The 64,043-nt window shown below is 42.3% G+C and overlaps 2 protein-coding genes across 2 annotated transcripts; both read left to right on the forward strand.

Moving 5' to 3' along the window:
- The first annotated feature begins 29,967 nt into the window (after window positions 1-29,967).
- LOC100195512 (Follistatin-related protein 1) lies at window positions 29,968-53,607 on the forward strand. Its single transcript, NM_001140541.1, has 11 exons — window positions 29,968-30,018; window positions 30,135-30,191; window positions 42,127-42,228; window positions 42,443-42,572; window positions 42,841-42,876; window positions 43,301-43,431; window positions 44,197-44,315; window positions 49,152-49,264; window positions 50,296-50,406; window positions 50,673-50,773; window positions 51,596-53,607. The coding sequence occupies exons 1-11, from the start codon at window positions 30,016-30,018 to the stop codon at window positions 51,635-51,637; spliced, it is 945 nt and encodes a 314-aa protein (NP_001134013.1). The 5' UTR covers window positions 29,968-30,015; the 3' UTR covers window positions 51,638-53,607.
- Window positions 53,608-54,188: 581 nt separating this feature from the next.
- On the forward strand, window positions 54,189-58,234 carry LOC106574305 (leucine-rich repeat-containing protein 58). The gene is made up of 4 exons (XM_014150119.2): window positions 54,189-54,901; window positions 56,514-56,642; window positions 56,813-57,090; window positions 57,303-58,234. Exons 1-4 carry the CDS (start codon window positions 54,447-54,449, stop codon window positions 57,494-57,496), a joined length of 1,056 nt encoding a protein of 351 aa, XP_014005594.1. The 5' UTR covers window positions 54,189-54,446; the 3' UTR covers window positions 57,497-58,234.
- Window positions 58,235-64,043: the final 5,809 nt, after the last annotated feature.

Here is a 64,043-nt window from a genome sequence, read left to right on the forward strand (position 1 = left end):
TCTGCTGCTCCCTATTGGTCACAGTGTGATGAGACATGATGTCTTTTCAAATTGTTTATCCTTACACATGCAAGCTTTTTGTGGAGTATATTTGGCCTACAGTAATAACCAAACATGTATTGCATTATCACAGTATTTGACACTAGCAGACACTCATTCAGAGTACCATAGAATCTGTGAAATGTAAGGGTTTAGGTTGGGCGAAATTTTACACCAGTACAAGTGGTGAAAGTCATGGACATTTCTAATGTGTTTGCGTTTATTGTTTATTGTGCCTTTATTTAACCAGGTAAATCCTTGAGAACACATTCTCTGTTACAATAAAGATCAAGATGAGAGCGATGAGAGGGTTAATTGTGTGTGTGTGTGTGGTGGGGGGACAGGATATGTAAATATAATCATTGGCATTCATGACATGTTGGCTGAAGTGTGAGATTTTTTTTTCAATTTTTGCTGCTTCTTTGGGCTTAATGTGTTACAAAATATATCAAGACAGTCAAGATAACACTAGCCAAGAAACGATAAGGTGCTGCTTGGATATTGTTTAGTACTATTTAAGTATTAAGGAAGTAATAGAGAAGTTTTGAGATGATGGCCAATGTTTTTTTCATGGTTTTGTTTGTCCTTTCAACATGCTGGGGTAAGACGTCGAAGGTTACACTCATATTATGCAAAGTCTATATTTTAGTTATGAATTTGTTATCTTTAAAAAGAAATGACAACTCAATCAATTTTATTTCCACTTTGTAACACGATAAAATTTTAAGAAATCCAAAGGGTCTACATACTTTTGCAAGGCACTTTATATTGTTTTATGTCCTGTGGATTCGAGAAGAAAGATGACAAGTTCAACAGGAAAGTGAGCCTGTCAGGTAGCCAGCAGCCTTAATTCTTGCACAGAATCTAGCTGTGTTTTCTGTTTCAGAGATGTGTGCTCTTTTGTGTGATGAAAATGTCACCCACTGTATTCTGCTGATTTCTACTGTCTCTCGATGTTGTTATTACATATTGTTGTGTACTAAACAGCACTATGATTAAGTTTTATCAACCTATTGGACACACAGGTGAATATTCTCTGAACCAAACCAAACATAGTGCGAATGGAACCACTGGAACAACAGATGGAAAAAAGCTTGGTGAGTTACAGGATGGCATTTAGATATTAAATCTATCTTATATGCACAACATATTCAAAACATAGAAGCCCTTTACACACAACTGATATACAATACATTTGACACAGTTGTTGTGATATACACTCTTAGAAAAAAGGGTTCTTCGGTTGTCCATAGGAGAACCCTTTTTGGTTTCAGGTATAACCATTTTGGGTTCCATGACAAATACTCTGTTGTATCACAATCAATCTGCCAAATGTGTTGTACATCAGTTGTAAAACCTGACTGTGTACAAGGCCAGTAACATTCATGATAAAGCAGTAGAATTGCCACTAAGCAACAAGTTAAACTTCCCAAACATTTTTATTTTTATTTCCTTGTTCTTCAGAACTTCTTCGTTTTATTCGACTGTCTATCACGTGTCTGGGTTTGTCGATCATGCTCGTTCTCTCATATGCCATCTTCACCCACCTTCACAAACTGAAGATACACAGGTTGGTGATACTTGTCCTGTTTGGATTTTAGAAGTACATTATCATATATGACCGTTAACAAAAACATTCAAACTGGATTTTATAAATGAATGCCTGGATTTTTTCAATTTCGGATGAGTCTCTTATTCAATGTGTAAAAGTAATGTATAGCAACCCAGTGTTGTGTTCGAGACTACCTAAAGCGAGACTGATTCAAAACTAAGACCGGAGCAAATCGACACCGAGTCAAGACCAGGAAGGGGACAAGGGGTCCGAGTCAAGGCCGATTCCAGAAAAATGCGAGTCCAATTCAAGACCATGACTGCAGTTTTGTCACATTACCACCATAATAAGAGTTCCAAATGTCCAGTATTTCTGTGTTCATTTTTCAGAACAACATTATTGCTAACCCAAACACAGTGGAGAACAATGGGTCTTCTACACCTTCAGAGGGCTAAGGATTAAAACAATTATGATTATAATAATATACTTAATGATTATACTATTACTATTATTTTCAGTGATATTCTAATGTAATCTCTTCAGTTTTTATTGGAAAGGAAAGGGTTAACACTGAAGAGAAAAAAGACCCAATCAGGATTTTTGTTAGCTGGTTTCTGGGGAGATGAATCTAGCAAGCTAAGTCAGACATATCCTAGGCCATCGGAAGCTAGATAAAGGCATCTGCCATTCAACTGTATCAGGGCCTAAATTTGCAGTGACAACCAATCACATTTTGACTTAATGGGGGGGAATGTTTTTAAAAAAATACATAAACTACATAAACTTCTGCTTTCTTGAAGACCAACAGGTCACTGCGCAATAGTGAGCAGTAGTTTTCCCACAGTCGAGCTAGCTTTTGTTGTCGCTAGTTTGCAGTGAATACAGCAGGTGTTATCAAAGAGGATGTTGCTGCTAATTTGTTAGCTTCTCCCTTGTCATGTCAAAAATTACTTTAAACAGGAAGTTAAGTTTCAAATCATCATCATCATCTGGGCGCTTGCTGTCTCTTTGAAAATAACTTGTGTGTGGAAAATTGTTGCATTTAAAGCAGAACTGACAGCATTTTAGCAACATGAAATCTTATTCAAATCTTTTCATATACACCCTGAGGAAGAAATGACACTTAGCACAATTTTTTTGACAAGCGGCCACATAGATATGGTCATTTTCACGTTTTCATAAATTCTTGTAATGTTTGGGAATTATGTATAGCATTTGTCAAAATTCTAAAGCGATATCAAGTGGGAAAGTGGCTGTGCATTTGGACAATTAATAGATGCTTCAGTAAATTAAAGCGAATAAAAACATCTGTCTTGTCCAGGACCGGAGTCTACAGTAAGTCTTTATATAAACAAGACATTTGCCACACGACCTGGGATCATTCACTTTGAACTGGACTGTGTGTTTTCAGGCAGTTGCAACAGCATGACTTTAGATCATTAGAACACATTTGCCAAAAGTCACAATGAATGGATTTCTGCAAATGTGTAAACACCACGGGAGTCCTCTTACATTTGGGAACTTTACATTCCTATTGATCAAACAACCATGAAAGATAGTCTCTCTCTCCCTCAGTTATGCACATCAACAACAACAAGATCAACAACTAATGCTAGCCAGAGCAAGATGAGCTAAAATCTAACAAAGGAACATTAGATAAACCCTGTCAAACTTTTTCAGCTAGTTGGCTGTCAAAACTGCACTGATAAACGATTGGGAATTGTAGTCTCGTTTGTTCTTCTGCAGCTTGCCTGCCTATGCATGCTTGTCCCAAGCAAGCACCCACGCTAACTGTCTAAAGTTGGCTAGCTTGCTAACTAGCTACTTCCAGACACAAATGAGAGTTCACCTCAACCTGACCATTTTACTCACCGTAGCAGAGCGGGTTGTGCTGTTTAAATGGTATCTAGAGCGTTCTTGACTAACTATGACTTTTTTGTCTACGTTTACTGACACCGGTCATATTCAGCGAGTGTTGCGCATTCATAAATTCATCAGTTGTTCTGCGCTCTGGCACACTCAGACGAGAGTGCTCTGAAATCGGAGTAGATAGCCAGAGTGAATTTGCAAACGCAAGAGATAAGCTAACTGGATAACAGTCGTTCAAGTTCTTGCTAACTAACCAAATGACTCCTGCATCTCTAGCTGTGTATAGCCACCAAAAAAGTATATGAGGGGAAAAATGTATTCACTTTCCCACTCCTCCAATAGCATGCCATGCAATCCTCCTAGCAGCTACCTAGCTATCTAGCTAATGTTAGGCTCCTGTATTTTACATTGCAACATAAAAAGATACGCTAGCCTATTAGCCACATTATGACTGACTTGTGATAATTGCCATGGCTAGTTTGATTGTATTGACATTCCCAGCGTTAGTTACATTCACCTGTTTTTGTCCAGAATATTGAGTCCTTGAAACTGAAACAGTGCATCCCGAATGGAGGCAGCAAACAATGTACCAGATCAGCTATGATTTACAACCTGATAGCAATATATTTTGGACAACCAAGAAATGTATTGGTGAGTTATATGAATCATGCACTGAATTGCATCCATCTAATCTGCCAACAATGCCATCGTTGAACATTGAGTCAAATATAACCTATTTTTAAAACCTACAAAGTTGGTTTTGTATTATAAACTGGGAATTTTATATATTTGACTGATATTTCAAGTGCATTCGGAAAGTATTCAGACCCCTTGACTTTTTTAAACATTTTGTTATGTTACAGCCTTATTTTAAAATGGATTATATATTTTTTCCCCTCATCAATCTACACACAATACCCTGTAATAAAAAACAGAAATAGCACATTTACCTAAGTATTCAGACCCATTACTTAGTACTTTGTTGAGGAACCTTTAGCAGCGATTACAGCCTCGAGTCATCTTGGGAATGACGCAACAAGCTTGGCACACCTGTATTTGGGGAGTTTCTCCCATTCTCCTCTGCAGATCCTTTCAAGCTCTGTCAGGTTGGATGGGGAGCGGTGCTGCACAGCCATTTTCAGGTCACTCAAGAGATATTTGATTGGGTTCAACTTCGGGGTCTGGCTGGGCCACTCAAGGACATTCAGAGAGTTGTCCCGAAGTCACTCCCACGTTGTCTAGGCTGTGTGCTTAGGGTCGTTGTCTTGTTGGAAGGTGAACCTTCACCCCAGTCTGAGGTCCTGAGCACTCTGGAGCAGGTTTTCATCAAGGATCTCTCTGTACTTTGCTCCGTTCATCTTTCCCTCGATCCCACTCCCTGCCGCTGAAAAACATCCCCACATCATAATGCTGCCACCACCATGCTTCACCATAGAGATGGTGTCAGGTTTCCTACAGACGTGATCCTTGGCATTCAGGTCAAAAGTTCAACCTTGATTTCATCAGACCAGAGAATCTTGTTTCTCATAGTCTGCATCCTTTAGGTTCCTTTTGGCAAACTCCAAGTTGTCTGTCATGTGCCTTTTACTGAGGAGTGGCTTCTGTCTGGTCACTATACCATAAAGGCCTGATTGGTGGAGTCCTGCAGAGATGGTTGTTCTTCTGGAAGGCTCTCACATCTCCACAGAGGAACTCTGAAGCGCTGTCAAAGTGACCTTTGGGTTCTTGGCCACCTCCCTGACCTAGGCCCTTTCCCCCGATTGCTCAGTTTGTCGGGCGGCCAGCTCTAGGAAGAGTCTTGGTGGTTCCAAACTTCTTCCATTTAAAAATGATGGCGGCCACTGTGTTCATGGGGATCTTCAATGCTGCAGATATTGTTTGGTAAACTTCCCTAGATCTGTGCCTCGACACAATCCTGTCTTGGTGCTCTATGGACAATTCCTTCGACCTCATGGCTTGGTTTTTGCTCCGACATGCACTGTCAACTGTGGGACCTTATATAGACAGGTGTGTGCCTTTCCAAATCATGTCCAATCAATTGTACTTACCACAGCTGGACTCCAATCAAGTTGTAGAAGCATCTCAAGGATGATCAATGGAAATTGCACCTGAGCTCAATTTCGAGTCTCATAGCAAAGGGCCTGAATACTTATTTAAGTAAGGTATTTCTATTTTTTTTTAAATACATTTGCAAACCTGTTTTCGCTTTGCCATTATTGGGTATTGTGTGTAGATTGATGAGGGAAAAAACACATCTCATCAATTTTTAGAAAATACTGTAACGTAACAAAATGTGGAAAAAGTCAAGGGGTCTGAATATTTTCCGAATGCACTGTATGATTGTCTGTTTGTTTCATATCTGTAAATTAGTTAAAACACTGTCAGTTCCACTTTAAACTGTAGGTCACTGGTTACTTTGTGTGCTAAACGTGAAATGTTTTTTCCAATGGGAAGTAATAGTTGTACATTTCGATTGGGAAATGCTTAATGATGGTGTTTTTGTATTCTTATGATTGGGACCTCCTGGCTTATTATGTCCCCAGTGGTGAGCCTCTTTCCACCCAGGCCCGTCTACTTCCCTGATGCAAACAAACAACACTTTGGACTAAACATTTTCAATACCTGCTTTGCATACCCATTTTTGCCTTAGCATTATTTGGTAGGTATCATAAACTCAAACGTCTTTCCTACCCTACCGGCTACCGATGTCATTATTCTGTGCCAAAACCAGTTGAGAGCTACTCACTCTTGCTGCCTGCAGATGATATTCCGCTAAAACTAGGCTGTGTGCGCCGCGCGTGTGAATATTTGTCACGTGCTTTGCGATTGTGTAGGATACTTTGTGCATGATTTCTCTATTGTACTACATAATTGATAAATCGTATACCTCCACTACACTAGTTTGATATGCATTAGTAGGAATTAAGAAGTGAGTATACGCAATGTCCACTGAAAAATAATTTGGTATAGGGTTTATACTTTACTTGCATATAGCCATACTACACCGCTAACACTTTGTGTTTTACAAAAAGTGCACTCTCCTACATGAGTGCGCTGGTATTACGGTGGCTGTCCTTTCAGAATCACAAATCTGTCACACACTGAAGGCCTACAGGTTCACCACTTCGCCAACATGTCTATAATATATATAAAGGCTGTTAAGATACCGTTTAATGTTTCAAGAAAGGAGTGTATATATTTGGCCTGGCAAAGAGGTTTTATGCGCTGACTGAATGGAAGCTGATTATTATGAGGTTTTTATTCCGCTGGTCTTGGCTGGTCTCTGAAGAAATGACAAGTCCTCACTATCCGAGACCAAGTCAAGACCGAGTACAAATGTATCTAACACCAAGACAAAACCTAGACACTCAATATGTGGTCTCAAGACCGGCCTCGAGACCGAGACTGGTCTCAAGTACTACAACATTATAGCAACCTGCTTCTTCTCAGAGAGTGTGTGGCTCACTTGTTAGAGCATTGCGCTGGAGACAGTATGAAAAATGTATGCACTCACCACTGTAAATTGTGCTGTATAAGAGTGTCTGCTAAATGACTTAAATGTATGAAGTGATCTCTCCCTTTAAGACTGCATATCAATCTGAAACTATTTACCTACAAGTGTTATTGAATATTGTGACACATAGGGTTAATTGTGTGTGTGTGTGTGTGTGAGAGACAGCACTGATACTCTATTTGTGTTGTAGGACTATGTCTCAACAGGATGTGGTAGAACACCAGCCCGAGGTAGCTAACTGATCTATTTATTTAGAAGTGATTGAAAGGTGTTAAAATGAAAATACCAAATGATGTTTGTTCTGCTAAGCCAGCTATAGATGTGTCTGTTTAATATAAAGTATGTGATGATATGTAGCCTCTGTTGTTCTCAGGTCTCTGGTATGCGCGAGAAGAAAGTAGGCAGAGGGCACAGAAGCTACAAAGAGAAGATCAACTCAATCTACATGTGCATGCCTGACAAATTACCAGCACAGGGAGCAGGACATGACCTTTGACCTGGAAGTTCTCTATCTGGGTGTGTCCCAAAAGCATCCACACTTGTACTTTCCGATCATTTTATATGGTGTCTAAATCAGTTTGCTATAGCCTGTTAATGGAATGCTGCACAAGGTCCACCTTATGGCAACACCTTTCTGTACACCACCCACAGACTGTGCCATATAAAAACACCCTTTGGATAATAGTAGAGGAAGAATGCACACATGACTGTAAGTCACTTTGGATAAAATCTGTGGATAAAAGCGTCTGCTAAACGGCATATATTATTATTATTATATTACGAAACTCTCATTATGTGGTCATACAAAGATACATGGCTCATCATGTAATCATATAAACATGCAAGGAGGAATGTCATACCTCACACACCAAATTGATATGTGCAATCTACGCTATAGACTGCTTGGTCACTTGGAGTCAAATCTTCAGTTTTAATCTGCTTTTAGACAAGTAAAGGCACACAGTATGCATTTGCAGTCCCACGAGCTAGCTGAAAGTGTAGCGAGCCTCGCTCCTGAAAATGGTCCCAGTTTGTGGCAAGGGCTTGAATCCCAGATGAGATATTATTTTAACATTTTATAATGTAGAATTATAATTATTGTGTTAGTGTGTTGCGAAGGGAAGTGCAGCCAATGCCTTGAAAATGAAGATTAAGAATAAATGTAATGAGGAGCTACGTCTTTCTTCAGCCATATAGACACAAATACACTGATAATAATGAGGTTTATTATATAGGCTATATTACATAGACGTGTACACTTAAATGTATAATATATTACATGCATTATTATAATAATCATCCACTTCTGTCACGTCCTGACCAGTAAAAGGGGTTGTTTGTTATTGTAGTTTGGTCAGGGCGTGGCAGGGGGTGTTTGTTTTATGTGTTATTTTTTTTCTTTTGGTTAATGTTCTATGTTGGTATATTTCTATGTTCATTCTAGTCTTTCTATTTCTATGTTTAGGTTATTGGGTTGACCTTCAATTGGAGGCAGCTGTTCCTCGTTGCCTCTAATTGAAGGTCCTATTTAGTAGGGGTGTTTTTTCATGGGTTTTTGTGGGTAGTTGTTCCTTGTGTAGTTGTGTGCCTTACAGGACTGTTTCTCGTCGATGTTTTTTGTATTAAGTGTTTTGTTTCGTTTTCTTCTCATTAAATAAAGAAGATGAGCATACACATTCCCGCTGTGCTTTGGTCCAATTCCTACACCGAACGTGACAGAACTACCCACCACCAACGGACCAAGCAGCGGGGTAAGGAGCATGGTGAAGAAGAATGGACATGGGCAGAGATGAGGATGAGCATATCCAGGGCTATGGAGGATGTAAGGAAGACCGAGAGGCATCCCCAAGAACATTCTTTTGGGGGGGCACACGGGGAGTTGGGCAGAGTCAGGATGGAGACCTGAGCCAACTCCCCGTGCTTATTATGGGGAGCAACGAATGAGTGTCACCTCAGTCATTCTTGCAACCAAAGTCCTTTGAGATATGTTCACCCTCTGGTTGGTATTATCTTCGGAACTATTTAGTCCTTTTTAACAGACTAAGGGTGATTTATCTAGCGGACAAGCATTCCATACAACATAAATCAAGTATTTCCTCATTTACCACTGCAAATCTACTGTGGCAATTTACCAGACATTTTGTATGAATGAAAACTTTTGGTGTAGCCTGTTAATATTTTTATTTGTTTCCTATTTATGTTAGCCATTAAAATACTACTGTCTTTAAAATAAAAGTGTCTGTTATGGTAATTTCTTATCAATATCGGGGTATTTAAAATGTGTAACTAAATCAAAGGGGGGGATTGAGGTATTGTGCTAGAAGGGTATGGGTCGGAAATCAAACCCATACCGGTAGGCCTATACAGTTGAAGTCGGAAGTTTACCAACACCTTAGCCAAATACATTTAAACTCCGTTTTTCACAATTCCTGACATTTAATCCTAGTAATAATTCCCTGTATTAGGTCAGTTAGGATCACCACTTTTTTTAAGAATACTCAATTAGTATTTGGTAGCATTGCCATTAAATTGTTTAACTTGGGTCAAACGTTCCGGGTAGCCTTCCACAAGCTTCCCACAATAAATTGGGTAAATTTTGGCCCATTCCTCCTGACAGAGCTGGTGTAACTGAGTCAGGTTTGTAGGCCTCCTTGTTGCACACACTTTTTCAGTTCTGCCCACAACTTTTCTATAGGATTGAGGTCAGGGCTTTGTGATGGCCACACCAATACCTTGACTTTGTTGTCCTTAAGCCATTTTGCCACAACTTTGGAAGTATGCTTGGGGTCATTGTCCATTTGGAAGACCCATTTGCAACCAAGCTTTAACTTCCTGACCGATATCTTGAGATGTTTCTTCAATATATCCACATAATTTTCCAACCTCATGATGCCATCTATTTTGTGAAGTGCACCAGTCCCTCCTGCAGCAAAGCACCCCCACAACATGATGCTGCCACCCCCGTGCTTCACGGTTGGGATGGTGTTCTTTGGCTTGCAAGCTTCCCCCTTTTTCCTCCAAGCATAACGATGGTCATTAAGGCCAAACAGTTATATTTTTGTTTCATCAGACCAGAGAACATTTCTCCAAAAAGTACGATCTTTGTCCCCATGTGCAGTTGCAAACTGTAGTCTGGCTTTTTTCATGGGGGTTTTGGAGCAGTGGCTTCTTCCTTGCTGAGCGGCCTTTCAGGTTATGTCAATATAGGACTCGTTTTACTGTGGATATAGATACTTTTGTACCTGTTTCCTCCAGCATCTTCACAAGGTCCTTTGCTGTTGTTCTGGGATTGATTTGCACTTTTCGCACCAAAGTACGTTCATCTCTAGGAGACAGAACGCGTCTCCTTCCTGAGTGGTATGACGGCTGCATGGTCCCATGGTGTTTATACTTGCGTACTATTATTTGTACAGATGAACGTGGTACCTTGGAAATTTGAAAATTGCTCCCAAGGATGAACCAGACTATTGGAGGTCTACAATTTATTTTCTGTGGTCTTGGCTGATTTCTTTTGATTTTCTCATGATGTCAAGCAAAGAGGCACTGAGTTTGAAGGTAGGCCTTGAAAAATTACTTGTATCATGCACAAAGTAGATGTCCTAACCGACTTGTCAAAACTATAGTTTGTTAACAAGAAATTTGTGGAGTGGTTGAAAAATGAGTTTTAATGACTCCAACCTAAGTGTATGTAAACTTTCGACTTCAACTGTATGTATACGCTGAAGGCAATGGCCCTAACCTCTAGACCATCCCAGGCCACGATTGAACTACATTTTGACACTTGATACGTAACCTTAGGTTCACTAGAAACCATAAGCCGTCCTCTTTTTCGATAATATAAGCTGTAGATCTAAAAGACCATGGGCTGTTTTTTTGGGGTTTTCACGCCAGTCACTCTCTTTCATGCGCCATTCCACTCCATTCCGTAGACTACCTCACTATTCTCAAATTAATCTTGTCTTTACATCTGCTATTATATTTATATATGTCCAGTGTGGCTCAGTTGGTAGGGCATGGTGCTTGCAATGCCAGGAGACATATGAAGTTGCATATGAAGTTGCTCTGGATAAGAAATCAAACTTAATTTGTCACAGGTGCCAAATACAACTGATGCTTGCTTACAAACCCTTTCCAACTAGCCTTGTATGAACCATCCTGATCTTGCGAGCTTACAATCTGTTTTGCTAGAGGGAAAGGCTCGATAGATCAGGATGGTTCGTACGAGGCTAGTTGGGAATGGCTCGTAAACAAACATTTCACGGTAAAGTCTTACAACCAGTTGTATTGGGCGCATGTGACAAATCAAATTTTACGAATGGAGCTACAGTATATACAGGGAGTACCAGTACCAGATCAATGGCAGAGGTACAAGGTATTTTGAGGTAGATACTGTATGTACATGAAGGCAGGGTAAAGTGACTAGGCATCAGGATAGATAATAATAAGAGTAGCAGCAGCAAATCATGTGTGTGTGAGTGCATGTGTGTAATGTGTATGTATGTGTGTTTGTGTTACGCTGGTCTGCGTGTTTGTGTTATGTGTGTGTGTGCATATGTAGTGTATGTGAATGTGTGTGGGTTTTGTGAGTGTCAGTTTAGTGTGTGTGAATGAGTGTGTAGGTGATTTGTATATATAGTCTAGTGAGTGTGCGTAGGGTCAGTGCAAGATGGAGTAAGTGCAGATAGTTTGGGTACCATTAATTGACTATTAAGCAGTCTGGCTATTTAGCAGTCTTATGGCTTGGGGGTAGAAGCTCTCGAAGCTTGTTGGTCTGTGAGCCGATGCTCTATAGCACTGTTTGCCGGACGGTAGCAGAGTGAACAGTCTATGGCTTGGGTGGCTGGAGTCTTTGCCCATTTTTCGGGCCTTCCTCTGACACTGCCTAATATAGAGGACCTGGATGGCAGGGAGTTCGGCCTCAGTGATGTACAAGGCTGTTTACACCATCCTCTGTAGTGCTTTGAGGTCTAGGGCGGTGCATTTGCCATACCAAGCGGTGATGCAGGCATTCAAGATGCTCTCGATGGTGCAGCTGTAGAAATCTTTGAGAAACCGAGGGCCCATGCAAAAGGGGAAAGAGGTGCTGCAGTACCCTCTTCACAACTGTGTGGGTGTGTGTGAACCATGTTAAGTCTTTAATGATGTGGTCGCCAAGGGAATTTAAGCTCTTGACCCGCTCCACAACAGCCCCGTTGATGTGGATGGGGGCGTGTTCTCCCCTCTTTCTCTTATAGTCCACGATCAGCTCCTTGGTCTTACTGACGTTGAGGGAGAGAATGTTGTCCTGGCATCACACTGCCTCTGACCTCCTCCCTGTAGGCTGACTCATTGCCGTCAGTTATCAGACCTACCACAGTCGTGTCTTCAGCAAACTTGATGATGCTGTTGGAGTTGTGCGTGGCCGCACAGTCTTGGGTGAACAGGGAGTACAGCAGGGGACTAAGCACATACCCCTGAGGGGCCCCTGTGTTGAGGGTCAGCATGGCAGAGGTGTTGTTGCCTACCCTCACCACCTGGGGCTGGCCCATCAGGGAGTCCAGGATCCAGCTGCAGAGGGAGGGGTTCAGTCCCAGGGTGATGCACTTGGAGGGGAGTGTGGTGTTGAACGCTGAGCTGTAGTCTATGAATAGCATTCTCACACAGTTATTTCCCCTCTGGTCCAGGTGGGAGAGGGCAGTGTGAAGAGTGATTGAGGTTGCATCATCTGTGGATCTGTTGGGGTGGTATGCGAATTGGAGTGGGTCTAGGGTGTCTCGGATGATGGTGTTGATGTGTGTCATGACCAGCCTTTTAAAGCACTTCAGAATTACAGATGAGTTCTACAGGAAGATAGTAATTTAGGCAGGTTACCTTGGTGCTCTTGGGAACAGGGACAATGGTGGTCATCTTGAAACATGTTAGGATTACAGACTGGGACAAGGATAGATTGAAAATGGCTGTGAAGATACTTGCCAGCTGGTCTTTGAGAATGTGCTCTGCTATTCTGTCTGGCCTGGCGGCCTTGTGATTGTTAACCTGTTTAAACATTTTACTCATATCATAAACAGGGACAGTGTTATATTCCTCGAAGTGAGCATGAAAGGCATTTCGCTCGTTTGGGAGTTCTGTATCCCTGGGCAACTCATGGTTGGGTTTCCCTTTGTAATCCATTATCGTCTGCAAGCCCTGCCACATACAACTAGCGTTGGAGCCGGTGTTATAGGATTCGACCTTCCTCCTATATTGTTATTTGCATGTTTGATGTCTTGTCGGAGGTCATAGTGGGCTTTCTTATATACGTCCATGTCCGCGGTAGATCTAGCCTTTAGCCCCGTGCGGATATTGCCTGTAATCCATGGTTTTTAGTTTGGATATGTTCCTATAGTCACTGTGGAGACGATATCATCACTGTGACTTTTCTGATAAACTCCTCAATGCTATCGGATGAATCCCGGAACATATCCCAGTCTGTACTAGCAAACAGTCTTGTAGCCCCGCGTTTGTTCATCTGAACACTTCTGTATTGTGTGCACTTCTGGTACTTCATGTTTGAGCTTTTGAAAGCAGGAGAATGGAGTCATGGTCAGATTTTCTGAAGGGAGGACAAGGCAGGGCCTTCTATGCATTTCTGTGGGTAGAATAAAAGTGCTCTAGAGTTTTAGCACTCCTGGTGGCGCAGGAGATGTGTTGGTAGAAGTGAGGTAGGATGGTTTTAAGTCTCCCCGTATTAAAGTCTCCGCCCAAACGCTGCTTCTGGGTGAGCGGTTTCTTGTTTGTTTATGGTCTCATTCAGATTGTTGAGTGCCAGAGAGGTGTTGGCTTGGGGAGGGATCTAGACAGCCATGATAATTACGGATGAGAACACTCTTGGTAGACAAAAGGGTCTGCAGTTTACCATGTGGTATTCTATATCACACTTGAAGCAGCACACCAGTTGTTAATTATGAAACAAAATACACTACTTCGACTTCTACTTTCGACTTCTCTGAAGCCACTGTACAATCCTACCACTGCATGGAGAATCCATGGAGAATCCTCTTACTACTTGTAAGTCGCTCTGGATAAGAGCGTCTGCTAAATGACTAAAATGTAAAATATAAAACTATTGTTGTTGATGTGTATGGATACATTTCAGAATTGTTTTTGTACATTTGACTGTTGCAGTAATAGGACCTTTAGGCCTAAATTAGCAGTAGGACATTTCTTAATATTACTTTAGCATTTGAGCAGGCAAGAGAGGGAGGATGATTTTGACAGATGGCACTGGTCCGAATGACTCGACTGCCCACGCATGGAGAGAAAGAAAACTAAATTTTTTCAGTGAACGTATCTAAATCTCAAGGCTTGAATTTCCTGATGCGCAGGAAACATTTATGTGACATAAGAGTAAACAAATTAAGATCCAACATCTGTATACGAAAACTAGCATTTTGAATTTTGTCTAACGTTAGTGGCTTAGTCAAGGATGCATCGTGCAATATACACTCAGAGCCTTCTTTGCCTCCAGAACAGCCTGAATTATTCGGGGCATTCTACAAGGTGTTGGAAACGTTCCATAGGGAAGTTGGTCCATGCTGATGCGATGGCATCTTGAAGTTGCTGCAGATTGGACGGTGGTACATTCATGCTGTGAACAGCCTGTTCCATCTCATCATAAAGATGCTCTATTGGGTTTAGGTCTGGAGACTGCTCAGGCCACTCAAGTAAACTGAACTTGCTGTCATGTTCCAGGAGACAGGTGTTAATGGCGCCGGAGGAGATGGCTTTTCCCTTTTACGGGCTTCTAACCAATTGTGCTATTGTGTGTTTATTTGCGTTATTTGTAACTTGTTTCTGCCACCGTCGCTTATGACCGAAAAGAGCTTCTGGATATCAGGACAGCGATTTCTCACCTCGTACTAGACAAAGATTTTTTCTTTAATGAGTCAGAAGCAAAGGATTTACTTCAGACACCGGACAAGGCCCAAATCCCCGTCATTCGCATGAAGAAGAGACGGAGATATTGGGGACGTAGGTCGATGTGCCTTGTAAGGATCCAACGGCGAGTGGGTAATCCGCCTCTACCATCAGTCCTATTAGCCAAAGTGCAATCATTGGATAATAAACTGGATAAGCTCCGATCAAGACTATCCTACCAACGGGACATAAAAAAACGTAATATGTTATGTTTCACCGAGTCAAATCAAATCAAAGTATATTGGTCACATACACATAGTTAGCAGATGTTAATGCGAGTGTAGCGAAATGCTTGTGCTTCTAGTTCCGACCATGCAGTAATATCTAACAAGTAATCTAACAATTTCACAACAACTACCTTAAACACAGAAGTGTAAAGGAATGAATAAGAATATGTACATATAAATATATGGATGAGCGATGGCCGTGCGGCATAGGCAAGATGCAGTAGATGGTATAGAGTACAGTATATACATATGAGATGAGTAATGTAGGGGATGTAAACATTATATAAAGTGGCATTGTTTAACGTGACTAGTGATACATTTATTACATCCAATTTTGTATTATTAAAGTGGCTAGAGATTTGAGCCAATATGTTGGCAGCAGCCAATGTTAGTGATGGCTGTTTAACAGTCTGATGGCCTTGAGATAAGAAGCTGTTTTTCACTCTCGCGGTCCCAGCTTTGATGCACCTGTACTGACCTCGCCTTCTGGATGATAGCGGGGTGAACAGGCAGTGGTTTGGGTGGTTGTTGTCCTTGATGATCTTTTTGGCCTTCCTGTGACATCGAGTGGTGGTAGGTGTCCTGGAGGGCAGGTAGTTTGCCCTCGGTGATGCGTTGTGCAGACCTCACTACCCTCTGGAGAGCCTTACGGTTGTGGGCGGAGCAGTTGCCGTACCAGGCGGTGATACAGCCCGACAGGATGTTTTCGATTGTGCATCTGTAAAATTTTGTGAGTGTTTTCGGTGACAAGCCAAATTTCTTCAGCCTCCTGAGGTTGAAGAGGCGCTGTTGCCCCTTCTTCACCACGCTGTCTGTGTGGGTGGACCATTTCAGTTTGTCCATGATGTGTTCTCCGAGGAACTTAAAACTTTCCATCTTGTCCACTACTGTCCCGTCGATGTGGATAGGGGGGTTCTCCCTCTGCTGTTTCCTGAAGTCCACGATCATCTCCTTTGTTTTGTTGACGTTGAGTGTGAGGTTATTTTCCTGACACCACACTCCGACGGCCCTCACCTCCTCCCTGTAGGCCATCTCGTCATTGTTGGTAATCAAGCCTAACACTGTAGTGTCGTCTGCAAACTTGATGATTGAGTTGGAGGCGTGCATGGCCACGCAGTCATGGGTGAACAGGGAGTACAGGAGATGGCTGGGAACGCCCAAGTGTTGAGGATCAGCGGGTGGAGATGTTGTTTCCTACCCTCACCACCTGGGGGCAGCCCGTCAGAAAGTCCAGGACCCAGTTGCCCAGGGTCTCGAGCTTAATGACGGGTTTGGAGGGTACTATGGTGTTAAATTCTGAGCTGTAATCGATGAACAGCATTCTTACATAGGTATTGCTCTTGTCCAGATGGGTTAGGGCAGTGTGCCGTGTGATTGCGATTGCGTCGTCTGTGGACCTATTGGGTCGTGGTTGAACGATGACATGGATAACATATAGCTGGCTGGGTTTTCCGTGCATCGGCAAGATAGAACAGCTGCCTCCGGTAAGACAAGGGGTGGCGGTCTGTGTCAGTTTGTAAATAACAGCTGGTGCATGAAATCTAATATTAAGGAAGTCTTGAGGTTTTGCTCACCTGAGGTAGAGTATCTCAAGATAAGCTGAAGACCACACTATTTACCAAGAGATATTTAATCTATAATCCATTCAGTTTGAAGTCGCGCATCGCTGACCAGAACTCAATTCAAGTTACAATTAAATAACTACCTGATTCAGCAGGTAATAATGTTGTGACTGAGTGTCTGGCTAAAACTAGATGTAAGGTGTTGATGAGGTGCATGATAAGATACAAGGGTCAACTTACAAACTTCTCCAATGGAGATCGTTTTGCATATGTTGAAGCAGCACCCATAATTCCTATAGCACGGTCTGTAAAGATGGGCCCTCACTGGATCAAAGTATTTTATGATGGACTAGGTCCTGCGCGTAGACAGGACTGGCTGACAAAATCCAACGCTAGAGGGGGACAGGAGATGGTAGAGTACAGTCCTATTACATTGGAGAACATAAGGTTCATAGTGGAAACTTTTTCACACTATGTGCAGGACAACAATCCTGTCCTCATGAGTAGGGCAGACGTATCACATATCTCAGCTGAAATGACAGAACGTGAGACTGAGGTTGAAGAGGATAATTCCTCGGCTTCCAAAGACAAAGACGGAGTGAATAAAACATTGGAGTTGGTACCTGGTGAGCCAGAGTCTACAACGGTGACTTCTCATTCCAAGAAAAAGAAGAAGAATAAGAGGAAAAATGCTAAAAATTAAGCTGGGAAAGTAGCAACTGAGACCAGTGACAATCATAATCCAATAGAAAACTCTGAGGATAATAAGCGACCCCGAAGGCGATGCACCTCTCTGCGGAATACAAAAGAAGGCAGCCAAACATCAATGCTGGCCTTCATTCAAGCAATCCGGAATCAACAAACACCCAAGCGGCCCAGCGTACCAAGCTCCCCATCAGAGTCTGGAGTTAGGTCACCTGCAGAAAAAAAGGGTGATATGGAGGATGTCATTCTGTAACGGCTGTCTGTGGAAGTAGACCAAGGTGCAGCAGAGGATGTGTTCATCATTAGAATTTTAATTAAAAAACAAGAGAACACTACAAAAATGAACAAAACAACAGCAAAACAGTCCTGTCAGGTGCAAAACACTAACAGAAACAATTACCCACAAAACCCAAAGGAAAAACATGCTCCTTATGTGTGACTCCCAATCAGCAACAACGAGCTTCAGCTGTGCCTGATTGGGAGCCACACACGGCCCAAAACAAAGAAATACAAAAACATAGAAAAAGGAACAAAAAATATCACCTACCATTTAATCAGCTAGCGAGCCATCTATTGAAGTACACGTTATGTGAGAGATAAAATCAATTGTAACACCCTGGCCTAACCAAAATAAAGAACAAAAACCCCTCTCTATGGCCAGGGCATTACACATTCTGGGAGAAGTGGAAAAAAGTCCCCCTAATTAGCCATCCATACCGAAAACATTGATGAACGGTGGAACATGAATGATTGAAATAATCTATATTTCAGTATTATCTGGTTCAGAGAAAGACATCTGTGTATGTGAGCATAACCTCTGTCGCTAACATGGCTTTTCAAGAGAATGAGCAATCTGCAGATAATTTAATTTTAATGCAAACTCTTGATACATGTCCCAAACAAAACCTCCCTTCAAGACAGAAACTCAGTTCCCTTAACCCAGGTATTAGAAAACATTGTACCATGAAACTTTTTCAAACTGTTAATCAGGCCAAAATGCTCTGGGACCCTCGTTCCAAACCTAGAGGAATATTGGGATGGCATCTGAATATTCGTAGCACTATTTCTAAGAGTGAACAGGTAGAACATTTATTGAATGACTGATTTTTTCTAAATCTCTGAGACATTGCTGAAGAAATCTTCTCCTATTTTTGCCTTTAATGTCCCTGGATATTCCATATTCAGCATAGACAGTGGAGAGGACAGAGGGGGTGGATTGCTTATGTACATGAAAGATAACAATAAATGCATTCGTATCGTATGGAAACGTGCCAATGACCTTGAATGTATGGGGCTGAATGTCTTCCTCTCCCCTCATATGTCTCTCACTATTATTGGATTATATCGACCACCAACATCTGATATCTCGTTTTACAACCATCTAAATGCCATGCTTAAAGAATGTGATCATAAGAAGGACATCATCTTCATGGGCGATTTCAATATAAACTGGGAAAACAAAACTTGCATGAAAAAACTCAAAGAGATCAAAGACTATTTCAACCTGACTCAAAGAATACAAGGTCCAACTAGAGTAACAGTCATCCCAGACTCAAATTGATCTGGTGTTTACTAACAGACCTGATCGAATAACTAAGTCCACTAACTTACTGTCATATCTGACCACAATGTTACATTGGTGGTTGGAAAGCTCACTAAAAAGATAATTAAGAACCATATTAATGTGCAACTGTATGATTAAAAAAAATCCTGAAAAGTGATCACAGTAACTACGATGCAGCTATAAGTCAAATTGACTGGTCTGATCTGTTAAGCAATGAAGACCTAGAGTCTGGATACAGAACATTTCTGTCAGCTATTGACAAAGTGGATACCTCTTTTACTAGGACATTTCAATGTAAGCCAAGACTCAACAAGGACCTCTGGAGGCAGATGAGTGAAAGGGATCTTTCCTTAAAAAAAGCACTGAAGTCTGGTCAGAATGATGACAGGAGTATATTTACAGCACTGAGAAATAAGGTGGTAAGGAATATAAAAAAAAGCAAAAGCAGAGTTCTTTCTTAGAGTGATCAATTAAGGAAATGGCGAAGTGATTTGGGAAAATCTCAAACTAACAGGGAGAGGAGCTGAAAAGTCCAAAAAACATCCTGAATTAAAGGTTAATGGGATTCTAATTCAAGGCTCCGATTTCATATCCACCACCTTTAACAATTTTTTTGTTAACTCTGTCAGGGAACTGGCTCAAAGATGTTCAACCAAGATCCCAGTTCTCACTCCCATAGATAATAATAATAAACCAATATTTGGAATTCCTGAAATCTCAGCGTCAGCAGTTGACAGTATTATTAGCTTCATCAGGAGCTCTAGAGCAAAATATGTATTTGGTCTAGAGGCTGTATTCCTGAAGATTCACAAATATTCTCTGATTGCCAATGATTGTACATCTAGTTAATCTGTCCATCAAATATGGGTTCTTCCCCAATGCTTGGAAGTCTGCTCCAGTGATACCTGTTTTAAAATCTGGTGACCCAATGTGTCCACTGAAGTTATTAGTTGGATGTATTCCTATCTGACAAACAGAAGTCAAAGGGTTTGTTTGGGGGACACTCAGTCGGAGTGTCTTTACTATAACATTGGGCTCCCACAAGGGTCAATATTAGGCCCCTTTCTGTTTACCTTCTATATAAATAATCTCCCACTTGCTTGCCCACAAGTTAACATGCAGATGTATGCAGACGATATAGTTCTGTATGTACACTCAAAAAATAGAGAACTTGTTAAATAGTTAACTGAAGCTATGGTACATGTTTTTAAATGGATGACTAACTCTTGCCTGCATTTAAATATCGACACGACTGTTTGTATGTAATTCTCTAAGAAATCCATTGATTCTTCCTAACAAGCTGTTCTTGTTAATGGGGAGAATCTGAAAGTTGTGTCTAACTTCAGGTATCTCGGCATCATTTTGGACTCCAACTTGGCATTTAAGAAACATCTGAAGAAGATGGTTAACACGGTCAAGTTCGGATTATCCAACTTCAGGTTTATAAGACCTTTCCTTCCTTTGGAGGCCTCCAAACTATATATGCATGCTATGATCTTTTCACATCTGAGATATTGCCTCACACGCTGGTCACAAGCAGGAACTACTATTCTGAAACCAATTGAATCACTACAAACAAACACTTAAGATTTTTGATAACAAACCAAACAGTTACCACCATTGTCATATCATTTACAAACATAATTTATTTAGTCTGGATAGCTTTAAGCAGTATGTAGATGCAAGCCTTATCTTTAAGATCCTTTATGGTCTTGCCCCTCCACCCCTATGCCGGCATATCATGCTCAAGGAAAGCACCTCCAGGATAACAAGGGCAGTAACTAGAGGGGATTGCGTTGTCCCTTTTCGACACAGTAAAATGGGCCAATCGGCCTTCTCTGTTAGAGCTACAATATACTGGAATGCAATGCCCATGGGCTTGAGAAGTTGCACTGATTATAGATTTTTTTTATTTAAATTGAAAACATGGCTCAAATCTATCCAAACCTGTACACATGAGTTAATTGTGGTTCCTCATATGTAAGACGACAGTTGATGATAGTGTTGTTGTTGTTGTTATAGTGATATATTATTGGATGTAATATATTTGGATTTTGTATTGTTTAGGTGTGTATTTGAATGGTGGCTGTGTAAAGTCCCTTACCTGCCCAAATTAGCTTTTGGCTAACCCCGGCACATTTACATGAATGTTGCATTATTGTAATATTGATGTTGATTAATGTGCATTGTCCCATATAAATAAATGATATTTTTCTATTTTCTTTTTTAATTTTGCTTTTACTTTTTTGTAAATACTTTCTTAACATACATTTTTCTTAAAGCTGCATTGTTGATTAAGTGCTTTTAAGTAAGCATGTCTATACCTGTTGTATTCGGCGCATGTGACAAATACGATTTGATTTGATTTTTCCACTCCTCAACTGTCCAGCGTTGGTGATTGCGTGGAACCCAGTGTAGTCATCTTCTGCAATAGCCCATCCCTGACAATGATCTATGAGTTGTGCATTCCGAGATGGCGTTCTGCACACCACTGTTGTAGTGCTGTTATTTGTCTGTTTGTGGGCCGCCTGTTAGCTTGCACAATTCTTGCCATTCTATTTCGACCTCTCTCATCAACAAGCTGTTTTCGCCCACAGAACTGCTGCTGACTGGATGTTGTTTGTTTGTCATGCCATTTTTGGTAAACCCTAGACACTGTCGTGCTTCAAAAGCCCAGCGGGGCTTTCATTTCTGAGATCCTGGATCAGGCGCATCTGGCACCGACGATCATACAGCAGTGTAGGGAACAGATACAGGTGCAGACCTACAATAGAACTGAAGTAACAGTAAAAGTTACTGCATTTCAGCACCAGTTTGTCAAGATGTTGGAGGAAATCTATGCAAACACAGGAAGAGTTGAAGATGAGTCAAACCTAATGAAGATCATGGATATCGACAACAATATGTATGAGAGTGTTGTAACTTTCAAGCCAAGCACAAGGAACGGAATGGGTGCTCATCTTTCAGGTATCAATGCATGCACAAGCAAGGCACTCACGCACACTCACACTCACACACACACACACACACACACACACACACACACACACACACACACACACACACACACACACACACACACACACACACACACACACACACACACACACACACAGCAGTGGAGGCTCCTCAAAGGAGGAAGGGGAGGACCATCCTCAGTGAGTTTCATATAAATGTTAATGTTAAACCATTTAAAAAGTTAATATTTTTAGATAAAACTATACTAACTAGTCAAATGTCACCAAATAATTGATTAAAACACACTGTTTTGACATGAAGGTCTACAGTAGTCTCAACAGCACTCTGTAGGGTAGCACCATGGTGTAGCCAGAGGACAGCTAGCTTCCGTCCTCCTCTGGGTACAATGACTTCAATACAAAACCTAGGAGGCTCATGGTTCTTACTCCCTTCCATAGACTTACACAGTAATTATGACAACTTCCGGAGGACGTCCTCCAACCTATCAGAGCTCTTGGAGCATGAACTGACATGTTGTCCACCCAATCAAAGGATCAGAGAATGAATCTAGTACTGAAAGCATAAGCTAAAGCTAGCTAGCACTGTAGTGCATAAAATGTGGTGAGTAGTTGACTCAAAGAGAGAGAGGGACAATAGTTTAGCAGTTTTGAACAAATTAATTTCTTACAAAATGAAGGAGACGCAAGAGAGAGAGAGATTTTTTTTACTTTCAGTTTCACTTACTTAGCTAGCAAATGCAGGTAGCTAGTTTAGCCTACTCAAACAGAGAGATGCTACATTAGCTAGCTGGCTATGACTATCCAACATGACACTGAGATCAAGTGACACAGTTAAATGTTGATCTAGAAACCATGATCACTCATAAGGACAAAAGAGCGAACATTCTGACCAATGTGGAAAACATTTGTGATAAACTTGCGGAGGAGACAAAGACTAACAAGCGGAAAAAGTTTGAAAGGGTTACTGTTGATTACAAGGAGCAGAAGGTATATTTCTGTGGGGATGGCCCGAGACAGACAATTGGCACTCCCCCACGAATAAACTGGAAAGGTAAACGCCAGCCCAGCCATAATCCTAGAGGGCCATTAATGTAGCGATCAACCAACTCCCTCACATCTGACTCCAGTGACCAATCCAGAATCAGAGTGTCATCTTTTTGGGGGAATCCCGATGGACGACGTCATCAAATAGGCCATCATCACGACCACTGCCCACCCTGCGTCCCCGCAAGAAATGCAGGAGAGGACTACGTACGAAGACGGCAACACCAAAAGTCCCCGCCCAACACACTGTCACATCTGCTCCTGCAATGACCTCTACTGCTCATCCTGTGTCTCCTTGACCTGCCGCCACTCTCCCAGTACTCTCAGAAGTTTACATACACTCAATTAGTATTTGGTAGCATTGCCTTTCAATTGTTAATCTTGGGTCAAATGTTTCGCGTTGCCTTCCACAAGCTTCCCACAATAAGTTGAGTGAACTTTGGCCCATTCCTCCTGACAGAGCTGGTGTAACTGAGTCAGGTTTGTAGGCCTCGTTGCACGCACACACTTTTTCAGTTCTGCCCACAAATTTTCTAGCGGATTGAGGTCATGGCTTTGTGATGGCCACTCCAAAACCTTGACTTTGTTGTCCTTAAGCCATTTTGCCACAACTTTGGAAGTATGCTTGGGGTCATTGTCCATTTGGAAGACCCATTTGCAACCAAGCTTTAACTTCCAGACTGATGTCTTGAGATGTTTCTTCAATATATCCACATACTTTTCATTCCTCATGATGCCATCAGTCCCTTCTGCAGCAAAGCACCCCCACAATATGATGCTGCCACCCCCGTGCTTCACGGTTGGGGTGGTGTTCTTCGACCCATGAGGCGGCGCACAATTGGCCCAGCATTGGGCTCCTGCAAGCTGACTTCGGTTGCCAGCTGGTTGGTGTTTCTTCCAACACATTGATGCGGCTGGCTTCCGGGTTAAGCGAGCAGTGTGGCTTGGCAGGGTTTTCGGAGGACGCGTGGCTCTCAACCTTCACCTCTCTGGAGTCCGTAGGACTGTTGCAGCGATGGGACAAAACCGTAACTACCAATTGGGGAGTAAAAGGGGTAAAAATCAAAAAGCCATCTAGCTGAACTTGGCCCTTTCCTAAATTAGCCATGGATGGAGATAGGGATTTGGACTTGTGGTTTTACTTAATTCTTCGTACTGGCCAATGATTATAACAGCGATTCTGATCCAACCAATTAATTCATACATTGTTGTGCCCCTGGCCTGAGAGGATAGAACTTCAATATGTAGCTAGATGTAGGCTAATGTTAACTAGATAACGTTGCCCATGAATCAATAACCATATTGCCATTTAGCTGAAGGATATGGAATGACGTGCTTATTTACATTTACATTTTAGTCATTAAGAAAATAAAAATAAAAATAAAAAATAAAAAATGGAAGTTAGGCTAGCGAGCAAGCATTTTAACCAGGAAGCCTAGGACAACAAAAAATAAAAGCCTGTACTGTATGACAGAGTGATAGACCATTTCATCAACATGAAAGAGAGGAGGATGGCATTGGCGTTTCTCTACAAGTAGGGTGAGTCAAAATGTTTTTCTACTTGAACAAAATTAGAACCATGGACAGCCACATCATATTTAGCTTATGTTGATTGGACTAAATCGTTTTGCTATCTTTTAGTTGTCACTGTATTAGACTAAGCAGAGGTGATTTGATGATGTTGAAATGTTGAATTTGAAATGGTGCTGGAATAGTGGAGGCAGCTCCTGTTTTCTTTGTGACCTGCGGTAACTCTATGTGGTTCTAAATCAATAGTTAGTTGTTTAGTCGTCCGAAAACGTGGGAAACATTAACTTGCTTGACCATGCTGTAGGTCATGTAATTGTCTGTTACTGTACATGCAATATGCTTTGTGGACTTCACTGGACAGAGGTTGCTATCCGGTTTTGTGATAAAACAAAGGTGTGTTTGAATTTATTCTGCCATTGTGTCTTTTTATTGTCTCGGCCTTTAGGCCTATATATATCACGGTCGCAAGGCATATAAATTGACAGGTTATAGAGCAAACAACGCAAGTATCACAATACATACAGTAGATTGTAATATGTCTTGTATGAAAGTATAGCAAAACCCTAATGTGAAATATATCTATGGACCAATGTGCCAGTGTAAGTGACATAACACTGAAACGCTTAAAAAATAAATAATAAAAAATGGTGTAAAAAACATATATATTTTTAAGTACCCCCGCCCCAAATGTTCCTAAATATATGCGATAAATTATGTGTAAATTATCCTTATACGCAATTGTTATCAAATAATAGTAAAATGCCTGCATTCTAACGTTTTTAAATGATACTAGTGTGTCATGGGCTGCTGTGTTCTCCTACTGGCTGGGATAATAGGCCTATGTGTCTACTGTAAGTTTAGTATGCTTTCACTCTAAAACATTCTTTAACATCAGTGGTATAGTTACATACTGTATTTTTATAACGTTAACCTTTTGGTCATATCAGGCCAGTTACAGACCAGTCACAACACCCTGACTAAAGAAAAAGGCTAGCTACAGAAAGAGAAAGACCAAAGGTAAGTAAAATGGGTAAAACACTGTACTGTTTTACAGGACTCTCAGTTGTACTTTTCATCCATGGAATTTCCTCTTGGTCTATTGGTCAAGACGTTGGTTTCTACCATTGGTGACCAGGGTTCAGATCCGGCTCGTGAGATTTCCGCCCAACTGTGGGACTGTCACTCATGGGAGAGGATGTCAAAGGGCAGATGAATGTAGCGGACATGAGTCGACATGAGTCGGGCTCATGGTTTGTGATGAGGTAGCCCTGCCTGCGACTTCAAAATCAGTGTCACCCTCTGACAAAGATGTTGACTTTACCTGTGGCTGGCCAGGGTCCATATCACGCCCGTGACATAAGATGGCAAGTCAACATAAGGAAATTCATTTTCAGTGAAAACACAAATAGTTAAGTTAAAGGGCAAGTCCAGTATTTTGTCAACTTAATGTTAGTCCATTGTTTGCTTGGGCTCCCGAGTGGCGCAGTTGTCTTAGACAGTGCATTTCAGTACAAGAGGTGTTACTACAGTACTTGGTTCAAATCCAGGCTGCATCACATCTGGCTGTGAAAGGGTGGTGCCCAATTGTCCCGGTGTCGTCTGAGTTTGGCCGGGGTAGGCTGTCATTGTGAATAAGTATTTGTTCTTAATAGACTTGCCTAGTTAAATAAAGTTTCAATTGTCCACAGCCTCTACAAACTTCAGCCTTTGCTAACTAGAAATCAATGGAAGAGATAGGGGCAGCTGCACAGTTTTCTAAGGAATTATTGTCTAATCAACCGGAATTAACTTAATTATTTGGGTTGGCTTTTTACGAACAAAGTTGCATCTATCTCTTCCATTAATTTTAGCTAGATGTGGCTAAAGTTTGTAGTGCCGGTTTAAAGAACGGTTTGTGAATAAAACATAGCAATTTAATGTTCTGCTACACAAATCTGTATCTCTGAGAAATACGATTCTGATAGCTACTCTAAGTGCCCATAATTACAGAACTGTTTGCATCCACGGCAAAAAAGTACAATGTTGAGGTTTTTCATCTGACATGATTTGATGGGGTTACATTGTTAAACAGCTGTTGGTGATGAAAGACATTGCTGTAAATTTGCTACAAATGATGCCATTGAGTTTCTAACCAAATTAGAGCAATACGTGTGTGTTATCTAGATTTCAAAAGGGGCATAATAACGCATTATATTATTGTAGTGATCTTACCATATCCAGAGCCTTATCCTGCATATTCTGCCTAATTTCAGCAACGTAACACTTTTTGGGGATGAATATTGCACCAATCCTGTTAGTAGAGACCTTGAAGAGTAGGAATATGTAAATAAATAGTTTAAATGTATAAAGGCTAAAAGCAAGAATTTTGTGAAAATTCGTGGCTCGGGCTAGGTTATGGTGTTTATCTTGTTAATTAACTGCTTGTGTGCTGTGGTGCTCATGCATCTATCCACTGAGAAAATTGACCAATATAACAGACAGTTGGGAAAGCCAATGAGGAAATGTTTTTGTCACACATCAACCACAGACACAAACACAAGCACAGCAGATAGACAGGCATGCACACCCACGCACATATAGGCACGCACGCTCACACAGACACATGCACACACATGCACAGTTCAAACTTGTGGCACTCTAACTTTGTAAAAATGTGCTCAACCAGCACCACCGGAAAACACATTCAAGTTCATTTTTTCTATCGCTTTGGTACTATTTTCACAGGTACTGTATGTGGTACATTTTCACAACTCCAAACTGGTCACACTTGTAACGCAGCCAGTCTTTCATTCAAAACCTGTCATTGTGCATTCATTTGGATTGAAACCACACAACCATTGATTCAAAATACAAGTTTATCGTGAAATGTAATGATAACATTGGTGTAATCCCCAAAACACAACATAGTGATGATGTCTTTTCAATTTAGTTGTTTTAACTACCAGTTAATCCAATAGCAAACGATGCAAGATGGGTGTTTCAAATCGCCCTTAGAAGTGCTGAATGTAATATGCTACAATACTGTAAATTACACCGTTTTCACATTAGGCAATAAACTTACATTACCCCCAACAATTGACGGAACAATGTACAATATCCATAATATCTATCCAATGTGTAATCAAAGGTGTGATCAATGAAGACATCCTCTACAATCATTCATGCAAAAAACATTTGCAACATAGGTGTACTGTCTGTAATCAAATGTAACAAATGAAATGAAACAAATTAAATGAATGAAAATAAAACATAAAGTTTAGCATGCATTAATTTGCACCAAGCCTGTCTTGGCCATAAATTCTAATCCACATCACAGTGATTGTCTTCATTGTTCATGCACCATGGGAAAACCTTTAGGCATGGCGAATCCAAGCTTGACATTGGTCTGCATTGATGTCGTCGCATGCCTCATCCATGGCCGGAAGTAGGGTGGCATGCTCATGTGGATGGTGATTGTACACCTTCCACCCCCATGCTCAAAAAAAATCCTCAATCGGGTTGAGAAAAGGAGACTATGGGGGCAGGTATAGAGTCACGAATCAAGGACGGGCCCAAAACCATGCCTGAACCACCTCTGCATGGTGGAACCTGACATTGTCCCACACAATGACATAGGTGATCCCTTCACCGTGACAGGCCTGCTCAATTTCATTGAAAAACACAATTAGGTGTGCAGAGTTTTAGGATCCAAGTAATGGCCTACGTCTTACCACACCATCTTCAGAGATAGCTAGAGATGTTTCTGCCACGTTGTCCAGGTCATTTACCAGGTCCAGGCACCAGGTAAATGTGTTTCATAGATACCTGGGGCCTCCTCAAAAGGCGAGGGATTGTTGGTAGGCTGATGGATGCCACATTGGAAAAGGTGTCATCGTTCTCCTACATGGCCTACTTTATTTCGGACAGCCGTACAGCTGTACAGTATGTCATTCCTGGTCCTCACCATTTCCACCGCTTCCACCACTGCCCACTCCTGCTGGTCGGTCAGCACACGGCTTAGCCACCACCATGAATTATTTTTCAGTTCTGCCAACAAATTTTCTATAGGATTGAGGTCATGGCTTTGTGATGGCCACTCCAATACCATGCCTTTGTTGTCCTTAAGCCATTTTGCCACAACTTTAGAAGTATGCTTGGGGTCATTGTCCATTCGGAAGACCCATTTGCGACCAAGCTTCAAATTCCAGACTGATGTCTTGAGATGTTGCTTCAATGTACCCACATAATTTTCCTTTCTCATGAAGCTATCTATTTTGTGAAGTGCACCAGTCCCTCCTGCAGCAAAGCATCCCCACGACATGATGCTGCCACCCCCGTGCTTCAATGGTTGGGATGGTCGTCTTCGGCTTGTAAGCCTCCCCCTTTTTCCTCCAAACATAACGATGGTCATTATGGCCAAACAGTTATATTTTTGTTTCATCAGACCAGAGGACATTTCTCCAAAAAGTACAATCTTTGTCCTCATGTGCAGTTGCAAACCGGAGTCTGACTTTTTTATGCCGGTTTTGGAGCAGTGGCTTCTTCCTTGCTGAGAGGCCTTTCAGGTTATGTTGATATAGGACTCGTTTTACTGTGGATATAGATACTTCTGTACCGGTTTCCTCCAGCATCTTCACAAGGTCCTTTGCTGTTGTTCTGGGATTGATTTGCACTTTTCGCACCAAAGTACGGCAACGGTATGACGACTTTGTGGTCCCATGGTGTTTATACTTGCGTACTATTGTTTGTACAGATGAACGTGGTACCTTCAGGCATTTGGAAATTGCTCCCAAGGATGAAACAGATTTGTGGAGGTCTACACATTTTTTCTTGGCTGATTTCTTTTGATTTTCCCATGATGTCAAGCAAAGAGGCACTGGGTTTGAAGGTAGGCCTTGAAATACATCAGGTACACCTCCAATTGACTCAAATATCGTCAATTAGACTATCAGAAGCTTCTAAAGCCATTTCATAATTTTCCAAGCTGTTTAAAGGCACAGTCAACTTAGTGTATGTAAACTTCTGACCTCTGGAATTGTGATAAGTGAAAAAATCTGTAAACAATTGTTGGAAAAATTACTTGTGTCATGCACAAAGTAGATGTCCTAACCGATATTCCAAAACTATAGTTTGTTAACAAGACATTTGTGGAGTGGTTGAAAAACGAGTTTTAATGACTCCAACCTTAGTGTATGTAAACTTCCGACTTCAACTGTAGGCTACACAGTAAATCAACTAAGGAACCATGGATGGCACATGTATTTTTGGATAACATGAAACTTTGAATCAACTCTCTCCCCGTCATCTGTCCATCCTTGAACACTTCACTTCTTGCTGCTGTTGCACAGTCGCGCTTCGAGTGCCTCGAGCGCTATTGGCCAAGTCAGAGAGGGGGGAGACAGACTGGGGAAATTCCTTCGTGGTGCTCAAATTTCGCCAATCTAATTTTCCTATCCTCCTTTGTCTCGGTCTGGACACTGCCGTCTCTCCTCTGCCTTTGGGTCATCACCCGCTAACATGGTACGTTTTTGGAAAAAGGAAAACATCTTCGTTTTCATAAATACTCAAGTTTCTTCAGTTTTGTTTTGACTGTCAGGCCGTCACTGAAGCAACTGTCTTATTTGTGTTCTCTGCAGATGTTTCGAAGTGTCCTTGTATGTCTACTAGTCGCAGTCGTTTGCTGTCATGCCGAGGTAAATGCTTTTTATTATTTAGATGTAAAAATATATATACGCTTTAGAGGACGATTAGTCTGTCGACAAATGTTGTCCTTTTTTTCTCAAAAGTATACTTTTTAATTATTTGGCAATTGTACATAATCCAACAGTAACGTGCTTGTCTGATTGGTAAATTTAATTTGGGACAGTCTGATGTGTGTACGTTTTTATATAAATAACTAAACATAGTAATTTAAAGAAGACAACGAGTTCAGAAAAAGAAGAGGCAGAGCCTTGCACATCTGTCCAGCTTCAAAGATGCAATGTCAACATTCACCCGTTTCCTGTAAACTACTTCTGATTGGTTGCCATGCAGGAACAGTTGTTCACAGTTGTTTGTAGAGGTGGGCACTTTGGTCATTGACCACCAGTGTAGTGTTGTTGACATGTTGGAGGCTCTGGCTAGGTTCATGGCACTTCTTAATGAACTGGTCTTGTGCTGCGGTGGCCAGAGAGGTGATTGATGGTCCCAGAGAAAATAGACCAATATAACAGACAATTGAGAAAGCCAATGAGGATTTTTTTGTTGTTGTTGCCGCACCTCAACCACACACACACAAGCACTGCAGATAGGCAGGCGTGCACACCCACACACACACATGCACACACATACACACTACCAGTGCCCTGCAATGAAAGACTCCAGGTGTTTTTTTTTTACTATGTATTTGTGTGTGTGTGTTTTTTAAACAATCTTTACCTGTTTAAACAGCTGTGAAATACACAGCTTGGCAGCTCATAGGTGTTGACAAACGCAGATGGCAGATGTGTCAGTCTTTTCATCTACAGCCCTGGGGCCACATCTTCTATATTTGGATGTATGTGTGTGTGTGCCTGTGTGTGTCTATATCCTCATCTAGCTGCGCATGTACACTGAGTCAGAGAACATGCCCTAGACCTCAGCATACAAAGACTTGCAGTCTTGACAAGGAAGAAAGAGGAAAAGTGGTTGCTGTGTTCAATCAATTTGCTCTATCTGTCTGGATTCTCCCAGTTGTTGGTTTAGATTTCTAAAGGTTCATTTCAAAGCCAGCCTCCTTTCCTACCTGTTTCCCTCCAGGTTATACTGTGGTGCAGACAGCAACGAATATCATAGTAGTGAATGAGTATCATTGAATATGTTTTTTGTTTTTTTTAAACATGCTGCTCCAAGCAGAAACTAGGTTGGTATTTCAGATGTCCTCATTTCAGTTGTAATCTGTTAGTGTGGACACGGACAGTCGACATGGTCTCAGCTGTGTACAGTTAGACCTGCTTCATCCATGCCCTCCCAGGCCTGTTAGTTCATTCACAGCCAGGGGGACTGAGTTATCCAACCCTGGACATGAACATGTAACGGCACTAGAGGAATACATGTCAAATCTGTCAAACTAAAAGCTGTATTAGTTGCAAAGGCCCTTGAAAAAGGATACCCAGACAGAGCCATTTTCTATAGATTTCAGAATGGAAAATCAACGTGTTGTTGGAAGTAGGGCATAGCTCCATAACCTTTTGACTGTTGTCTGAAAGAAAAATAGCTTTAGGTACCAGCTACTGACGGGGAGCACAGTCCTTCTATAATCTAAAAGCAAGCATTGTAGGCAGTACCATGATGCCCATAATGGTGATATGAGCCAAGGTGGCTGTTTATCCTTCACCAGATTGAATTTACTGCTGTATGTCCTTTGGGCCGGTCCTACATTGAAGGCCAGGGTTCATGGTTTAGGGGTCAGAGTGGAGCAGGCTGGGATCTGACAGGCATGTGTGATGGCTGAGGAGCCAGCTAAGCCTTAGACAATGAGGAGATCCAACTGCCTCTCTCTCTCTTTCCCTCCCTTCTCCCTTCTTGTTTTGTGAACATGGTTATGGTGTGTGTGTGTGCGTGCGTGTGTGTGTGTGGTTGTGGTTGACAGGCGTGTGGTGTGGTGCAGTGCACCCATTCCCTCACTTCTGCCACTACTTCAGAGCCATCCTCAATGCCCTCAGTGGAAACGCTTGTTTGCTCTCCTACACAGAGCAGCTTGTGAAGCTCATTAAGGGAAATGTTGAAGCTTTTCACTGTGTTTTACGCCAGTTTAAGGTTTCCCCCTCTCTTTCTTTATCTTTTGTCTCTGCCTTTTTTTCAATCTCTCCCTGGCATGCTTCCCTGATTCATAGAGCGAGAGAAAAAAGGGGGGGGAGAGAAGGAGACAGAGAGAAAACCAGCCAATTTCTAGCCCTATTAGGGGGCAATTAGTCTCAAAATGTGGTCTGGATGACTGGAGCTGTTGCCTGGACGGCTGATAAGGAACACAGCGCAAATGAGTGCATAACCACCAACTGATAAACACAACCTTGTAGGGCAGAAAGGCTATTTACAGCAAGGTTGTCTTGTATTAACACAATGGTCTATAACGGTTTATAACTGTTCATGGCAGTTTATACGTTTATTAAGTGTGCTAGTTTGGCCCTCCTCAAGAGTGTGTGATTGGAACAGTGCTCTGCTTAAGAATGCATGCCTTTTCCTAGAGTGTGTCTCCTTCTCCTCCTCCTCTAAAACATCTGTCAGCCATTAGCTCACCCTCTCCGCCTGCACAGAGCAACACAGGAACAAACCCGTTCTGCCATGACACCACTCAGCACCAGCCAAGACTAGCCAGGAAGAGAGGGGGGAGAGGGAGATGAGTTATAGACAGAAAAAGAAGAGATTGAGACAGGAGGGAGGAAGAAAGTGGGTGGGAGAGAGATAGTGGGATGAAGAAGTGAGAAACAAGAGTGGGAGAGAGTGTTATAGGCGATGAGAGTTAGTCGAGAGACTAGCCGGGGAGAGAGGGTGGGAGGACGGGGGAGAGGAGGGAGCTATACACAGTTAGGGGGAGAGGAGTTGAATGGACTGAGCTTCCCAAGGATTTATGGGAGATGGTATATACAAGGCTTTTGGGTGGATGAGAGAAGCATTGTAATGGCATTCCATTCACCTAGCATGAGATCGAACTTGAAACAATAAGGCTATAGGCTGATTAGGCTGTTAGAGCCCGCCTTTTGTTATGACATCACCTTGGCTTTTATTGGTTCAAACAGCCGTTAGGAACGAGACGCTCTATCTAAACCAATCACTTTTAATACAGTGAATGAATTAATGAATGAATTTGTCAGAGACCATGAAAGAATGAATGCGAGCCTGTGGAATGCCTATTTATAACCCCTCCAAAATCTCATTAATGAAAGATTTTAATACATAATGCATGATGCAAATGCATCTACCAATATTCTAATTTAAATGCATGGAATTATTTAAATGCTAATTTTAGAGCGACAGACAAATAAAGAGAATAAGTTCTACAGCAGCAGCTAGGACACTGCAAATGCAGACGTGTAACCGATGTGAAACGGCTAGCTAGTTAGCGGGGTGCACGCTAATAGCGGTTCAATCAGTGACGTCACTCGCTCTGTGACCTTGAAGTAGTTGTTCCGCTTGCTCTGCGAGGGCTGTGGCTTTTGTGGAGTGATGGGTAACGATGCTTCGAGCGTGGCTGTTGTCGATTTGTGCAGAGGGTCCCTGGTTCGAGCCCAGGTAGGGGCGAGGAGAGGGATGGAAGCTATACTGTTACAGACGCAACTTCCCAGAAGATCTGTGAAGAGAAATGGAAAAGAGGGAGAATCAGAAAGAGCGTTTTCAAATAGAATTTGTATCTGAAGTTTTTAAAACACGGAATCGAGTTGTCAGTGCTCAGGTTGAATGTGTGAGTGGAGGAAAAGGATGTGAGTTCTTGGGTTAGAAAGCTGGCCTTTTTGGATGCTAGCCGAGGCGTGAGAGAGCCTGGGAGGAATTCACTGCCCACCTTAACGCCCTCGTAGCTCTGTAAAGCTTAATGTGAAACGCGTGTTTTTGTCCGAGCAGGACGCTCTAACGAAATGTTCAGGGAATCCAAGTTTTTATTTATTTATGCAAGCATACTGCTTGTTGGGAACGCAAAACAAAACAAGAAAGTGGAACAAAACTCATTGCCAGCTTTAGAAAGAACTGGGGTTCATTACATGATGAAATATGTATGCGTTGATTCAATTCTCTTTGTCGGGTACCATTTTAAGGGTGCACAGCGACTATTATTAGTACCTATTGACCTATCTGATGCCTGAGTCAGGGTCTAAAACTGAGAGGTTTTGTCAAAGAATCACATGTCAAAGAATCACTTTGTGCTAGTGCCTTCTAATCCCGACTCTGTCTCGTAAGTAGTGAACACAAAACCTGGGGTTAAGCAGCTGCTTCTTCCCGAAGAAGTCTCATAAAGACTGATATGGAGGTTACAAAGTTTCACTCCCAGCTGGGCCACCTCAGGCCAGATGTCCTCTTACAAGCCAGGGCCACACAGGGTCACCTCCTCCATGATCAGAGCCCTCTGACCCCCCCATGTGGAAATCTATGGCCCCCCACCTCCCTCACCCTCCCGACAGCAGCTTACTTCCCACCATGGTGAGGGTGTCACACACAGCTCCGACCCTTGTGCGTGCATGTGTATTAGGCCTGGGAATTCCCAGGGACCCCTCGATACGATATTATCAGGACATGTATTGCGATTCTCACGATTCTATATGTAATGCAATTCGATACTGTGATTTTATTGCGATTCGGTGTTCCAAACATATTGCTCACCATCTGATGCAGACAAGAGACAGCCATGATCAAATTAGTTTTTGATCAGTCATGGAAATTAAAGTGCTGAAAACAAATGGGCTCTCTATTTAGAAAGAAGATGGAGAACAAGCTTTGGAGGAATGTTTTGGCGCAGGTACAGCAAACTAGCACAAAAATAATATTGCAATGTTGTTAAAACGATAGGATAGAATATATCGTCAAAAATAATATCCCGATATGTAATTGCATAGTTTTTTCCCCTTCACTGAAATTTGTGTGCGCTCATGCATGGGTGAGAGCATTCCAGTGTGTGAGGGCGTTTGTTCGTTTGTGTGTGCGTTCGTTTGTTTGGCTCGTGTGTGTGTGTGAGTGTGTGCAGGCTTAGCAGCAGGAGCTGGGCTCTGCAAGTGCTAAATGGGTCAGCACAGCTGGAGCGAGCAGCCATGGCACTGGAAGTCAGAGGGTTTGTCTGGGTGAGCAGTCCCCCGAATCAGGCCTTTGGCCTGGGCAGGAATGCCTGGTATGTGGGGTGAGTTCTCTCATTTGGGCCTGACCTGGGATATAGAGGGAAAGAATGCTGTTCACTTTAGACACACTTATTGAGGCACGACTTAACTGATTGTAATTGACTTATGTGTGTGTGTGTAGTTTAAACTAAAATCATGATCCTATGTAGATGGATAAGACAAGTTTGAAGTTGTTCTGCAATTCCATGTAGTTCAAGTTATGTGCTGGAAAAATCAAGGATAATCAATGACTCAAGTAAAGGTGAAAGTCACTCAGTAAAATACTACTTAATTAAGAGTCAACAAGTATTTGGTTTTAAGTACACTTAAGTATCAAAAGTAAATGTAATTCCTAAAATATACTTAAGTATCAAAATTAAAAGTGTAAATCATTTAAAGTTCCTTATATTATGCAAACCAGACAGCACAATAGTTTTTTTAACGGCTAGCCAGGGGCAACATTATTTTGGCTACCATGGCTATGCCCCCATTGGATGACAATGCCCCCGTCCACGGGGCAACGAGTGGTCACTGAATGGTTTGACGAGCATGACAACAATGTAACCATACACCATGGCTGTCACAGTCAACATATCTAAACCCAATTGAACACTTATGGGAGATTCTGGATTGGCGCCTGACACAGCGTTTTCCAACACCGACAACAAAACACCAAATGATGGAATTTCTCGTGGAAGAATGGTGTCGCATGCCTCCAATAGAGTTCCAGACACTTGTAGAATTCATGCCGAGGTGCTTTGAAACTGTTCTGGCTCTGCTCTGCTCTATTAAGATACTATGTTGCCAGTTACCTGTATATTCTCTCTGCAGGGAGACAAGAGGCCTTTCTTTGCTGTTTGTCCTTCTGTTTAGATGTATAAGGCCCTCTTCCCCAATAGCCATAGACACAGCCTTACATGAGACAAGGCTATGGTACAAAAACAACATTTCCACTACCTCCATCTCAATTCTTTTTTGGTCTGATTGCAAAGGACTAATGTGACTCATATGTTCAGTCCACTGTGGGCCCAGTGATTTGGGTCTTGGTGAAGTATGAAGTATAGACATTACACACACTCCTCTTCTGGAAAGCAACTTCAGAATTAAAGGTCTCAGCAGTCAGCCAGCTGGAAAGATTAGTCATAGAGTATAATCAGCCTCTACAGCCTTTTTACTGGCTTTCAAAGAAAAGTATGACATTGGCAATTACATTTTATGTAAAGTCTTTTGAAGCTTTGATGACAAAGGATCTTGAAGTTACACCTAGGGTGTGACTTTGGTTTGTCGTTGAACAGTATCTTTCCATTATTCAACCAAAGTAGTCCATGCATACACACACACACGCACGCACGCACACACGCACGCACGCACGCACGCACGCACGCACGCACGCACGCACACACACACACACACACACACACACACACACACACACACACTGAACAGAAAGGAGAGAGTAGTTTCTTCCAATATGACATCTTAATGGCCTAAATACAGTAATAGTTTATTAGAACTCAAACCTTAACATTGTTGTTTATTTGCCAATTAGGATGATGAAAGTGACACGTCCTTTGTTTGAATCGAAGAAAACCGTGTTTGTATGTTTTTGGGACTAGGTCTGTTTCTTGTCTACAGCTGGGCGCTGGAAGGTTTCTCCAAAGTGATCACTCACTGTTGTGTAGAATTGTGCACTCATTGCGTTTTGCTCACAGTCCGTCCACACTCACTTCCTGTGTTTGAGGCCTCTGGGTTTCTAGTAACTCTCTGTGTTGCTGGTATGAACCTCACAAAAACTTGGTGTTGGCCTTATAGTTCATTCTGTCTGTAAAATACCATTATCCAACATATATCCAATAAATGTACCTTTGGTTGTCTGCCAATGTGTAGTCATTAGTCTTTGGAGTTTAGTGTAAGTCGTGGTCATCCCCACTACAGTACATCCCAAGTGATAACTCAATCATGGAGTTTTAGTCTTGGCACTGGTTTGAATATTTACCACGGTTGGAGAACACAGTTGCTCTCCTCACCCTGTGGAGTGACCAGACCAAACCCATGTTTGCTGTCTGTCTCTCTGCTAATGTAATAACTGTTTCATGTTTCCTGCCTGGCCCCTTCTAGGCCTCTCCCTCCAAAAGATCCAAAGAGGCTGTGAAATAAAGAGCAGAAACAGTTATACCTGTGTAGCCATTTTAACATCTTCCCCTGAGTCACCTCAGAAGGTGCTGGTGGAGCCAGAATATTTTTTATTGGGAAAGCCATGTAGGCAGTGTTGTGTAGAATTGTATACCCGTTATGTTTTGCTCACAGTCCATTCACACTCACTTCCTCTGTTTGAGCCATATGGGCAAAGATGGTGGATAAATGAAGATAGTTCACTCAGGCTGTTTACCATTGGGGAAAAAAATTTCGGTCTCCCATAGACACCAATGCAATAGCAGCTGGGTCTGGTCTCGTTAGTTCAGTGACTTTCATTGCACCAGAAAAACAACGGAAGAAAAAAAACAGCGATTGGGGTGTCTCGCTTCCTTTTCCGTCTCTGTTATGGGTCTCCAGTAGCTCTCTGGATACACCAGAGAGGAAGAGGCAATGTGAGAGCATTTACTCTGCCCAAAATCTGTCCACAAAAAATAATACCAAAAAGTGAGGGATTTTGGTATTAGGTCAATGTGAGTGTGTTGCATTTGGGGTTAGCCGGAGTTAAGTTATACCCAGATAAGTAGGTCATTTAGAAACTAGGTTCCTTTGATAACAGATGGAAGGCTCTCTCCCCAACTGATTGGTTCTTCTAGCGCTATTAAAGCCATGAATGGTTTGGTATGCCCCTGACTTCCAGCTTTCTTTTTTCAGTGTCTTGACTTTGCCCTATAAAACAAGTTAGGATTGGATGGGAGAGACACAGGTTGGACATGCTCCCAAATTCCTCATCTTGGCTCTGCAGGGGAATGTTTGCGCCCTCGTTTCTCTGAAGTGTCTTTCTTCTTGTTGTCTTCCACTCACGCTATCCATCTCCCTCTGGGCACACAGAGAGAGAAGTCAGTCCAGACCAGACACTCCAGCTGAGAATGCAAATATGTGTGTGTGTTCAAGTGTGTGTGTGTTGATGTGTGTACAGCTCCTCCGTTAGACAACTCGAAGATGGAAGTATTTTTTTCTCATCAGCTCTTGGCCTGCGGACCGACCCTGCCATAAGTCTTCACGTGGGCTAATGAAAATAACATGCCTGAGACAGGGGGTCTCTGCCTGACCTGCATATCGTACAGTGTGTGTCTGCGTGCTAGAGTGTGCACATACTGTACATGCCAGTGCGTACATGTGTGGGTCAGGTCTAGATTGAAATAGTATTCAAGAGAATTTCAAATGTTGGGTTTGATTGGGCTTGCCTAGCTCAATGGAACCAATAGAATCAAAAAACCGCAAACCCTCTTGATTGTTTAGCTTATGTATAAAAGAGTGATTATGTCTCTATAAGGAGGGATATATATAGAGAGAGAGATTACACAAGGCTTCATATCTTTTGTCTGTGAAAATCTCAAAACACATGCCAGCCAAGCAATGACATACCAGCAGATAGTTATGATTGTTACTAATCATTTCCTGGAATACTTAAGTAGGGTTGTGTGGCCTGGCAAGAAGAGCAGCTGCGGCTGTGTGGACCCTAATGGGGATCCTAATAATATACCCCAAAATATCAATTGTGAGAGGTCGGGGGTCACAAGGCTCAGGCAGCTGGTGCTCTCTGACCCCCAGTTATGCCATCTGTGACACCAGGCTACAGTCCCCCATTAGAACCCCCTCATATTTGCATAGAAAATATAATAACATATTGGTGCCATATGTTATATACACTACCGTTCAGAAGTTTGGGGTCACTTAGAAATGTCCTTGTTTTCCATGAAAACGTACATGAAATGAGTTGCAAAATGAATAGGAAATATAGTCAAGACGTTGACAAGGTTATAAATAAGGATTTTTAATTGAAATAATAATTGTTTCCTTCAAACTTTGCTTTCGTCAAAGAATCCTACATTACAGCCTTGCAGACCTTTGGGATTCTAGTTGTCCATTTGTTGAGGTAATCTGAAGAGATTTCACCCCGTGCTTCCTGAAGCACCTCCCACAAGTTGGATGGATAGGCACTTCTTATGTACCATACGGTCAAGCTGCTCCCACAACAGCTCAATAGGGTTGAGTTCCGGTGACTGTGCTGGCCACTCCATTATAGATAGAATACCAGCTGACTGCTTCTTCTCTATATAGGTCTTGCATAGTTTGGAGCTGTGCTTTGGGTCATTGTCCTGTTGTAGGAGGAGATTGGCTCCAATTAAGCGCCGTCCACAGGGTATGGGCATGGCGTTGCAAAAGGGAGTGATAGCCTTCCTTCTTCAAGATCCCTTTACCCAGTACAAATCTCCCACTTTACCACCACCAAAGCACCCCCAGACCATCACATTGCCTCCACCATGCTTGACAAATGGCGTCAAGCACTCCTCCAGCATCTTTTCATTTTTTCTGCATCTCACGAATGTTCTTCTTTGCCTAGAAGGCCAGCATTCAGGAGTCGTCTCTTCACTGTTGACGTTGAGACTGGTGTTTTGCGGGTACTATTTAATAAAGCTGCCAGTTGAGGACTTGTGAGGTGTCTGTTTCTCAAACTAGACACTCTAATGTACTTGTCCTCTTGCTCAGTTGTGCACCGGGGCCTTCCACTCCTCTTTCTATTCTGGTTAGAGACAGTTTGCACTGTTCTGTGAAGGGAGTAGTACACAGCGTTGTACGAGATCTTCAGTTTCTTGGCAATTTCTCGCATGGAATAGCCATCATTTCTCAGAACAAGAATAGACTGACGAGTTTCAGAAGAAAGTTCTTTGTTTCTGGCCATTTTGAGCCTGTAAACCCACAAATGCTCCAGATACTCAACTAGTCTTAAGAAGGCCAGTTTTATTGCTTCTTTAATCAGAACAACAGTTTTCAGCTGTGTTAACATAATTGCAAAAGGGTTTTCTAATGATCAATTAGCCTTTTAAAATGATAAACTTGGATTAGCTAACCCAATGTGCCATTGGAACACAGGAGTGATGGCTGCTGATAATGGGCCTCTGTACGCCTATGTAGATATTCCATTTGAAGAAATCAGCCGTTTCCAGCTACAATAGTCATTTACAATATTAACAATGTCTACACTGTATTTCTGATGAATTTTATGTTATTTTAATGGACAAAAAAATGTGCTTTTCTTTCAAAAACAAGGACATTTCTAAGTGACCCCAAACTTTTGAACGATAGTGTATGTGTGGGTTTGTTTGTGTTCTTCAGTCACCTGGACACTCCATGACATATTGGTCCGGTGTCTGTCTGTCTACCATCTGCCCTATAAAATTGTGGGTGTCTTTTGTCTGACTGCGTTGGCTGAGAGAACATGTGTCGCTATGCGTGTGGGAGGGCATTTGCCGAAACATTGTTATGCTAAAGTCACTGTGGCTTAGCGGCCCTCGCTGTGAATGAAAGGTCACAGGTCAACGGGGCTGTTCAGACTTCCATCTGCAACTGAGGGTCTGGATAGCAGTCTGGGGGATTTAGATAGCAGACAAAAGGGCAACACACTTCTCTCTCTCTCTCGATGTTGGTGTCTATGTGTTTGAGTGTAAAAATCTATATATATTGAAATGACATAGTGTTTCTTAAAATGTAACATACTGTATATCAAGACATCTGAAACAGAACGTAATTATAAGGGCACAAGGTGAGACCAAAATGCAGACACAGGAGGCAGATGGTGGAGCTCTGATATTTATTATAACAAAGGGAGTAGGCAAAGGCAGGTCGAGGACAGGCGAGAGTTCATCAACCAGGTCAGAGTCCAAACAGTACCAGACGATAGGCAGTCTCGAGGTCAGGCCAGGAAGGGGTCAGAAACCAGATCCGAGTCCAAAAACAGTACAAGGGGATAGGCAGGCTGGTAGTCAGAACAGGCAGAGTGGTCAGGCAGGTGGGTTCGGAGTCAGGACAGGCAAGGGTCGAAACCAGGAGGACTAGAAACAAACAGAGACTGGGCAAAAATAGGAGCAAGGAAAACTGCTGGTTGACATGGCAACAAGACGAACTGGCACAGAGAGACAGGAAACACAGGAATGTATACACTGGGGATAATAAGCGACACCTGGAGGGGGTGGAGACAACCACAAGGACAGGTGAACCAGATCAGGGTGTTACAGTAACGGTATACACATCTATCTGTCTGTCTGTCTGTCTGTCTGTCTGTCTGTCTGATACGCCAGTGAGTAACTTGTGATCACAGCAGAAAATTATCAATGTCAATAACATTATATTATTTTATTGATATAATTGTGCAGTCTTTTCAAATACAATCTGACTCAAGTCAAGTAGACCAGGTTCCAGTAAAATCACCCGTTTTCTAAATCTAACATTACTCAGGAATTGTATAATAATGCATATTGCTCAAATAAACCTAAAATGACTGCATTCCAGTCAAATGTTATACCTGTAAATCTAGCTATTTTAGGCAACACTAGATGGCGATGGCCACCTTCAATGAGATCGCTCTGTATTTACTTACGGCAGTAAAGAAGGACCCTTCCCTATTACTTATTACTGTTAATTTTTATGAATTTCCTTAGTGTTTCCTCGTATCTTTCTGGTCATGTAGATTACAAGAATGCATGTAAGAAGTGGAATGCAATCTCAATTTCTTTGCGGGAGGAGATGTTCATTTGTATTTATAGACATCATCACACAAGTAGAAGGCATCAGATGTATAATCTCCCATGTCTTCTGTGTCTCTGTGTCCCTGTAGGAGGGGAAGAGCAAGTCCAAGGTGTGTGCCAATGTATTTTGTGGGGCTGGCAGGGAGTGTGCTGTGACAGAGAAAGGGGAACCTTCCTGCCTGTGCATCGAGGTGAGTCTTAGCCTATACACACACACACAGGCATGCATGTATGCACGCGCTCACACAAACACATATACACATACGCGCACACCCACACACACACACACGCACGCACACACACACACACACACACACACACACACACACACACACACATTCCTGGCAAAGACCAAATGTCTCACTGCACAGATTGAAAACATGTGTACTCTCTTTCTGTCTTCAGCAATGCAAACCTCACAAGCGCTCTGTGTGTGGCAGCAACGGTAAGACGTACCGCAACCACTGTGAGCTCCACCGCGACGCCTGTCTGACCGGCCTCAAGATCCAGGTGTACCACGACGGACACTGTGAAGGTAGGGGACCCTGAAAAGAATCCCCAGGTTGTCTTAAGGCATAGAAATATATTATTAGAATGGACAAAGCCCCTCAGACAATGCACATTTCAATTAAACACATATGTACACTCAATATGACTGCTGGTCTTCCCATCACAGAGCATTACCTTGAATGGAAAGTCTGTTCTGGGAATTCTATTTCTGTGTTCCAAGGAACATTCTGCAATAAAGAGGAGATTAAGCGAAGTGTTTGCAGTTGTTTTGATTGTGTTGTGATTTCTTTCAGAGAAAAAGACAGACAAAGCTGTTGCTGCTAGCCCAAGTAAGTATACTGCTCAAGGTCATGAGGCCCATTGTCTCAGAGAGGTTAATGAATAAATTATTAATAATAGCAGTATGTTCATTTTATACTGTCCTTGCATGCATTGTGGAAGATACACTGTTGGATATTCCTTTACACTTTCACACGACAGCTATGCGCTCAAGGGAAACACACACACATACACACTCACACCCATACCCCCCAACACACACACACATACACACTCACACCCAGCCCCCCCCAACACACACACACTCACACCCAGCCCCCCCCAACACACACACACACACACACACACAAACAGCAGTACTCTCACATATTTAGTTCCAGTAAAAACACGCGGTAAATATTAGCGAGTCTGTATAATCATTCAGCTGTCTGCAGTACTGACCCTCTCTACTTTCTCAACTCTCTGCCTGTGTAGTCGTGTGCTACCTGGCCAACAGGAACGAGTTGCGCAGCCGGGTCATCCAGTGGCTGCAGAATGAGGTGGTCCCTGACGGCTGGTTCGCCAAGGGCTCCAACTTCTCCGACACCCTGCTCAAGTACTTCAAGGTAGGTCGGACTTGTGCGTGTTTGTGGGGTTGGGTGGATGGGTGGGTAGGTGTGGGTGTGTGTGTGTGGCTGTGGGCCCAGTGTGTGTGTGTGTGTATGGAGAGGTAATGATACTTTCATAGTTTAACTATTGTTGTAAAATAATGGAAAACTGCAGGGGAAAGTACCGAACTGCTCACATTATTTAAAGTGGAATGGAGTTGTATTTATTTCTAGTCCTGTACTTCTAGAAAGTCCTCCTCTGTCCTCGTCTTAATAAAACGGCTAAGGTTACAATCCGTTAGCATGTATGGACTACTTAATGACTCCGTAAGCAGCAGAATGATACATTTCACTTGCAGCAGCTCTACTGAGACAGAATCTGTTGAAAGTTCGCCGAGTTCTCCCCCTCTGTCAGTTTTTTTTTTCTTTTTTTCCTGTGGGCCAAGCTTCACAGCATAGAAAAGGCCCCACAGCAAGAACAGACTGTTTAACATTCTTCCCACTGCCCAGCACTTGAACACATAACAGCAGTTATACAACAGCTCTCCTGCTCTGGCCCCCCAAAGAGTCAAGATCATCTCCCACTGTGTGCCTGTGTGGTTAACACTTCTCACAGAAAGCCCATAGAGCTCTGATGGTCATCTCCACCATTTATTTTCATACTCAATAAAGCAAAAATAATCATACTAAAGAGTGGTGGAACTGCACTCCTTCAAAAAAAAAATACATCTCCTGCATCCGCATAGGCTCAAATTAAAAATGTATGAATGAATATTCCTACAGGACTATGACAATGGAGACTCCCAGCTGGATTCCACTGAGTTCCTTAAGTTCCTCCAGCACAATGAAACAGCCATCAACATTACCTCATATGCTGACGAGGAGAACAACCGCCTGCTCAGGTGAGCCCGACCACTGGCCCAGAGTCAGTAGCGCACAGCTGTCACTCATCACAGACCAGCTCAGATGAGCTGCGCCCACTGGTTGATTCTCACTGAGCCCAGACCATAATCGGGTAACACTTTACGTAAAGCCTGCAGGTATAATGCATTTTAAAGGTTATTGATAATGCATTGTAAATCATGAGCAAGTATGACCTGATTATAATGTCTTATAATCATATCATAATGGTCCTGACTAAATTCCAGACGTTGAAATGTTTAGACATATAATGCCATGTGTTACTTACAGATATTTGCTTAGTGCAGTGCATTCACTTCAAGTAGTCTCAACATCATGATTGTTTGTCTCTCAACATATTGGTATCTGTCACAAGCGTCGTTGAAGGGGGACCAAAACGCAGCGGGTAAAGTGCTCATCTTCTTAATTTATTAAAGAAAACACTTCATCACAAAATAAACAGACGACGAAAACAGTCCAGTAAGGTGCACAGACTATCCCGGAAACAACCACCCACAAACACAAGTGAAAACAAACACAACTAAATATGGCCTCCAATTAGAGACAACAACAACCAGCTGCCTCTAATTGGAGGTCATTGCCAAATCTAACATAGAAATAGAAAAGCTAGATAAACACATAGAAATAGAAAATATAGAACATAAACAAAAAACACAGAACCACACAAAACAAACACCCCCTGCCATGCCCTGACCAAACTACAATAACAAATAACCCCTTTTACTGGTCAGGACGTAACAGTACCCCCCCCAAGGTGCAGACCCCAAATGCACCTCAAAACAAAAACCCCACAAAAATGAACCCCAAACTTAAAGGGAGGGAAGGGAGGGTGGCCACCGCAACGACGGATCCCGTGCTACACCCCCCCCCAATCCTCCAACTACGGAGGTGGCTCTGGCTCCGGGCTTAGTCCCCATTCTAACCTGCCCACCCCCGCTGAAGGCTCAGGGCTGTAGACCACTGCTGAAGGCTCTGGGCTGAGGTGCGTCGCTGGAGACCTCGGGCTGAGGAGCGTCGCTGGAGACTCAGGGCTGAGGAGCGTCGCTGGAGACTCAGGGCTGAGGAGCGTCGCTGCAGGCTCTGGACTGTAGGCCGTCTCTGTCGGTTCTGGACTGTAGGACGTCGCCGGAAGCACTGGACGAGGAACTGTCGCCGGAAGCTCTGGACGGGTTACTGTCGCCGGAAGCTCTGGACGGGGAACTGTCGCCGGAAGCTCTGGACGGGGAACTGTCGCCGGAAGCTCTGGACTGGGACAGCGCACTGAAGGCCTGATGCATGGGGCTGGCTTTGGAGGCGGCAGACCCCTACTTCCAGACGTCTGGACCTTCCCACGCACGCTCCTCAGTCTCTCCACTGGCTAGTGAGGTCGCATCCGCCACAAGACCATGGTGCTTGCCTACGGAGCTGTTAGGGGAACGGCACCTCCGTACCTTCAGGCTCTGATCAGGCCCTACACCCAAACAAGGGCACTCCGTTCATCCACCTCTGGCCTGCTCGCCTCCCTCCCTCTGATGGAAGCACAGTTCCGCTCGCTCAGCCCAGTCAAAACTGTTCGCTGCTCTGGCACCCCAATGGTGGAACAAGCTCCCTCACGACGCCAGGACAGCGGAGTCAATCACCACCTTCCGGAGACACCTGAAACCCCACCTCTTCAAGGAATACCTGGGTTAGGATAAGGTAATCCTACCTTAAAAGATTTAGATGCACTATTGTAAAGTGGTTGTTCCACTGGATATTATAGGTGAATGCACCAATTTGTAAGTCGCTCTGGATAAGAGCGTCTGCTAAATGGCTAAAATGTTAAAATGTATTGACACGCACCTCAGGGCTAGTGCGAGGAGCAGGAACAGGACGTACTGGACTGGGCAGGCGCACTAGAGGCCTGATGCGTGGGGCTGGCTTTGGAGGCGCCAGACTATTGACACGCACCTCAGGGCTAGTGCGAGGAGCAGGAACAGGACGTACTGGACTGGGCAGGCACACTAGAGGCCTGATGTGTGGGGCTGGTTTTGGAGGCGCCAGCCTAGTAACACGCACCTCAGGGCTAGTGCGAGGAGCAGGAACAGGACGTACTGGACTGGGCAGGCGCACTAGAGGCCTGATGCGTGGGGCTGGCTTAGGAGGCGCCAGACTATTGACACGCACCTCAGGGCTAGTGCGAGGAGCAGGAACAGGAGGTACTGGACTGGGCAGGCGCACTGGAGGAAGAGTACGAGGAGCAGGAACAGGATACACTGGGCCATGAACCCTCACCGGCGGTCTGTTGCTTGCAACTTGCGTCGCTGGTCCTGGCTCGATGCTGGCTCTAGCATGACGCCTGTGAGGAGCTTTCACCAAGCGCACCGGGCTGTAGCTGCGCACTGGCGATACCGTGCGTATCTCCCCATAACATGGTGCTTGCTTAATCCGTCGCTCCCCATAATAAGCACAGGTGCTCCTTCGTGCCCTTTCCGCCAGTACCTCTCTCCGGAATCTCGCGTCAAGCTCCTCGCTTGATTCCTTGACTGCTCCTCCTTCGGGCGCTGGTACTCCCCAGCCTGGCTCCCTGGACTCTTACCATCGAGGATCTCCTCCCATGTCCGTGATTCCAAATAGCTCTCCTGCTGCTCCTTCCTCCGCTGCTTGGTCCTTCTTTGGTGGGTGGTTCTGTCACAAGCGTCGTTGAAGGGGGACCAAAACGCAGCGGGTAAAGTGCTCATCTTTTTAATTTATTAAAGAAAACACTTAATCACAAAATAAACAGACAACGAAAACAGTCCAGTAAGGTGCACAGACTATACCGGAAACAACCACCCACAAACACAAGTGAAAACAAACACAACTAAATATGGCCTCCAATTAGAGACAACAACAACCAGCTGCCTCTAATTGGAGGTCATTGCCAAAACTAACATAGAAATAGAAAAGCTAAATAAACACATAGAAATAGAAAATATAGAACATAAACAAAAAACACCGAACCACACAAAACAAACACCCCCTGCCACGCCCTGACCAAACTACAATAACAAATAACCCTTTTACTGGTCAGGACGTGACAGTATCTCGGTGTATTTATATCTCGGTGTATTTCTGTGTTGAATAAGAGTACTTACTAAAAAGACTAGTGACTGTACCTTGCAATCATTGTTCTCAATTGCTGCTTGAAGAGAAGAGAAGCTATCTCCACCAACACATTCTCATATTATGAGTGGGGCTCAGCACTTAATGAGCTCCCTAAGAAAATGAACAGGGTTTTAATTTCCAGCACCTAACCAGGGACTTAACTTCAAAATAAGTTAAATAGCCATTTTTCAGGGACTAACACTAATTTAATTAAGTACATGGAGCAATTGAAAGCAATGGAAAGGCCATGATGAAGCTACTGCTTGCACTGCTAATAAGTATTTGATTGAGTTCTTTCAGTGAATCAGTTATTGCCATATTGATATAAAACTAACGTATACAGAAGCAATGGCAACCTGTATAATACATCAATATATGCTAATCACATTCTGTAGAATTCAGTTGTTCAGTTCTTGCCCTTATCAAAGTTTTCTAAGTCCGATGTTGAACTGTTCAGTTGTTAGTGTCTAATCACCCTGCTGCACCTTTGCAGTCTTGGCGAGTGTGCTGTAGATTTCTACAGTTGTGACTGTATGGAATCATCAAAGAATGTAATTGATGAGACTAGGATGAGTGATGTAGATTTGTTATATCACAGTTGTTTACATGGTGACCTCGAGACAGGGTGTACGGGGGCAGGGGTGGGGTAGGGGGATGGGTGATTTGGGTGGGCTGAAAGTGCTGTTTTGGCAGTTCTGTTATGGTGAGGCGGCTTGTTTTGATGGGAAGTGGTGGTGGGTGTGGGTGGCAATTGGGCTGGGCCTCAGTGGCACCACACTGGCTGTCCCGTGGGACCATACCCTTCTCCCATGCATCATGGGTCTGGGAGCAAGCGCATAGAGCGCCACGGGGATTTGGGCAGTATCAACTCTCATTCATGTGTGGAACCTTCCTCCCAATGTGTGTCGGCTGGCTATCTGGGGTCATCTGTGAGATAGACCAGAGTTAAAGGGCAACTGGACTGGCATTAGCCTGATCCCAGATCTGTTTGTGCTGTCTTGCCAACTCCTGTGGTCATTGTCATTCCAATGTATTAGTTTTAAAAGATGCCAAAAACAAAATAGTAAGGCATGGTTTGGTTTAGGCGTGGTTTGTTTTAGGCCCAGTCTTAGGAACATTGAGTAATATTTACAGTGCATTTGGAAAGTAGTCAGAACCCTTCCCCTTTTCCACATTTTGTTATTTTACAACCTTATTCTAAATTGGATGAAATTAAAAAAATCCTCATCAATCTACACATAATGACAAAGCAAAAACATTTTTTTTAAATGTTTGCAAATGTATTAGAAATAAAAAACAGAAATACCTTTGAACAGGGTATGGTAGTAGGTGCCAGGCGCACCGGTTTGTGTCAAGAACTGCAACGCTGCTGGGTTTTTCAACGCTCAACAGTTTCCCATGTGTATTTAGAATGGTCCACCACCCAAAGGACATCCAGCCAACTTGACACAACTGTGGGAAGCATTGGAGTCAACATGGGCCAGCAACCATGTGGAATGCATTTGACACCTTGTAGAGTCTATGCCCCTACGAATTGAGGCTGTTCTGAGGGCAAAAGGGGCTGGGGTGCAACTCAATAATGTTTTGTCAATGCAGTGTATATACATTAGCTCCAGTGAAATGAGGGTAACAGTAGTCTGTTTTACTCTATTTCCCTCCTGTGTCTTATTGGCCCTATTGTTAATTCCCACACTTCTCCTGTTGGTCACTAGGAGCCTGTGTGTGGATGCCCTCATCGAGCTCTCAGATGAGAACACGGACTGGAAGTTGAGCTTTGATGAGTTCCTAAACTGCTTCAAGCCTGGCTTCAACCCACCAGAGAGAAGTAAGACTTACACCATATACAGTATCTTCCTGTTATGTTTTTTTATGTCCAATGTTCAATCCTTACGTTTTTTTAAATGTGATTTGATTATTAGACCATTTTAAAAACACACCAAAAAAGACACATTCATAAATAAAATACTGTTACCAAAGAAAATATACATGGAGATTTCCAGAAACTGCTTCTCTGTAACGGCTGTCTGGAAGAGGGGACCAAGGTGCAGCAGAGGATGTGTTCATCATTAGAATTTTAATTCAAAAAACAAGAGAACGCTACAAAAATGAACAAAAACAACAGCAAACAGTCCTGTTAGGAAAATACTCAAAACAGAAACAATTACCCACAAAACCCAAAGGAAAAACATGCTCCTTATGTGTGACACCCAATCAGTAACAACGAGCTTCAGCTGTGCCTGATTGGGAGCCACACACGGCCCAAAACAAAGAAATACAAAAACATACAAAAAGGAACATAGAACGCCCACCCAATGTAACACCCTGGCCTAACCAAAATAAAGAACAAAAACCCCTCTCTATGGCCAGGGCGTTACATTCTCCAATAAATATCCCAGATTACGTTTGTAGGCGATGTCATGGCAGCGTTAGCTATCTAAGTTTATGCGCAGAAACACGTCATCGGGCCTAACGATCGTGTTGTGCCAAACTTTGCATGTGCAGGTTGTCAAATCAAAAGCATTCCTTCGATATAAAGTTGTTTTTGATGAAAATTAAAACGTGTCAGTTTGTCACTTTCACAAAGTGGTAGTAATGACATGTTCAGCTTCAAACATTGGCTCGAATCTACTGTAGGTTGTGTCTATAGATTTAAAGAAAATGTACAAATAAGGAAGAATTTTCTCCTACTGATTTCCCAAAACTGGGCTTGTCCGTTGAGACTGCTTCCGCAAGGCACTCCCGAAAGTATTGACCACTTTGATCTCTGGGTTTGAAAACTCTGTGCTGTTACTGATCAACATGTAATTTCCTGTGATGTCCACTTACTTCCTGTTATCCACTTCCTGCTTCCTGTAGAGTGTGCCCTGGAGGATGAGACCTATGAGGATGGGGCAGAGACTCAGGTGGAGTGTAACCGCTGTGTCTGTGCCTGTGGGAACTGGGTCTGCACAGCTGTGACCTGCGAAGGTGAGACTAGCTGTCTCACACCAGCCGTTATAGTAGGCCCTTACTTATCTGGGTCATAGTGTGAGGGGATTCTGCGCTAAGATTAGTTATGTTCTTTCCCTCTCGCTCTCTCTATTTATGTCTGTCTCTTCCCTCGCTTTATCTCCCTCGTTGTTACTCTCTATCTCTGTTCATATTGGCTTGTGTCTCGCTTCCTCTGTCCCCCCTCCTCTCTTTATTTTTCTCTCTTTTTCTCTCTCTCTCTATTCCTCTCTCCCTCCCTGCAGGCACAGATAAGGTGCCTGCTGTGGAGAAGACTGAAGGTGCTGACCAGGAGATGACAGAGGAGGAGTGGACACGGAGAGTGGCTGAGCTCAACAAACATCAGGTTAGTCTGGCACCATGAACAGCACATGACGTTTCACTTCTACTTGTTAAAGGGGCAATCTGCAGTTGCTACATCAATTTTTGGACTTAGAAATGAATGATATGTACCCATTGATTCTTAAAGAGTATAGTTTGTAAATGCCTCATGAGCTTAGTTCAACTGTCACACTTCATCCGAACCCAAAATATAAGCTTGTTTTACTCCAATGTTTGTAAGCAAAGTAAATGTAAACAAACATTGTATAGCCTTAAAACATGGTTAAAACTATAATTCTGATATCATGGATGGTCGGTCCTTACATCCATAGCACTGGCTATGAATTTGAGAGTGGTTTCTCCAGCCCATCCCTCAGCTTTTAACCGAAACACTTGAGAAGTGTTATTGTTTCAATTGTGGATTGCCCCTTTAAGTTACAGTATAGGTCAATGAGGCTGTGTACTTATACAACACACACACACCTGTACTTAGAACTTTATGAGTCAATTACTGTAATAATCAGGGCCTATATTTGTCATAGTTTACATGCCCATGCTTCTAGGTATGTCTCGCTTTTTTGGCTGCATCTATACTGTACATCAGACAGGTTTTGCTTTCTTTTTAGTACTAGGAGCATTTGATTGAGCCTGCTTGAGGTGCCAGAAGGGCGGTGTTTGCACATTTGGGACTATTTCATGGTTCCATTGTGTCAGGCAAGCTCAATCACGAGCAGCTAATGTATTTTAAAGGGGGAAAAACGATATGAACCCATGCTGTATTCACTGTGTATCATAACGGTACTTGTACTACAGTAGCCAATAATCTTGTTCATTTAACTCCTGTTAGGAAACTGTGGAGAAGATGAAAGTGAGCACTAAGGAGATTTAAGAGAGAGCGAGAGAGCCCTCCTTCAGTCCCACCATCAACAATCACTATCTGGCTGAAGCTTTGGAGCTTGTACTGTTGCTAAAGAAATGCATCACTTGTTTTTAGTTTTTATATTTTACAATGTTAATTATTATGATTTTTTTAAAACTGTACCAATGTCTATTATAATATTATTGTGTAGAGGGGAGACTAGTTGAATTGTGTGTACCTACAAACACAGTACTGCTATCTTATTTGAGTGACACTCCCAAGCCTTGGTAAGAATCCCCATCACCTAGTGGTGGATTAATAGTTGTATTCATTTTAGTTCATTTGTTGTTTTTGTTGTTGTTTCTGTCAGTCAAATTAGCCCATCTGTAGAAAAGAGAAGAAGAGCTCTAAAGAAAGCACAAGTTGTAAAGAACAACTTTTAGCTCGAAAATGACTTCATTGTTGCCACGACACACACCAACCACATCACAGAGGATAAGCAATTCAGCGAGAAAGCCTTATCAGATGCATTGACCTTACAGGGTGCTATTTCAGACACCTGAGTATTTTATAGGGCCAGTGAATCACATGAAAGATGAACACATGGCTGAGTTGTAAATGTACCTGAATACCATTGTAAATCCATCAACAGTGTGATTGCACTTTCCTGGCAGTATAACTACTCATATCATATCTGTAATATATACAGTAAAACCCACTGACCCATAACATCTGATGGTGCCAGGGTTCAATCTGTTAGGAAAAGGAAAATGAAGTGTCCGCACTCAGTCTTAGACAAGAACATGTATTCCATCTCTATTTTCTGGTCTATGCACCAACAATATGACAATAATCTATGATTAGATGTGTGCAGGGTTTCCTGCTTTTTCAAGGTAAAGTGATGATGCTAGGGTTCAATCTGTAGGCTACATGTCTACACTGATGAGGTAATGTTGTCCATCTATTTACAAATGGCTTTTCTATCATGGGGTTGTAGAGTTATTACGCCATAAAATGAATCTAATGCCAAAACACTAGCCTGGATACTTTTTGGGATTGTGAAGTGAAACTGAAGAATTCGGTATGGATCCAGGCTACCAAAACACATAGATGGTGCTTGTTTGAATCACTGTAGTGACAGTACTGTATTGCTAGGAGAGTTTGTGATAATGCTTGTGTCTCCTTCTCAAACCCAGCAATAAAGTTGATCAATTGTAGAATGTTCAGGGGGAAATATTTCAAGGATGCCGCAGATATGGACTAACTAATAGTACTAATAGTACTTGATAACACAAGTACTCCAGTTCTATGGGTCCCTCCTACTGGTTTGAAGTACACAATTGTCTGGTCCGTCTGAGACATACATAATCTGTGCATGCTTTGCCAACAGTACTGCAATTCATTTATTTTGGAAGCTGATGCATGTCGGTCTCTCAGGATATAGTTGCTTTGATTGGATGACTTTGTTAGGCTCAAGGATTGGGAAAAACTGCCAAAACAACCTCTAAAAAACATTTTAGATGGCATTACTTAAACCAAAGTTCAAATGCAAGATACCTGAAGTACAGTATGTGTAGTAACTTTTAGAAAGTAGGTTCACAGCATAGACTTGAGCTTTCCTTTCTTTGTTCAGAGCTGTATGTCCTGTATGTCAATATTTGAATGTGGTGGATCTCACTTCAATGTCTTTATAATGTGTGGTATTCAGTGCCTTAAATTTTCACTAAGACCTATGGGACAGCCTGCTGTCGTTCTCTGAGAACAATGGCTGTCACTATGAAACCATGCCAAACGGATGATCTAATTGAAGTTAAAAGCCCGTGTTTCTTTTGTTTGTAATGTTTTATTGTCTCACTTTTAGAATAATACCATCTCACTTTGTTCGCTGTTACAGTAGACTTTTAATAAAACATTTACTCCCTGTTGATTATTAAGACTACTGTACTGTCAAAAAGGTATGCAAGCTTTATACATGTCAATAAATACATTTAATAGACGTACTGGAATGGTTAAGCACATTTTTATTGATACACTTTTGACTGAATGTGTGTGTGCATGCGTGTGTTCTTTGGATACTTAAGCAATAAGGTACGAGGGGGTGTGATATATGGCCAATATACCACGGCGAAGTGCTGTCCTTAGCACGACGCAATGCGGAGTGCCTGTATACATCACTTAGCCGTGGAATTTTGGCCATATACCACAAACCCCCGAGGTGCCTTATTGCTATTATAAACTGGTTACGATTGTAATTAGAACAGTACAAAATAAATGTTTTGTCATACCCGTGGTTTCAGCCAATCAACCAGCATTCAGGGCTCAAACCACCCAGTTTATAGTCGTCGTTGTATCATTGCACATGTATTTTATGATTTCACATGTCTCCAGACCTTTGTGACATAAGGTCTACCACTAAAACTAGTAGGACATATTACAAAATATTAGATATGGTTCCTCATTTGCTAATAGAAATGAGAGCTGGGGTTTCCAATTGCAAAGTTAATTGACCATATATCTCAGTGTGAAAACATTTACAAAGCATCCACACGTGCAAACTTGATTTCTGGACATGGAGACCTGTGGCACCAGAGCAAGCAGGCATGCACGGGTTAATTTAAACTGGGGGCGGAGAATCCAAAGCTTTAATACCGACTACATGTGAACTTGATGCAAATGTGACAGCTGTGCGTGTGCGGTCTGGAAAGGATTTGCACATGAGCTGAATGCATAAAGAGGCTTTATACGGTCGTGATCAGTGCTGAAAGAGCTTATATTTTGTAAAATCACATTGTAATTCATTCATATGTTTGAACTAGGTGGATAGCAATTGGTATTGAATATGGAGCTATTTGCAACAGTTGATCAGGGGGGTTGCATTTTGGACCTGTCCCATCTGAACCTGGAAAGTTTAAATTTGGACACTGTCGGTGACGAACGGAGGAGAGTGACCCAACAACTCTACCTGTATAACAACCGACTGACAGTGTTTCCCGCTTCGGTATGTCTGTTCTCCAAATTGGAAGTTCTGGATATAAGCAACAATGGATTAACGGTTCTCTGTGAGGACATTCAACGTTTGTCAAACCTCAAAACACTCATTGCCAAGAACAACCGTTTGAACGAATTTTCGTTCCCAAATGAATTTGGGTCCATGCAGATAGACACATTGAACTTCAGTGGGAACATGTTTGAAGAGTTGCCCATTCAATTTCTAAAACTCCAGCGATTAAAATATCTGTCTCTTGGGGGTAACAGACTCAAAGCTATCCCCGCAGAGATAGAAAATATTACCAGGTAAGAATACCGATACATTATAGCGGTAACAATTTAGGCAAACGGTATTTGTCACAATGCAACTAACTGGCTACACGGTAGTACCCCATGTAACATTAATTGCCATATAATCATAGGTTTTATAGCCACTTAATATAAAAGGGGGACTTTTAACAATCAACTATCTGTACACAGCTATGCATGACGAAGTGAGGTTGTTGAAAATTAGATGAGCTTTAAGCTTTTTAAGCTTCTGAGCTTATAAACGCTTAGCTTCTAATAACCCAACGTTGGGACACTCAAATGTGAATAAAGAAATTGCCATATCAAGGTTATGTTGCCCTTATCATATATATTTTAGTAATTTAGCAGACACTCTTAACCCCAATGGCTCCTATGAGTCGTTCTGGATAAGTGCCTTGCTCAAGGGCTCATCGACAGATTGTTCACCTAGGTCAGCGGTTCAAACCAGCATCCTGTCACTTACTGGCCCATCACTCTTAACCACTAGGCTACCTGCCACCCTACCTGATAATAACATGCTCATAATAACCATTATGTAGTAGTAGGCTAGAATAATAAACTCTGTTGCTGACTTAATGAAATGACTGGGCCTCCAGTACTGCAGCTGTAATTTCATAGTGTGCACTCAGGAACTAGATGGTTAGGGTTAAGATTAAGGGCAAATACGTTTGCATAAAATCAATACTGTTGCTGTATTCACCTAGATAGGTTCCACATGAGCATGTGGTTCCTGATCATGTCCTGCATGATGGTACAGGAGCCCATAGTCTCCATCTTGGTGCTGCATTGACACACTTCTTTGGAGTCGTCTCATCAGTGTGGCTTAGTCTGTCTGGCTGGCTGTGTGCCATGTTACAAAATCAGGTCATTTGACATATTGCCTTGCCACAGTGGGGGACTGGCACCGTGAGAGGAAAATGGGGGTTCAGGATTTGGAACAGAGTGGAGAAGAAGTTATAGAATAAAGACAAGATGAAAAGGTCCATTGGACGCCCCCCAAAAGCCCACAGCAGTTTCCGACTGTATTGTAGCTAAGTTAGCAGCTGTGCTTTGCATCATAAGGCCTTCTCTTGACGTTTCTATCATAGGATCTCTCGTTCTCTCTCGATCTCTTTCTAAAAAGAGAAGATGTTTAACAATCAGAGTTATTTTACAATCATCTCACCTCTTCTGTATATCTTCCGTTGACGTAAAATTGTCAAAAACTGGAGTTAAATTCCGAACGCTCCCTCTATCTCCTCTCTTTCTTCTGTTGTCAGCTCGATCAGAGAAAGTTGGCAGGTGTTCTGGAGGTGTTCAAGAGTGTAGTATGTGCATGTGTGTAAACTTATCGCAGCGGTTCTCCAAAAACAAACAGATCACTCAGTCCAATACATCTGGTCCTCCGGGATCTTTGAACCCTGGAATTTTAACATGCTTCTTCTGGATTTAGACTCAAACTGTTTGGCCATTCTTGACCTTTGAACATTGTGCATTATATAATCCACAGGATTATTTGTGGGCTGTAGAAAACTGGTTCAATTTAAGATCCTACATCTGTATGTTCATTTAGCAATGTTCCCTGTCACTCCAAGTGTGAAGAAAAACACTTTTCTCTGATCTGATGCAGTCTGGAGATGCTTTATTTGGGTGGGAACCTCATCATCTCCATCCCCCCAGAGCTGGCCAACCTTCGCGGTCTCAGATACTTGGTCCTTTGTGACAACCGGATACAGAGTGTACCCCCCCAACTCACAAGGTGAGGGCCATCCCATAGGAGAAACACTGACTTTACATAATTTGCTCATGTGACTGACCAACATTATTCTTTTTTATATTTACTTAGGTCTCCTGTGTGTCATAAGACTGTGTTAGCCTGCTGAGCTAAAGCCATGATTCACGGTCATGTCTAAATATGTCTGTTTGTAGACTCTACTCCCTGCGCTGCCTCAGTCTCCATAACAACCTACTTACCTACCTACCGCGGGAGATCCTTAGCCTGGTGCACCTGCAGGAGCTCAGTCTCCGCGGCAACCCCCTGGTGGTCCGCTTCATCAAAGACATGACTTACGACCCTCCCTCCCTGTTGGAGCTGGCCGGACGGACCATCAAGTCCCGCAACCTGCACTACCTCCCCAATGACCTGCCTGGAAACCTGGTGCACTACCTGGACCTGGCCAGCAAGTGTCCCAACCCTAAATGTACCGGTAAGTGGAGGAGAGGGGACAGGTTTAAGTTACATACTTATGTACTAGTATTTGTGAGTGGATCTGAGGAGGCTCGTCCAGGGAGGAAGAGAAGGCTGGTCCTCCTCAATAATTTGAGGAGAAATTCAAATAAAACATATTCTTTGTAAATAAAATCACACCTTGAGATATTTCTATTGCTCTCATATTGTTGTGCTACTTCTTCCTCTCAGGTGTGTACTTTGACTCGTGTGTGAGGCACATCAAGTTTGTGGACTTCTGCGGGAAGTATCGGCTACCCTTCATGCACTACCTGTGTTCCCCAGAATGCACCTCTCCCTGCAGCTCCAACCCACAGAGCGATGCTGAGTCGGAGGACGAGAGGTGCGTGTCGGCCGACAGGCTGCAGAGAGTGCTTCTGGGATAGAAGAAAGTGAAAGGACCTCGAGTTCACTGACACATACTGGATGATGGACAGTTTCCATGACTCCCAACTGACCTGACTAACCCAACTTCTCCTGTGCCAAACACGATAAACACTGACACTGTGCTGTTCGCTTACAATAGAGTGCCACTTTCAACATGAGATGTAGGATTCCTCAAGGACTGATTGTAACGTAAATTAACCACCGTTTATTATTGATATTTCGAGCCGTAGTGTTTTAAACATCTAACTGAAGCTTATGGAGTACTGCTTTTGTTGTACGGCACTCCTCAAATGTATTTTCATGTAGATCCTCAGTTTGTAGTTTCTGTGTTAACATGAAGGGATGAATGAAGGGATGAATGAATTTTATGTACAATTGATTTTCTTTACAATATAGATTCAGAAACGCAGAATGTGTTTCATGCTTGTTTTAAATCACCTCTCTTAAGTTACCTTTTAATCGTCATACTTCTGTTGACACTGGCTGTTTGCACATGCAGTCCTAATATACAGTAGTCTCTGTCGCCTGTAGCATTTACACCCCATGCGTTAATGCCTTCCCTTCTCACAAAACAACCATTTTTGTTGTTACTAACCAAGGGGAAAGTTGTGTATGCTAATGTGATGATTTCTTGTTCAACGAGACTAATCCAGAGCTTGTACTGTGAATTAAATGTTTTACATTGGTTTGATTATTTTAAATGAATAATTTATTTGAATAAATTGAAATTAATATTATGTTTATACATAGTGTATCATTGATATGAGTACTGTTCTGTTACCTGGATACATAAGATAATGCTGTTGATTTTTTATTTAACTAGGTATGTCATTTAAGAACAAATTCTTATTTACAATCACGGCCTGGCAAAAGGCCTGCGGGGACGGGGACTGTGATTAAAAATAAATAGAAATATTGGACAAAACACACATCACGACGAGAGACAACACAACACTACAACATGGTAGCAGCACAAAACAAGGTACAAACATTATTGGGCACAGACAACAGCACAAAGGGCAAGAAGGCAGAGACAACAATACATCACACAAAGCAGCCACTGTCAGTAAGAGTGTCCATGATTGAGTCTGAGTAAAGAGATTGAGATAAAACTGCCCAGTCTGAGTGTTTGTTGCAGCTCGTTCCAGTCGCTAGCTGCAGCGAACTAAAAAGACGAGTGACCCAGGGATGTGCGCTTTGGGGACCTTTAACAAAATGTGACTGGCAGAACGGGTGTTGTATGTGCAGGATGAGGGCTACAATAGATATCTCAGATAAGGGGGAGTGAGGCCTGAGAGGGTTTTATAAATAAACATCAACCAGTGGGTCTTGCGACAGGTATACAGAGATGACCAGTTTACAGGAGAATATAGACTGTAGTTATGTGTCCTATAAAAGAGCATCGGTGGCAAATCTGATGGCAGAATGGCAAAGAACATCTAGTCACGTCTAGCTGTTCATACCCGTGGCAATAATTGTGGCAATAATCAATCCAATGTGAAGAATTTAGCATGATGTACTCTCATTCATAAAAAAAGTGTACCATTTCATGATATTGTTTTTTTTCCATTTCTGTGTCCAGGTTGCGTTAAAATTGTCCCTCAGGCAGCGAGCAGCCCTAAACCATAACGCCACCATGCTTTACGGTTGGTATGATGTTCTTCTGCCTAAGATGACATCTAGCATTGTGGCCAAACAACTCCACCTTTGACTCATCTGTCCAGAGCACATTTTTCCAGTAGTTTTGGTCTTTACTCAGGTGTTGTCTGGAATTTTCTCCATTTGTAGATGATCTGTCAGACAGTGGAACGATGTACTTCGAATTGCTCAGAAATTGATTTGTATTCCCTCCCAGACTCACAGGCATCAATAATCTTTCTTCTGAGGGCCTCGGATAGGTATTTTGATCTTTGCATGATGTATTACCACACACCCATATGGTTAAGACCAAACCAGGCCAAGTTTCTAATCTTTATGGAAGGCTGGACCCTCCCAAGGTACTTTCTAATGATTTCCTAATCATTGTCACCTGTTTTGGTGCACCTGATCCTAATTTTCGCCATTTTAGGTGATGGTAAAGGTAGGGGTGCACACATTTTTTCTGCATATGGAAATTCAATTTTTGTTTATTTTAATTGCATAACATTTTCAAAGTAAACGTTTTTGTGTGTGATTTGTTAAATTGGGTTACCTTTATCAATGAATGTGGTTGGAATTTAGCTCAAATATCCATGTGTAGAAATATGTAAAAATATGCAAAAAATACCACTTTCCAAAGGGTGTACTTACTTTTTCACATGACCGTATTTCAATTATTAAGTTATTTTGTCTTCCATATTGTTGATGAACATGTAAGATAGCAACAACAAATGAAGCATTCCTAATCTTGTACCATGGCCATCCCTTTAACGTGTTCTTAAACGGCTCTTAATTGGGTGGTAAAGTAATCCTGCGGATAAAGAGATTGCTCTGAATGCTCTTGCAAAAATCCCCATTTCTCTGTGCCTGGCTTGCACTCTTCAACCCTACAGAACTGAAGTGGCAGTGCCAGTTGTATGATGACATATATCTATTGCGATATACTTATAGGTGAGTGAAAAAAATTCCAATTGTATAAATCAAAAATAACACCTTGCTTCTTTTGTAAAACTATCCATGGAAGGCTCTCACCATTAATGTTAATCAACTCCTGCAACTGTGGAACTGTAGAATTCTGATATCAGGGAAGTGTTATCTCATTATGCAGTTGAATTGCTTCATTTATGCATTCTATAGCAGTACTGCCACATTTGTGTCTGGGCTGAAGTACAGTACATCTATCTGGGCACTTTTTTCAGTAATGTTCTACTGGGAGGCAGCTGCGTGGGAAGATAGTTGAAGATGGTATGGCTCATAAAGATACCTAAGGTCATCTTCTCTATTATCTATGAGTTTCTATAGATAAGACCGCACTATGAACGTGTAGAACTGCATATATGGGAATGTGCTGACTACAGTGGGTAGGACATGTTACGTGACATTTTAAACTTAATGTGTAAAATCAGTGGTGGAACAAGTACTCAAATGTCATAATTGATCAAAAGTAAAGATACTGTAACTTTAATAGAAAATGACTCAAGTAAAAGTATAAGTCACCCAGTAAAATACTACTTGATTAGAAGTGTAAAAGTATATGGTTTTAAATGTACTTAAGTACAGTGGTGGAAAAAAGTACTCAATTGCCATACTTCAAATAAACAGTTAATGCTATACATCAATTTCCTTATATTAAGCAAACCAGACAGCATGATTCACTTTTTTTTCTTTACGGACAGACGGGCACACTCCAACACTCAGACATAATTTACAAATGCAGTATTTGTGTTTAGTGAGTCCGCCAGATCAGAGGCAGTAGGGATTACAACGTGTTATAGTGACAGGTGTGTCAATTGGATCATATTGCTGTCCTGTCTGACTAACGTTTTAATTCCCAGAACTGTAGTAGCCTATCACGTTTACTCTTTTAGGTTGTATTCAGGACCTCAATGAATGGAAAGCTGAGTAAATCATGCCCTCTTGTGGTGTAAAGGAGTCATGACACCACCACCATAAAGATGCAGCTCAACAGACCAAGTGTTGCTAGATCCGGACCCTTTTACTGTCAATTGTTTAATCTTCTTGTGGGTTGTAAGGAGAGGAGGTTTTCGTATTGTTTAACAAAAACTACATCTCCATGCGCAGTGTCAAGAAGAGCCATGTCGCTAGCATATGTCCTCCAGTCTTTCTGGATCAATCAAGAGAAAAAAGATCATAGCACCTGAAAAATAATGTACCTTGTGTTGACTAGGGTTCTTATTCTTGTCCCTCAGCATGAACCAATGGTAAATTAGCTGTGCTATTCTCTGACAAGGCACACTCAGACAGAGGGAAAGAGGAATGAGGAGCACACAGAGATTGCAGGGGAAAGAATTGTAGCAACCAGGGGCACAACTTTCACTGGGGGCGGGACATGTCCCCCCTACATTCTGAAATTGCATTTCTGTCCCCCCCCCAGTTTTTTAATTGGAATGTGATACAAAACGAGGCTATGGTGTACTTTAGGACCATGCAGACGCCTCCGAGCGGTCGGGAAGGCTGTTTGGAGTGTTTATCCAACCGGATACAAATTATTACAAAAATAATAATAAAATGTCCCCCCCACTTCTAAAACCAAAGTTGTGCCCCTGGTAGCGACTATTGCTTTGACTGTATTGAACAGCCTCACAAAAAGTCTACATGGCATGCTGGGAAAGTATTCCTCAGGTCCTGCCACTGCATGAATACCAAGGCCTGTCTATGTAAAGCCTAGTTGTTTCACTGAATGACACCTCCCACTGGGCACACACTGGTTGAATCAACGTTGTTTCCACATCATTTCAATGAAATTATGTTGAACCAACGTGGAATAGACGTTGAATTGAAGTCTGTGCCCAGTGGGCTACGCTTCAGCAGCTCTCTAAATGTAAAAACACTATAATGAGTAGACCTAGCAGGCCTGACTTTACTGCAGCAGTCCACCCAAGTGAAAATATAGAGTAGGCCTAATCAGTACCACGTAAAAGCAGGTGCCCATCCATGATTTTATTAGGCTATAAAACTCTTGGCAGAGTTTCCCTTTGTGGATTTTGCAGTACTCCCGGTTGGGACTGGAGATCCTCCTGGCATTTAAAAATGTTGATGGAATATGATTTATGGAACTCGTTGCTGCCCTGGCTCCATAATGACTCAGCAGGAATCCCACTCAATTACCTACACACAAGGAGCTAAGCACCTTGGTCCTGTGCAGAAGAGCCTCCTCACTCAAACTCAGCCTCATCTGCAACACCTGGCAACACAATAAGTCTCTCGGCGAGCCAACAACTAAAATACAGCAAATCTACCACTTATTGAAATAGTGTGTCTTAGAGCATCAATCAATCTTCTGTCTCAATTGAACTGTCCCATTGAACACTAACATAACTTGCACCAAAACGAAATCATTATAGAACATTGCAGAGCCATCAATTTTGTTTTAGATTTTCTGCCATACTCTGGACTATGATTCTTTGTTGGGTTAATGTGTATGTTTCCATATATCTATCAAATATAAATGTGACATTACAAAATATACAAGCAATATTGCATGAAAATACATTTTAGATACAAATGTTGTTTGTGAAAATTTACTGGGGAAGGTCAATCAACGTTATTTATTCATGAATTCAAGACTTTCTGAGTTCCATTAGTCGTGTCCTGAACATCAAAAAACCCTCATATTCATTTCCTCAAGTGTTTCGCTTGATGGAATACCTTGACTTTTATTTCAAAAGGTTTCTAAAATGATGACATGTCATTGTGACCAGAGCTTAGCAATTATCCATTAGCTTTTCAACACATTTAGCTAAAGGTGGGTGAGGAGTGGGTCATTAGGAACTTTTTATTTGAAATGTATGTTTGCGGGGAGAGTTTAAAGAGAGATGTGTTGACGATGATAGCTGGAGGCACTGTGTTGCTATGAAGGCAACAGCTACATCCATTACTTTACCCTGACTGCTCCCATTATGGATGCAGACTTTTTGTGCTGAATTATGATCGCCTAGAGCCAGCCAAAAGCCTTAGAGACAGACATAAATATAACCCGCTGCTGCTGTGGATTATGAGCATGTGTGTTTACAGCACTTGAATCTTAGATCGACTGGATTTCAGTCTTCTTGGATGGGCACTTCAAATGTAAGTCTATGGCAGCAACCAAGAGGCTTGCTGTGATGTAGTGTCCCCATGAGTGACAGAACACTGAGCCAATCACAGCCAACTAGAGAACATTATCAACCCCGACGCTCTGTATTTTCCGTTGGCTGCCCCACCACCACAGAAAGCACTGAGCTAGGCTAAAACGCCTGCATTTTGGAGCTGCCTTACTCAAGAAAGCAAAAAAAAGACCATGTTTTTTTTTTTTTACACTGTTCGCAAACTGATCTGTGAAATGTATTAATGACACGTTTTTTTTCTTTTTCTTATAGCTAAACAGGTGGGGCTCTGCCCTGAATGACGAGTCGCCACTGGTCCAATCAATTTAGCTAAATATCATGCGGTAGTCCATGGTACTGATTTATTTCTGTGTGTGTGCTCGCAAGTAAAAACACCCTACTTATAAACTAGTTGAACACCAATGCTATCCTCTTCTTTCATGTTGGCAAAACGATCTATGGCTCTGGCATACAGTACACTTTTAGTTTTTGTTGTCATAGGCTACCTAGATAAAATGCTTGCTAGCCTAACTTTCTCACATGGGCAACAATGAACCTGCTAAATTAGCTAACTAGGCTACATGTAGGCCACATATTGAATTTCAATTGTCTCAGGCCAGTGGCAAAACATATTAATTCATGGTTAGATCAGAATCGCCATCACAATCATTGGCCTGTACAGAGAATTAAGTCCAATTCCCCATTTCCATCCATGGCTTAGGAAATGGCCGATTTATTGGTGTAAAGCCAAATCCAAACTGGCCTCCCTTGGGGGGCGTTTTGCTGCACCAGGACAACCCAC

This window comes from Salmo salar, chromosome ssa16, assembly GCF_905237065.1.
Source record: "Salmo salar chromosome ssa16, Ssal_v3.1, whole genome shotgun sequence".
NCBI classification, from domain to species: Eukaryota; Metazoa; Chordata; class Actinopteri; order Salmoniformes; family Salmonidae; genus Salmo; species Salmo salar.

What these genes read in the sequence shown, in the direction of transcription:
- LOC106574305 (XM_014150119.2), top strand. Translation starts at nt 54,447, where the DNA reads ATGGAGCTATTTGCAACAGTTGATCAGGGGGGTTGCATTTTGGACCTG. An exon ending in GAGATAGAAAATATTACCAG is followed by an intron (nt 54,902 to 56,513) that starts GTAAGAATACCG and finishes GATCTGATGCAG; the next exon opens with TCTGGAGATGCTTTATTTGG. An exon ending in TCCCAACCCTAAATGTACCG is followed by an intron (nt 57,091 to 57,302) that starts GTAAGTGGAGGA and finishes TCTTCCTCTCAG; the next exon opens with GTGTGTACTTTGACTCGTGT.
- LOC100195512 (NM_001140541.1), top strand. An exon ending in TCGTTTGCTGTCATGCCGAG is followed by an intron (nt 30,192 to 42,126) that starts GTAAATGCTTTT and finishes GTGTCCCTGTAG; the next exon opens with GAGGGGAAGAGCAAGTCCAA. An exon ending in GAGAACAACCGCCTGCTCAG is followed by an intron (nt 44,316 to 49,151) that starts GTGAGCCCGACC and finishes GTTGGTCACTAG; the next exon opens with GAGCCTGTGTGTGGATGCCC.